At 40.2% G+C, this 61,638-nt stretch overlaps 6 protein-coding genes across 11 annotated transcripts; 1 reads left to right on the top strand and 5 right to left on the bottom strand.

Annotated features, from left to right (window-relative positions):
• Nucleotides 1-1,551: 1,551 nt before the first annotated feature.
• On the top strand, nucleotides 1,552-30,186 carry LOC122662185 (histone-lysine N-methyltransferase SUVR5-like). Of its 3 annotated transcripts, none has more exons than XM_043857755.1 (13): nucleotides 1,552-1,672; nucleotides 19,001-19,163; nucleotides 19,431-19,717; nucleotides 20,484-20,786; nucleotides 20,886-20,996; nucleotides 21,994-22,104; nucleotides 23,441-26,263; nucleotides 27,248-27,409; nucleotides 28,348-28,464; nucleotides 28,535-28,638; nucleotides 28,726-28,863; nucleotides 29,357-29,444; nucleotides 29,906-30,186. In XM_043857755.1, the coding sequence occupies exons 2-13, from the start codon at nucleotides 19,016-19,018 to the stop codon at nucleotides 30,011-30,013; spliced, it is 4,500 nt and encodes a 1,499-aa protein (XP_043713690.1). In that variant the 5' UTR covers nucleotides 1,552-1,672; nucleotides 19,001-19,015; the 3' UTR covers nucleotides 30,014-30,186. The 3 variants fall into 3 exon arrangements, with proteins under 3 accessions (XP_043713690.1, XP_043713692.1, XP_043713691.1); XM_043857757.1 differs by having other exon boundaries at nucleotides 19,001-19,358; nucleotides 19,626-19,717; XM_043857756.1 differs by having other exon boundaries at nucleotides 18,961-19,163.
• A 3,630-nt stretch (nucleotides 30,187-33,816) lies between these two features.
• On the bottom strand, nucleotides 33,817-39,518 carry LOC122662186 (probable E3 ubiquitin-protein ligase ARI2). 4 transcript variants are annotated; one of them, XM_043857758.1, is made up of 7 exons: nucleotides 39,260-39,518; nucleotides 38,437-38,469; nucleotides 38,023-38,302; nucleotides 36,767-37,247; nucleotides 34,637-35,185; nucleotides 34,390-34,556; nucleotides 33,817-34,229 (listed from the first exon to the last, which is right to left on the bottom strand). In XM_043857758.1, exons 1-7 carry the CDS (start codon nucleotides 39,365-39,367, stop codon nucleotides 34,084-34,086), a joined length of 1,764 nt encoding a protein of 587 aa, XP_043713693.1. In that variant the 5' UTR covers nucleotides 39,368-39,518; the 3' UTR covers nucleotides 33,817-34,083. The 4 variants fall into 4 exon arrangements, with proteins under 4 accessions (XP_043713693.1, XP_043713694.1, XP_043713695.1 ...); XM_043857759.1 differs by having other exon boundaries at nucleotides 33,817-34,217; XM_043857760.1 differs by having other exon boundaries at nucleotides 34,013-34,287; nucleotides 34,387-34,556.
• Nucleotides 39,519-44,282: 4,764 nt separating this feature from the next.
• LOC122662171 (30S ribosomal protein S9, chloroplastic-like) lies at nucleotides 44,283-46,747 on the bottom strand. The gene is made up of 2 exons (XM_043857740.1): nucleotides 46,406-46,747; nucleotides 44,283-44,650 (listed from the first exon to the last, which is right to left on the bottom strand). Exons 1-2 carry the CDS (start codon nucleotides 46,745-46,747, stop codon nucleotides 44,363-44,365), a joined length of 630 nt encoding a protein of 209 aa, XP_043713675.1. The 3' UTR covers nucleotides 44,283-44,362.
• A 370-nt stretch (nucleotides 46,748-47,117) lies between these two features.
• LOC122661862 (protein DETOXIFICATION 33-like) lies at nucleotides 47,118-48,526 on the bottom strand. Its single transcript, XM_043857371.1, has 4 exons — nucleotides 47,971-48,526; nucleotides 47,638-47,876; nucleotides 47,444-47,562; nucleotides 47,118-47,351 (listed from the first exon to the last, which is right to left on the bottom strand). Exons 1-4 carry the CDS (start codon nucleotides 48,024-48,026, stop codon nucleotides 47,118-47,120), a joined length of 648 nt encoding a protein of 215 aa, XP_043713306.1. The 5' UTR covers nucleotides 48,027-48,526.
• Nucleotides 48,156-54,243, bottom strand: LOC122661861 (protein DETOXIFICATION 33-like). The gene is made up of 4 exons (XM_043857370.1): nucleotides 53,986-54,243; nucleotides 48,739-48,934; nucleotides 48,320-48,654; nucleotides 48,156-48,227 (listed from the first exon to the last, which is right to left on the bottom strand). Exons 1-4 carry the CDS (start codon nucleotides 54,241-54,243, stop codon nucleotides 48,156-48,158), a joined length of 861 nt encoding a protein of 286 aa, XP_043713305.1.
• Nucleotides 54,244-58,518: 4,275 nt separating this feature from the next.
• LOC122661859 (21 kDa seed protein-like) lies at nucleotides 58,519-59,295 on the bottom strand. Its single transcript, XM_043857369.1, has one exon. The coding sequence runs from the start codon at nucleotides 59,293-59,295 to the stop codon at nucleotides 58,519-58,521; it is 777 nt and encodes a 258-aa protein (XP_043713304.1).
• Between the last annotated feature and the right edge of the window lie 2,343 nt (nucleotides 59,296-61,638).

Below are 61,638 nucleotides of genomic sequence, written 5' to 3'. Positions count from 1 at the left end.
CAAAACTGATTTAACCCGATCAAAACTGGACCAAACCTAGACCAAACCAATTGCTGACGTCCTTATGGTGTCCTATTTAGTTGTGGGTAGGAGGATCATTATCGTCTCCGATTCCCCTGCCTGGACAATGGTCCAGTTCCTCTCATAGGGGGTTGAAAATGATGATCTAACCCCTTGCCCGAACACACTGTCCGAGGGAGGTTAGAACGTCATTTCCACCTCCCTATGAGAGGAATTGGACCACTGTACCGGGTAGGGAACCCAACAGGAAAAAAATTTGGGTAGGAGGCTCTCTAAAGTTGGAAATGATAGAAAAAATATTTTTTTTATAAGACAGGATAATGTTCTTTGTCCTAGTGAGTAGCATACGATAACACCTATCTTTGTCTATCTCTCTCCTCCCCTTATGATATAACATATCTACCCCTTGGTTATAGGTCTTGTTTTGATATTTGTAAGATTCTTTTATTTTTATGGAAAATAAAGAAAAGAAGAAGATTCTCTATGAAGGAGTGTGTGCCCTGCGCCCAAACACAGAGGGGGGTGCGAAATGATCACCCCACCAACCATGAATGGTGGGTAATGACCGCCCTGTTGATGCCACCGACTGCTCTCCCATTGACCTCCGTGCACATGTAGGAACCATGCTCCCCACAGAGAACCCTTGCCATACAAAATTAACCAAATAAAAAATTAGATACATCATCAAGTACAATATCAATTAACTTATCAACCGTAACCTTATGAGCCACCCTGTTACTTATTTCAGTTTGAACAAATGAACCATATCATCCTTTTCAAAGGCAAGAAGAGTTCTAAAAGGATTGCAAAAAGCACGAGAATTAGGGATTACTACTTTCACCATCCAGATTGACAATCAATCGACATCCTCTACTTCCGCTTGCCCCTACTTTCATGTATGCCCTATACACAACAGACCGTGTAAAGACCGTCTTACTCCTGCCCGAGCACCTTAGTAGGTATAATAAAAGGAGATATATATATATCTTCACCAAAAAAAAAGGAGATATATATACACAGATGGCCTTAGGAAATTTATAACATTTTACCAGATATTAAATCTTTATGAACACTTATGGTTTTGTAACTTTTATTAAACAATCTCCCAAACCCTAAGACCTCGCAGCCCAATTCCCTCAAATGTCAAAAGGAAAAAAAGAGTGACCTTTTAGAGATCCAAACAAAGAACTACGATCTGGGACCTGAACTTGGAACCTGGGTTCGACCGCGAGGTAGGCCAAAAATTGTCCGCTAGTTTACAGCCTATTATTTAGGAGATAAAGAATTCTTATAAGGTTAAGGTTGTGTAAGAGAAAAAAAAAAGAAAAAAAGAAAAAAAAAAGAAAAACGAAGTAGATGCAGGAGCTGTAGATTCGCATCACCTACAATAACAACAACCACAATTTGTTAAGATCTCTTTAGGCACCCATTTGTACCCCGTCAAGGTCGCCTTCTTCCCCCCTTCTGTATCGGTATTTTTTTCATTCAGATACCCATATGCTTGAAACCCAAAAAAACCAAAAAAAAAGTGGGAAACATCTTAGGATAAAATCGCCAATTTCAATTTCACCCCCACCACCAAAACGTTCATGGACAAAGAAGATGGTGATCATCTCGGCACTCTATCTCCTGCACCCTTTCCCTTCTAAAGGTACATTAGCCTGCCTCATTTCTCATCACCTTCTACTAGCGTGTTAGCGTGTGTGTGTCCGTGCTTGCTTGCTTAGACATGTCTTGCATGTAACTTTGTACAGTCTGTGTACCTCCTTCGATGTCAATAAAGCAATAATAACAATTATGTTAATAGTTAACTAGGAAAAAAGATAAAACAGGGACGAAACCCTTGTTTGATTGAATGAGTTAGTGATCTCTCCATCAGGGGATTTTGATCTTGTTTTTTTACCTAATGGGTTTATTTGATTACGGATTTAGACCCTATTTTTAATTTAATTCTATTATTTATTTTTCTGTAATTTTTCTGGTCCTAGGGACGTGTTTTACATGTTGATGATCTGTGTATCTGTTAATTGTGATAAATGTGGGTTTGTAGATGTAGTTTTCCGCCAATTTCTTCTGTTTTTTATAATCTGGGTATTTTAGTTTAGGGGTTTTGATCGTGATTACCTTAACTCAGAGATTGTGGATGTGTTCTTAGATCTGGGACTCTGGGTCGTTGTGAATAGTGGATGCATTTCTTACGTAGTCGAATAGGAAGAAAGAATGATCTAATTTCTTAAAAGGGTTAAACAATTAATAATAATTTTGACATTTATGTTTCTACTTTAGGAGGTTTCCATAATGACGATGATCTTCTTTCAAGGTGCTGAAAGGCATAGATTTATGTTGTATTTGGTTTCATAGTTATTAGACTGGTTCTTTATTCATAAACTTGGACAATTCTGACAGCTCTTTTTATTTATCCAAAAAGGGGTTAAAAATAAATAAAATTTAGGCTTAAATGATAAAAATTAGGTTAAATCACCAATATGGTTTAATAGTTAAAAATGTGTTAAGAACAAAATCCATGCTTCTACTTCCTTATTTTATCTTTAAATACTTGTATGTAGACTATAGATAGACGGTAACTTTTTCCTCGATTGGTCCAAATACTTCGTTCAAGATGTTACTATTCATATTGATCGGTTGTACAACATACATGGTAATTTCCAAATTATGAATTTTTTTCCCCTGCAACTCGATTTTGACAGAGCATAATCAACTAGGTTGGAATAAAAAAGCCTGGATATTTATGACAAAGAATTGTGGCGTCTCCTTTTGTTATGGATATTTGTACTTTGAATTAGGTTATTGTCATAGATGGTAATTTTCCCCTACTATTCATAGTGGTCAGTTGTACAACATACAGGTAATTTCCAAATCATGTATTTCCCCCCCCCCCCTGCAACTCGATTTTGACAGAGCATAATCAACTAGGTTGGAAGAAAAAAGCATGGATATTTATGACAGAATCATGGCATCAATTTTAAATGGAATTTAAGATATATATCTCTTGCTTCATATTATATCATGCAATTTAGACTAGCTCCTATGGCTTTTATTTTACTATGTTCAACTTATGAAGTTTACTTGGATCACTGATTGTGGCATCAATTTTAAATGGAATTCAAAACATATATCTCTTGCTTCATATTATATCATGCAATTTGGACTAGCTCCTATGCCTTTTATTTTACTGTGTTCAACTTATGAAGTTCACTAGGATCACTGATTGCTTTTCCCATCAAGTTGTATTTACATGATTTTTATCCAACAGAGACTCAAGTTGGTAGGTTGTAATACATGATAGTGTTTCCAACAGAGTCCATAGACTAGTCATTTGACATGCTACCGTATATGCCTGCTATGAGAAAAACATGGTACTATCAACTGAAAAGATGATGTTAAGGATCCTTGATGCAAATATAAGAAGGATCGATGAACTGGTTGAGAACCGGCAAGTTATAAGCCACTAGATGAGGGCCTTTTAGTTTGATAATGAAGATGGTGATGGATGAAGGTGGTTGATGATGATGATGATAATTGATGGAGGTAGATAGTTTTGGCTGCTAGAGTCCACTAGAGCCCCACCAAGGAGATCCACCTTGGATATGATTGCTGAATCCACAGCCCACTTGAGTCCACAAGCTAAATCGCACAAGAGAGTTCTTTGTCTTCAAAATCTGGTGTTCTAGAAAACAGCCCACGATTTCATTATATAGAGGGGAGGCATTTAAAGCCCTTGGGATACATCAACTTACATTAAATAGACTTTTGGATTTTCAACATCTAGAAACTATAACCAAGACATAGATAACATCCCCAACCCATAGGGAACTACAACCAAGAAAGTGACTTAGAAAAACTAAAAAACTCTTAATGACTAATAACTAATGCCCAGGAGCATGAACAACCTCATAACTCCACCTAGGAAACTGAAAAGACACATAGTGAGATTACATACTAGCCTAGGAAAATGAAAAGGCAGAACCACTGGGTTTAATTCACCCAGGCCAGCATAGGTGTCGACCTATGGGCTGGGCATTTTAGGCCTGGTCCTGCTGGTCCTGCGGGCACAAATCTGATCTTGGGCTGGGCCTGGCTGAATGCCCTGCATCAATCCTGCATACTCTTCAGGGATGGGGAAGGAAGGAAAAAGATTAAGGATCTGGATTTGCTTTTCGATGGTTCCGTCTTGTTGGTTGAAGCCTGTGGTGACATTTCCCACTTTATATTCATTACTCTCTTTGGGGTGTTCACTAACTCTGGTTAGTAGCTAAGATACAGTCACCAGAAAATCAGGAGTTACATTGGAAGAGTTAGGGTTGGCCATACATTGGCTATTAATTTTAGGGGACTGGAGTCCTTGGCTACTCACTTATTGTATTAAAGAGGCAAACTTGCCTCCAACATCATTATCTCAGTCTGATGGCAAAGATTAGTGAACTCTCTCCTGGTCCTGGATGGCCTGGCCAAGCAGGTGGTCCTGAGGCATTCATCATTTGGGGTTGACCATTCCTCTCACATTATATCCATGATTATGTTATTTTCTGCCTACTTTTGGGGCCTGTGTTCCGTATCTCTTACTGTAATTTTATTCTTTACTGTCTAAAAGGATTTGGGTTAAAAGTATGATTTAGATTTAGTTGCCCTTACCTGTTGCCTATGTCATCAGCTACTGCACTGACCATAGTACGCATCTAGCAGAGTGAATGCTTATTCTGGATGCAGAGGTAACTAAAAGAATGAGACAATCTCCATGGAACACTCATCCCCAGAAGAATCCATTGACTACTATGAGAAGTTTCATCAATCCTTCAATTCCAAGAGTAAAAAGAAACATGGGGTCATGGAGTGCTAACATCTCATCCACCCCGTGGAGACCATAATGGATACAAGTAATTGCACCTAAACCTTTCAGAAAACTGTCATTGGCCAAGGGGCCTAGATTCCCTACTTTCATCCATCAAACCTGTGCTTGATGGTGCTTGGTCCTTGGTCCTGAGGGGAGACAAATAATCACCCCTGCAATAGGAGAATGATTTGGCAACCTCAAACCATTCTCTCACATAGTAATTTGTAGATGTACTCTCAAACAGGTCATTTTTGTACTCAATGTGCACACTGTTAGAGTTGTTAGAATATCTTGTATAGGGGTAGTTCTGTCATTGTCTAGTTATAAGACATGACTAAGTTGTATTTTTACTTTATTGTCTTATTTCTCCTTACCTCCCTAGGGAGGCTTGTGTAATTTGGAAGACTTAATGAATGAAGCTAATATGTGTGTTGAGAATCACTCTCAACACACACAATCGATTCTCCCATTCTCTTCTCTTCTTCTCATCTCTTCTTCTTCTTCTTCTTCTTGTCGTATACTCTTCTCTTACCAGATTCGATCTACCTTTGAGTTTCAACTTGGTATCAAAGCCAACATCTCTGGTTTGAGAGTCGGCTGAGCTCAGTCCTCATCTTCTCCTCTCTTTGGAACCCTATAAATGTAAAGGGGGTTCCATTGGAGGCTGTATATGTGAAACCTATACTCCTTACAGTCTTGGGAGTGGTATTCCCTAAGTTGGAGAGAGTTTCAGAGCTGCTGAAGGTGACTTGAAGCAATGGAGGAAGACTGGCAAGTTACCGCCAGCTTGTGAAGCTTCTTCTTGGTTCTCCTTCTCTTCTCCACATCTTGGCATGAGACCTATTGGAGTTGCATCGCCTAGGGGTGTTGTTTCGACCCCAAAGCTCTTGGTTGTTGAAAAAGAAATGCTGCCTTCTTGCTAGATGTTTTTGAAGACTTGAAACCAGGCTCGTTTTCCGCCACCCTAGGAGTGTCTCGCTTCGATTCTGCCTTTGGCAGCTTGGATGACCTTGGAACTTGTCCCATTTGTGTCGTATGGGAGTGCTTTTTGAAGCCCTAAGAGCCGCCCTTGAAGGTGGAGGGTCGAGGACTGCATGTTTTTTTCTCTGCTACAGGTATCGGCTGCTCTGCTTTTTGTCTTCTCCGAGGTCTGCTGTATTGGATGGCTGAATGTGATAGTATTACATCTTGATACACTTATTGGGTATTATGGACTAAAGGTTCTTGGCTACTAGCGAATTTGGTTTGAGTTATACAAGTTTTTGCTCTTCATATGCTTGCTGTTTTTTAGGCTTGGCCTCGCCTTGTGGTTTGGTTGATTTGGGACCATATTTTGTATTGGTCTGTCTCCTTGTTTTGGGTTGAGTATACTCCCTCACTTGCGCAAACAATTTATATTGATTGTTGAAGTATTTGCCTATTATGCCCACCGTGTGCGGACAAGATTCCGAGGTCATGGACCAATTACAGCCGGCAGCCCAAGTGGTGGTTTCCCAACCATGGCTTCCTTTGATAACCCCAACACCCGGATCTCGGTTGTGAAGTTGGACAATACCAACTATTTGGATTGGTCCGCTTGTGAAGTTGTCTCTACGTAGTAGGGGAAGTTGGGGTACATTCATGGTCTATCACGCTCCTGCTACTACGATGCGGGTTATCTCAGTGGGAGACCGAAAACTCCACCGTCGTGACTTGGCTGATCTTTTCCATGAAACTTGAGATAGGTCGGAGATTTATGAGTAAGGAGACTGCTAAAGATATTTGGGATGGTGTATCCAGAATTTTTGATAGAGTTGGAGATTCCACGAAAGTGTATCAAATTCTCCAAAAATCATTCATATGAAACAAAGTGATAGGAGTATATCCGAGTACTACAACTCGTTATTAGCTTGTGGGAGGAGTATGATCATTATACCAATCTCCGGTTGTCCAATGCCGAGGATCGGCAAAGTCTACAGGAGCCAAGAAAAGGAAAGGATCCTTATTTTGCTTGGTGGTCTTAACTCGAATATGAGCCCCTTCGCAAGAAATCTTAGGGAGGTCTCCATTTCCATCTCTGGATGATGTGTGCGATTATTTGCAAAGTGAGGAAACCCGGAGGACCACTATGGATATTGTACCATCAATAGAGAGGTCGCTCTTGTTTCCAGCTCCCAAAAAGACTGGAAAAGTGGGGGAAAGGCCGTGAGAGATACAAATGTGACCATTGTGGCAAGCTTGGACATACCAAGGACCGGTCTTGGGATCTTCATGGGCAGCCCCTGGTATGCGTGGTAGTTCATCTCATGCCCGTGGAGGCAAGCGAGGGGAGCTAAGGCTCATTCTCGTGACATCCGAGTCCGAGCCACCTGGACCGCACTGCTCCCGATTCCCTCTCACAGGATGATATTGCAGCCCTACGTCGGTTGATGTCTCACCTTGGAGGGTCGCCACTCGGTTCTAGCTCGGAGGGTTGACTACTTCGCCTCACTCTGCAGTCTCATCTGCTACCCCTACGCATCCACTGGATCATTGACTCGGAGCTTCCGATCACATGACCGGTATGTCCCATTCTATGATTCCTATTCCATTTGTTCGGCCGACAAGGTAAGGGTTCATTGATGGTTCCCTTTCCTCTGTCTCCCTGGTAAGGGTAATGTGCGGGTTACTCCTTCTATTTCCCTTGAGTCTGTCCTTCATGTTCCCGACTTTGCTACTAACCTATTATCAGTGAGTCACCTAACCAAATCCTTACATTGTTGTGTCACTTTCTTTCCTTCTTATTGTGTCTTTCAGGATTTGGAGACAAAGAGGGTTATTGGCAGTGGGACTGAGAAAGGAGGACTCTATCTTCTTGAGCCACAGTCACCTGCTCAATCTACTGCTGCAGCTTATGTTTGTGGTCGGCACGACCGGAGTGCTTTGGAGTCTGTTATGCTTTGGCATCAACGTTTGGGTCATCCCTCTTTTGTTGTTATGAGGAGACACTTACCCCACTTGTTTACTTCCTTTCCTGCATCTTATGTTTTTCAGTGTGAATCTTGTATTTTTGCTAAACATTGTCGCACATCTTATCCTTATCGTGGTAATAGATCTCTGCATCTTTTTCCCTTGTTCATACTTGATGTTTGGGGGCCTTCTCCTACTACTTCCTTATCTGGTTTTCGTTATTTTGTTTCATTTGTGGATGACTATTCTCGGTCTACTTGGACTATTTTGTTAAAACAAAAGAGTGATGTTTGTGATGCTTTTAAGGAGTTTTATCACTTTATCGACTCGTTTGGTACTCACATCAAAATTGTTAGATCGATAAGGGGGGTGAGTACATGTATGGGGGGCTCCAACAATTCTTTTCTGATAAGGGCATCATCCATCAACTGGCTTGTGTTGACACCCCACGAAAAATGGGGTGGCTGAACGCAAAACCGCCATTCTGCGGAAATCACTAGGGGCCTTCTCTTTGGTATGCACGTGCTAAGACCTTCCGTCCGATGCCCTTCTTACCTTGCCTTTCTTATTAACCGGATGCCAAGTCCATTGGCTCCAAATCCCCTCGCCTCTTCTTTCTCCTCAATCCTCGCTTTTTCCTTGTCTCCACGCGTCTTTGGTCAGTTTTGTTATGTACATGTCAACAAATCAGCCCGCACAGCTTGATCCCAAAGCTCTCAAGTGCATCTTCTTAGGCTACTCGATTCCACTAAAGGGTATAAGTGCTACCATCCTTCTTCCCGAAGGCGATTTCTCTCCAAAGATGTCACCTTCTTTGAGTCTATTCCTTTTTTTTCTTCTTCCCTCGCCATTCTGCATTGGGGAGAGTATTAGCAATGAAAAATGCGGATGTCATTCCCTTCCTATCTCCTTTACCTACCTCTACTTCCCCATTTCTATTTGATATTGGAAAGTATAAAGAAGTGGATGTTGTGGATGATGCGATGTTGATGGTATTGGTGATGGTGATGCTAGCAGACAAAAGGAATACAAGGGGATAAGATTTAAAGAAGATGATGTATTCACAAGAGGTGAATGCTTGTTGAAGGAAAAAGGGAAGCAACCATGGTACAAGCGACCCTGCCAAAACCCCTCTTTGGATCCACATCCTCGCCTCATCCTCTTCAATCAGGTAATTCCTCTCCTTCGAATTAGATCTTCCCATTGCTATTAGAAAGGGGAAGAGAACCTGTACTAATCCCATAGCCTTGATTTGTTTCCTATAACTCCATTTCTCTTACAGGTGTTGCTTTTTCCACTCGCTCTTGAGTCTTCTTCTATTCCCAAAAATGTCACAGAGGCCTTATCCAATCCAAAATGGATGCAAGCAATGACTGAGGAAATGGTGGCTCTAGAGAAGAACAATACTTGGACACTTGTTGATCTTCCCAAGGAGAACTCCAGTTGGATGTAGATGGGTTTATACAATCAAGTATAGATCCGATGGTACAGGTGGAAAGGTACAAAGCTCGGCTGGTTGCTAAAGGGTATAGTCGGTGTATGGCATTGACTACCAGGAGACTTTTGCCCCTGTAGCCAAGCATAACTCCATCGGGGTTCTTCTTTCAGAGACCAATAAAGATTGGCCTATGTACCAATTAGATGTGAAGAATGCATTTCTTCACGGAGATTTAGCGAAGTTGTGTACATGCAGCCTCCACCTGGTTTTAAGTGTCCCTCACCAAGGGAAAGTGTGTTTGTTGAAGAAAGCTCTTTATGGCCTAAAGCGGTCTCCTAAGGCCTGGTTTGAGAGATTTAGACAAGCCATTCGAAGAATGGGTATTCCCAGTCAAGCTGACCACACCTTGTTTATCGGAGAGGTAATGGTACGATTACTGACTCCATTGTCTATGTTGATGACATTGTGGTGACTGGGAATGATGTTCTTGAGATAGATAGATTGAAGTCTTATCCGGCTAAACAGTTGAGATCAAAGACCATGGAATCTTAAAATACTTCTTGGGTATTGAGGTATCTAGATCAAGGAAAGGGATCAACATTTGCCAAAGGAAATTTGTCTTGGATCTTCCGAAAGAGACAGGGGATGATGGGGTGCAAACCAGCTACTTCCCCATTGATCCGAATCATAAACTTGGTGATGAATGTGGTTCTTCTCTTATAGATGCAAGCAAGTACCGAGGTTAGTTGGGAAACTAATCTATCTCTCCCTAACTCGACCGGACATCTCTTATGCGTTGGAGTGGTGAGTCGATTCATGCATGCTCCAGGGTGGACATCCGGATGCGTATATCGCATCATCAAATACTTGAAATCCTGTCCAGGAAAGGGCCTTTTATTTGCGGCATGACCATTTACGATTGAAGGCTACACGATGCTGATTGGCTGGTTCGATCTCGACAGAGATCTACTTCGGGTATTGTACCTTCTGGTGGTAATCTAGTTACCTGGAGGAGCAAGAAACAACCATTGTTGCTCGATCTAGTCTTGAGGCGAGTTTAGGGCCAGGCCCATGGAGTATGTGAGCTTATATGGCTAAAACGACTTCTTCACGATTTGAGCTTTGAAACTGAAGGGCCAATGAGACTTTATTGTGACAACAAAGCTGCCATAAGCATTGCCCATAATCCGGTTCAACATGATCGAACCAAGCATATTGAGGTCGATCGTCACTTCATCAAAGAGAAGTTGGATTCTGGGTGCATTTGTACTCCCTTTGTGAAAACAGGTGATCAAGTAGCAGATATCTTCACCAAGGGTCTCTCTTCTAGTCTATTTAGTACTCTATTAGTGCAAGTGGGAATGTATGACATTTATTCTCCACTTGAGGGGAGTGTTAGAGTTGTTAGAATATCTTGTATAGGGGTAGTTCTGTCATTGTCTAGTTATAAGACATGACTAAGTTGTATTTTTACTTTATTGTCTTATTTCTCCTTACCTCCCTAGGGAGGCTTGTGTAATTTGGAAGACTTAATGAATGAAGCTAATATGTGTGTTGAGAATCACTCTCAACACACACAATCGATTCTCCCATTCTCTTCTCTTCTTCTCATCTCTTCTCTCCTTCTTCTTCTTCTTGCTGTATACTCTTCTCTTACCAGATTCGATCTACCTTTGAGTTTCAACTCACACTTGGTGGTGATCGGAACTATTGTATACTGGCTAGGGTGATAAATATCCTGGAATTGCTTGGAGTCTTTCTGTATAACCAAAGAATAACACATATCTGTACAAGTGCTTGCCCCTCTCACTGAAAAGGTACTTGGTACCTACAGCAAGTAATTGTTGGTATTGAGGACTACCTGGATAAACACATCAGATTTAAAACACAAATCTATAAATATGAACAGTTACATTAGACAAACATGGAGGAGATAAAATTCTTGCCATACACTGGTAGCACATTGCAGTCATTGACCTCATTGCTGCTTCCAACTTACAGGCATCTTAATTTGGAGGGGCTGAAGTTCCTCCCTTGCATCTACTAAGACCCAAGTCCCAAGATTCTCCTGTTTAGGTTTACACATTGTCCCAATTGATTAGAATATCACTATATATATATATATATATATATATATATATATATATATATATATACATATACACATATATTTTTTCTTTCTCTTCTTCTTGGAACCTGGCGCTCGACGGCGTCTAGCCCTTTGAGGAGCAAAGTTGAAGTTTGATGTTGTTGGGCAGCCCTGCAGCAGCAAGCTTCTTGGTCCTTTTGCTGACAAAAGTTTTTCTCTGATTCTGAGGAAAACTCTGAATTTCATTTTGTTATATTCATGGCTCTTGCATGAGCCTTGAACATTAATGAATAGCAAACCAAAAATTTTATAAGTGTCGGTTTATAAACTTTTAGATTCACCAGAGAATCTTCACAACCATGTAGTGAATAATGTTAAAGTCTTCTATTGCAATCTTTTAATACCGAAGACCCTTTCTATTAAGGTTCACATTGTGCCCTAATCGCTTAGATATTGTTGTAATATGGGTGCAAGGGTAAATCTGTCCATGGGGGTATTCTTGTATGTGGGTTTTAGTCCCACATTGCTTAGTTATATTTTTATCATATGATGTCAATATTACAAATAAAGGCTGGGCTATGATCACATTGATCAAGCCAGTATTCAATATTCACGGAATTCCACATGGTATCAGAGCCAAAAATATTCCGGGGATATGGGAAGTAAAATTTTTTCGTTTTTTTTCTTCGTTTTTTTTCTCTCTTCTTCTTTTTCTTTTCCGCCATTCTGCCCTAAAACCACCCACCGCCAGCCCCTCCACCACTTCCGCCAGCCACCAATAGCCACCGCCAGCTACCGCCGACCACTGCCGGCCCTCTCCCTTCCTCCCGCCACCTCCGCAGGTCCCTCCCTCCTTTTTCCGCCACCTCTACACACCTCGGGGAGGGTTTCTACCTTGTTCGAATTTTTTTTCATCCCTTGGTGGTGAGTTGACTCCCACCAAGGGTTCGTTTTTTACCCTATACATGTTCTGATTTTTTTTTGGGGATTTGTCTCTGCCTATTTTTCTCCAACCACCATGCCTGACGAGTCTGAGATCACGACTGCTTCGACTGGTTCTGACGATGCCAACCAGTGGGACTTTGTTCCCTTTCCGGTGAATCCCATAAAGTTGAATGACAGCAATTATCTTCTATGGTCTCGTTCCTGTTTATTTGCTATTGGTTCTCGTGGGCTCTCTGGTTATATCACGGGCACTAAGGTCAGGCCTACAGAGGCTGGATCGGCTCAGGATCGATGGATGAATTTCAATTTTTGGTGATGTCCTATTTGGTTAATTCCATGGACCAGACCATTGCTGGTCGTTATCTGCTCCTTGACACAGCTGTAAAAATTTGGAAGACGGCTCATGACACATACTCTCAGGTTGGGAATGCAGCCCTATGCTATGAACTCCGTCAGAAGCTCCATACTACCAAGCAGTTGGAGTTGTCTGTCCCAATATTACAATACCATGTGCACACTGTGGCAGGAATTGGAATTTTTGGGCACATTTAAGGCTACCACGGATGTTGACGCGACGGCCTTCAGGAAGTGGGAGGATGGTCTACGACTGTTTGATTTTTTGGCCGGCCTCAACATTGAATTTGATAATATCAGGTCCAGTATTTTGAATCGGGATCCTCTTCCCTCTTTGGAGCAGGCCTATGCCATACTTTCGGCTGAGGACATGAGGCGCACTGCCATGGTTCATCCTGTCACTCAGGAATGATCAACCCTTGTTTCTGGTTCTCAATCTTCCTGTGGAAATTCCTCTCGTTCTCCTCCTATTGATCGGCCATATAGTGATCGCCCACCTATTAAATGCGATCATTGTGGGAAGGATTGGCACACCAAGGACCGATGTTGGAAGCTTCATGGTCGTCCTGCGGATACTCGTGGGCGTGGAAAGGGGGGTTCCAATCGGCCCAGTTCCTCTCGTGCTAATCAGGCTGCTACTGAAGATCCATCTGAACAGTCTCTTTCCTCTGTGATGGCTGAGTTGCACAATCTACGGGATATGATGAATCGCTTGGACACATCTTCTTCGGCATCTGTATCTCCTTCCATGGCGGCTTCAGCTTTGTCTCTACCTGCTCCTTCCAATGCACCTTCTTCCACAAGTATTTCTTTTGGTGGGAATTGCACCTTGGTCATGCCTGACTCTTGGGTTATTACCTCAAGAGCAACCGACCATATGACAGGTTCTTCCTCTGTTTTTACCACATATACTCCTCTTTCAGGCCAGTCAAGGTTCGGGTTGCTGATGGCTCTCTTTCTTCTATTTCTGGGAAGGGATCCATACAGTGCACCTCCTCTCTCACTCTTTCCTCTGTTTTACATGTTCCTAAGTTTACTACTAACTTGCTGTCCATTAGTAGTCTAACTAAGGATTTAAACTGCAAAGTAATATTTTTTCCAACTCATTGTTTATTTCAGGATTTGGAAACGGACAATACGATTGCATGTGGTAAGGTGGTTGGTGGTCTGTACGTGCTTGAAAGTTCCCGGACAGCATTGACATCACAGCCAGCATCTTCTACTTTTGATTCTGCATTGCTTGAGTTGAATAATTGGCATCGTAGTTTGGGCCATCCCCCGATTGGGGTTTTATATGCTTTATTTCCTAGTCTGGTAAAACAATGTAATAAACACAAATTTTCTTGTGATGCTTGCACTTTGGCAAAGCAAACTCGGAGTATTTTTCCTATTTCAGACAACAGAAGTTTGAGTCCTTTTAGTTTAATTCATTTTGATGTTTGGGGCCCTGCCCATTGTATTTCTACCTCTGGGTTTCGATGGTTTGTCACATTTATCGATTGTTTTAACCGGACGACTAGGGTATATTTGATGCATAGCAAGAGTGATGTGTTCAATTGTTTTATGTTATTCCACAAAATGGTCCAGACGCAGTTTGATGCCAAGGTGAAGATTCTTCGCTCAGATAATGGCAAGGAATATATGGATGGTGCTTTCCGTTCCTATTTGGACAGCCATGGGATCATACACCAGACTTCTTGTGTTGATACTCCCACTCAAAATGGAGTGGCTGAACGCAAGAACAGACATCTACTGGAGGTAGCTCGTTCCCTTATGTTCACCATGTCTGTCCCTCCTCGTTTCTGGGGTGATGCCGTGCTTACAGCTACTTACCTCATCAATCGACTTCCATCTCGTGTCTTGGATGGCCGCTGTCCCTTGGATATGTTGGTTGGCAAATCCACCTTTGTGGTGCCCCCAAGAGTGTTTGGCTGTGTTGTGTTTGTACGAAATCACCACGTCCATGGTAAGCTTGATCCTAGAGGATTACGGTGCATTTTTCTTGGTTACTCACTGACTCAGAAGGGCTATAAATGCTACCATCCTCCTACCAAAAAGGTGTTGGTCACCATGGATGTTGTCTTTCGGGAGTCGGAGGCTTACTTTCCACCGCCGGTACCTTTGCAGGGGGAGACTCAAAGTAATGAAGAGGTCCCGCTGATTGCTCCTTTTGATGTTGAGATTCCAACCATTGAAGATGTTTCTATTGAACTAGAGGATGGAGTTACAAGTCAAGAACAAGTAGTGGGACAGATTGAGCAACAGGTACAGGGGGAGAGACTTGTGAAACAGAAATACACTCGGGGAACTGATTTTCCTACAGATGGTCCTCGGTACAAAGAGAAAGAAACCACCACTGCTGCACCACCTACGCAATCGGCATCTGTTCCTACTCCAAATCTTGCTCCTAGTCATACTTTGGGTAAGCCCCCTCTTGATCCTAGTGTTGATTTACCCATTGCTGTTCGCAAACAAAAAAGAAGTTGTACTCAGCATCCTATCTCAAACTTTGTGTCCTACAACTCTCTAACTCCTGCCTTTCATGCTTTCATATCCTCTTTGTCCTCTGTCTCTATACCTAACACTTGGCAGGAAGCAATAGCTGAACCAAAATGGACGGAGGCAATGAATGAAGAAATGCTTGCCCTTGTGAAAAATCAGACCTGGGATTTGGTAAGTTCTTTACATGGGAAGAGGTCTGTTGGTTGTAAATGGGTCTTTGTTGTGAAGCACAAGGCTGATGGTTCTGTGGAGAGATACAAGGCGAGATTAGTCGCCAAAGGGTTCACTCAAACCCAAGGAATCGATTATCAAGAGACTTTTGCTCCTGTAGCGAAGATGAATACTGTACGGGTCATCATTTCTTGTGCTGTAAATCAAGGATGGGAACTTCAACAACTCGATGTGAAGAATGCCTTCCTACATGGAGACTTGGAAGAAGATGTCTACATGGAGGTACCCCCGGGTTTTACCTCTTCAAAGACTCAGGGGAAAGTGTGCAAGTTAAAGAAGGCCCTGTATGGTCTGAAGCAATCCCCAAGGGCTTGGTTTGGCCGATTCCACAAAGCTATGATCGCATATGGGTATAAGCAAAGTAATGCAGACCACACATTGTTTGTTAAGAGAGTGGGACAGCAAGTTACCCTTTTGATTGTCTATGTTGATGACATAGTAATTACAGGCAGTGATGCACATGAGATTCAGAAGCTGAAAGCTTATTTGGGCACAGAGTTTGAAGTCAAGGATTTGGGCAAATTGAGGTACTTCCTAGGGATTGAGGTTGCCTATTCAGCTAAGGGCGTATCTCTCTCTCAAAGGAAATATATCTTGGATTTATTGAAAGAAACAGGGACGCTTGGGTGTAAACCAGCAGATACCCCTCTGGAGCCCAACACACATTTGAAGAGTAAGGAAGGTGAGCCAGTGGACAAAGGCAGCTATCAGAGGTTAGTGGGTCGATTGATTTACCTCTCACATACCCGGCTAGACATCACATTTGCTATAAGCCTTGTCAGCCAATACATGCATGATCCTCACTCTTCTCACTTGGAAGCAGCATACAGAATTCTCCGTTACCTCAAGTCAGCTCCGGGGAAAGGAGTATTGTTCTCTCCACACGGCCATCTCCGGATAGAAGCGTACACTGATGGAGATTGGGTTGGCAGTTCTGATGATCGGAAGTCCACATCTGGATATTGCATATTTGTTGGAGGTAACCTACCTACTTGGAGAAGCAATAAACAAGCTGTTGTGGCTCGATCTAGTGCTGAAGCTGAATTCCGAGCTATGGCACAGGGTATTTGTGAGCTTCTTTGGCTCAAGGGGCTTCTTCAAGACTTGGGGATGAGTGCCGATCTTCCTATGCGACTCTACTATGACAGCAAGTCAGCAATCAACATTGCTCACAACCCGGTCCAACATGATCGGACCAAACATGTTGAGATTGACCGACACTTCATCAAAGAGAAGCTGGAACAAGGAATTATTTGTATTCCATTTATTCAGTCTAGTGAACAGTTGGCTGATATCCTTACCAAAGGAATCAGTACAAAATTGTTCTTTCCTACTGTTAGCAAGTTGGGCATGTTTGATATGTATGCACCAACTTGAGGGGGAGTGTTGTAATATGGGTCCAAGGGTAAATCTGTCCATGGGGGTATTCTTGTATGTGGGTTTTAGTCCCACATTGCTTAGTTATATTTTTGTCATATGATTTCAATATTATAAATAAAGGCTGGGCTATGATCACATTGATCAAGCCAGTATTCAATATTCACGGAATTCCACAGATAATTTGTTGTGTTTTCACTGTTTCTTCTTTCTAATTTGAAAAATAAATCTTTACCATATTTTGTTTTGTTTCATGCTTCTCGCAAGGGCCTCAGACAAATGAAAGAAAAACCAGAAGTTTTTGATTGTGGGTTTGATCACTGATGTTTTTCCCTGCAAGGAAATATAATTTTCTTCCACTGTATGAATCTTTTGCACATTTTTCGATTGAAAGATTCCAAGGCTCCAAAGATCATGGACTAACATGGAGGGGTTGGTTTCTATATTTGCTACACATAGTATGTATGTATTCTGAAAATCCAAGAGAATATATGATAGATGGATGTTCATGGACATCAAATTGTGTCAATTTTTGTTGGGTGATCTCCTTAAAATACAGATACTGGTAGCATCTTCTTCCTCTGTCATCTTGGCTGTGCGTTTGCCTGCTTTTGCCTTTGGTAGATTTTCCATCTCTGATTACATGTTATAAGGATATTTTGAGATTGTTTGGCAGGGTTTCGCTTGGCTCTTGGTCTTCAAATCATTGGCAATCATGGTCGTAGTTATGACCCTGTTTCTATCAGTGGTTCAGGCATGGATATGACCAGTTCCTAACCCTTAGGATGATTATAGTCCAACTCTCTCATAGTTAGACACCACTTTTTTCTTTTAGTGGTACAATAGTACTACTTTTGTCTCTTGCATCACTTGGTATTTTGTGAGAAAGCTAGATGTTTTCTTACTATTTACTTTTCTTCTTCTTCCCTCAAACCTGGAAGGTAATGGGTAAGGGTTGAAGGCATATCTTTGCAATAGGGTGAGGATATAGGCATGTCTTGAATCCTGGTCCATGGTTTAAATAAATGGCAGCCTAACTTTGAAATTGCTATCATATAATTTATAGGAGTAGAGCCCTGAGTTCTCTGTGGAATATCTAGATCTGATTCTTATCTGAAGCTAATGTTGTTTCTCGTGTGCTTTACATTTATGATCATTGATGTTGGCATTAGAGTGGAAGGAGCCATGTGGTTTCAGATCATTTCAAATGAAATGTGTTTCGAGCAAGGTTTGTGATTTCAGTCTCAACCCTCGTCAAAATCGCAATTTTTCGGTTTTCGACCAAAATTTGACTGAATCTCTGCAGACTCTGCATGTTTCAGCTGGCCATTTTGGTGGTCAAATGCCCATATTTTGGCCTAAAACTTGAGGGAAACCCTAACTAAGAATTTCTGAACATATTGGAACCTTTGGATTGTAAAAAAGAAAAAACACCCAGAATTGTACTTTGGTTTCATAGCCTAGGTTGGTAGTGTACGCCATATACTGTATACTTTCTCTAATATAACCTAGTTTACACATAATTTAGTATTAGAACACACATAATTCAAAGTAAACAACTAAAATATGCATTAGGAATGAAGAAGCAGCATTTAATATTACACAATGTCAAAGTATTACAAGTAGTCAAGTACAAGTGTACAACCAAGGTTAAAACACCCTACGAAACTGTTCCTCCAAGTTTATGTCAGTACCACACGGAGTTCCAGGAAGGCTCAAAACCTTTGGGGGAAAAATGGTATAACTCTAAGTTTAAGTCTTACATAAATCTTGCTCAAATGTGGCAAATTGTCACTGTAGATGCGCTGTAGTAGTCCTCAACACTTTGTTCCACCAAGAAATGTGGTGATTTGCCAAAAAATATCAAATCTGATTATTTTTTGGTTATTGGAGTTTTCCCCTTCTAACAGGTAAAACCACTCAAAACTCTCAAAACGGGTCGAAATTTCAACCCATTTTGATTGGAATTATGCTTTTATTTGCACTGTTTTGTATTGAAACTGAAATTTCAGTCGAAACCCTGCATTCCTACTAAGTCGCACCTAAATTTCGTTTTGATCTTCGTCGGAACTGAGATATTTTGCGAAATCTCAGTGGTTTCAACCGAGATTTCGAACTATGGTTTCGAGAACCTATCTTAGCTTCAGTTGTATTTCATCAACTTTTGCATGTTAATCCTTGATCTAACTTTTTCATTTGGTTTGTCTTTGTTATTGTTTTTAGAACATTTTATGTCATTGTGAATCTTGTGGACTGATGGGAGTGCTGCCATGTTCCGATGTCCAATATGTTGGAGAATCCAGCTGCCATCAAAACAGGCCAAGGACAGCTTTTTCCTATGGTGGAGAACCCAGCTCAACAGGGAAAACAAGTGAAAGTATCAAACAGTACATGTATGGTGGATGCCTCTGTGCCAAAGACTGAAGATCTAAATGGAGATCTGGGGCGAATAGGCAGTCTACATACTCTAGAAGGTGTTTACAGTGGAGTTTCTGATTTTGAGGGGCAAGGGCCTATTAACTTTCATGATTTTCAACATGTTAATATGAATGAGCAGAAAGAAAGTTCAGAACCTTGCACAACCTCTGAGAACTCCCATCTGATTGTGGATAAAACTGAAGGTGCACTAAAGAATAGAAACTTGGAGGGAGAATCTCATCTTCATATGGATGCCTCTGTGCCGAAGACTGAAGGTCCAAGTAGAGATCTAGGGCGAATAGGCAGTCTACATGCTCCAGAAGGTGTTTACAGTGGAGTTTCAGATTTTGAGGGGCAAGGATCTATTAACTTTCATGATTTTCAACATGATAATATGAATGAGCAGAAAGAAAGTTCAGAACCTTGCACAACCTCTGAGAACTCCCATCTGATTGTGGATAAAACTGAAGGTGCACTACAAAATAGAAACTTGGAGGGAGAATCTCATCTTCCTGTGGCTGAATGGCCAGATCAACTTGGAACTGTAGCACTGTGGGTCAAGGTATCCCTTGCTGTTATTTTTTTTGACTTCCAGATCTTTTCTTTTGATAATCATGTTGTTTTGACTAACTTTACTATCATGGAATTAATAGTTTTTTGGTTCATGATGTATTATGATACAATTTGTCTCTGGGGTTTTGGTTTGAAATGCATTCACAAAACCCCATATGTAGAGGAAATCTAAGGAGCTTTCAAGACTATGACGACAGTCTTCCATCACACAACACTAGTTGTTGTTGCATTTAACTTTGACGGTCCCACCTGGGAAATTTCTTGTGTTGCAGTTGTCTAATGGCTGTAGCAAGGCAAATTGACCAGAAAATGGGATGAAAGTAACTCTTATTGTGATATGCCCAGGGGTGTACGCGCTAGTTGTCTTTCCTTTATTTATAGCACTCATCAATTACCAATACAGTCTACTGAATTTTTGCTGGCAATTAGGGGATTTGAGGGTTGAAATAATCAGAGCTTCTTACTCTCTCTTTGGGGAAGGGGTGAGGGGAGTGTGTTTAAGATTGATATGTTTTTGCTAGTAGGGAGGCTTTAGTTTGTAGCTTTCTTGAATATGCAATTTTGGCTTTTGATCTTAGGGTCTTCATAATTTATGGCAGTATCTTGCACTTAACATTGGCTTTTTCTTTTTCACTCTAGTATATTTTTATCTTTACTTGCTAAAAATAAAGAAATAAAACAATCAGTGTATGGTTGAGTAGTGCATGAAGCCCTTGTTCTAATCCAATGTTGATTCTTCCTTTTCTTTCAAATAGTGGAGAGGAAAGTGGCAGGCAGGTATCAGATGTGCAAGGGCTGACTGGCCATTATCAACTTTGAAAGCAAAGCCTACACACGATAGGAAGAAGTATATCGTGGTGTTCTTTCCCCAGACTAGGAATCATTCTTGGGTAGATACACTACTTGTCCGTTCCATCTATGAGTTCCCAGAGCCAATTGCACATAGGACACATCACATTGGGGTGGAAATTGTCAAAGATTTAACTACTCCACGCCGTTTTATTATGCAAAAACTTGCCATTGCCATGCTGAATATTAGTGACCAACTGCATACTGAGGTATGAATTGATATTCATGTCTCTTTTTCCTTAGTTTCTTTCTTTTTTTGGTTTGTCTTTTTGCATGCATTTTCTTATATTTTTCTCCCTCTTCAAAAGGCTGTAATAGAGAGTGCTCGAAAGGTAACAGCCTGGAAGGAATTTGCTATGGAGTCTTCCCGTTGCAAAGATTATCCAGAGCTTGGAAGGATGCTTTTGAAGCTTCAGAGTGTAAATTCCTGCACTTGATGGCTGCTAATGATTCTCTCTTTATGTTACTGTTTAACATACAGTTATAGGGCTTTCTGTTACCCCTATTTTCATTCGATAAATTGTAGAATTAGACACAAATTAACGAGTTCTAATGAATCACCATTGTAGGATCTAGTCAGAGAAATAATTTTGCATATATTTTTTTAATATCTGCAATTTAGTAGTGATTCTTTACTTTCTAGGGTATTAGAGACTTCTTCCTTGTGCATAGTTTGACATAACTGTTCTTTAACTTTGCGGGTTGATGATATGTTTGACTCATGTCAAAGCGGAGCTTGTTTGCTAGAATATTGGCAATTATATCTCATTTTTAGCATATGCTAGTACATTTAGCTGTTCCCACTGGTGAATGTGATGGGCATAATGTGGCAGACTGGCAGTATATGAGGGGACTAATCAGTGAGGGGCCTTTCTGAAGCAAACTTTGATAGTCTAAACAAATATAGCCACATTGGTAGAGGGAGAGACCCACTTTCTGGTCCATGTTTCCGATAGGAACAAAAATAAAGTGGAAACTGAGGAACAAGGTAGTTTTTTTTCACCCTATAACTGAGGCTGACAGAGTCATCGTCTTCTATGTTTTGGAAACTTAATAGCATATATGCTATAGACTAGTGCACTGACACAAGTTTTTACCCTCAGTGAAAAAAAAGAGAGGATACAACCTCCCTTGGCTAATCCTAATCTTTTGCTCCTGTTTCTGACTCATTTAGCATTATCTGCTTAGTTTAATTTTGGGCTTTTAAGAGTTAACTGTGTGGGGAGCATATACTGACTCTGGATCTCTGGATATGCACCGTGTCTAGGTTTTCTGTTTATAGACTACCCATATGCCTTGAGAATTGGAAATTTACCTCCATTTGTGTTTCTTCTATTATATCTGCTTTTAGTTTACCGAATTATGTGCATTTAGAAAACTGCTTATGTTGTACAAATGGATTTCTTTCTCACGCAGATGATACTGCAGCACTTTATAGATTCTGGTTGGCTACAACATTCTTTTGACCTTTGGGCACATCGTTGTAGGAATGCACAGAGTGCTGAATCTGTTGAAACACTGAAGGAGGTACTTATCCCATTTGCCACAGACTTGTATTAAAAATAAAAGGGGTGCTTCCTTATGTAAGGAAAATATCCACTGTCTTGTGCGATAATTTTGTCTTGGATATGCAATATGTTTTATAGCTCCCTTTTCTAGACTCTTAATTAATATTTTTTAGATATATTCCAGATTCTTAAGATTTGCTGCAACCCTGAATTTCTGTCATAGATGTGTGTAAGTTCATGTCGCTAGCAATAGTCATGGCATTTTAAGTATGTCACGTGACATTCACTATGAAAATGGGTATGTGACAGTATCACGGAAACATAGTCCATAGACCATTAATCTTGATTCTACTTAAACTTTGGGAGTGTGAAAACCTTTACTAGAAATTATTAATTTCATATTCTTGTTTTCCAGCACTCTTCAGAATTAATGTTTGAGTGACTCTGATCCAACCATCTTTTGACACAAGGTCAAAATCTTAATTGTTCCCTCGATCAGATATCAGCTGATTCACATTAATCTAACATTTCATGAGGGTATTATAAGAGGATTTCCTATTCCTCTACCCTCTATATATCTAGCAATGAAAATTGTGTAATGTGTCTTTATTTTCCCTTTGAATGCACTGGTCTTCCCTCTCCCCCCCCCCCCCTCCAAGGTCAAGCTAGTTGTAGTCCTATCATGCATGTAACTAATCTGCTGGGCACTGACATTTTATTTCTAACACATAATTGGATACTTAAGAGTAGCCATTGACAGAACTATTTTTCCGAGAGCACAGACAGCTTTTAATAGCATGGCGAAGGTATTGTTGTTTCTGTTTCTTTAACTTATTGGCATTTATGAAATTCCTTATTTCAATGCTATTGAAATCACCGTGGTAGGTGTCCAGGATTTAACACATGACAGAATTATTTTTCCTAGAGCACAGACAGCTTTTAATAGCATGGTGAAGGTATTGTTGATTCTGTTTCTTTAACTTACTGGCTTTTATGAAATTACTTATTTCAATGCCACGTGAAATCACCATGGTAGATGTCCAGGTTTTAATACCTCTCTCTACTGTCTTTCATAAGTTAGTCTGTCCACTTCATTAAAGTCTTTGCTCTGCCTTTTCATGGCTGGAGCTTAACTTTTTCTTTTTGTTTCTAGAATTTAGTGTGGCCAGAAAAGTCAAATATGCAAAGAGACTTTAATATACACCCTTGTCATGATATATATTGATGATATTGAAGATTTCCTTCCTAGCCACCGGCTTGAATACACCTTTTATTCTCTTTTGAATTGATCTGAAGTCACTTTCTTCCCATTCACATGCCGCCGCTGTTAATGTGTTTTTTCCTTGTTGACCCAGGAACTAGTAGAGTCTGTATTATGGAATGACGTTGAAGCGCTCTGGAATGCACCTGTGCAGCCTGAGTTGGGTTCTGAGTGGAAGACCTGGAAGCAAGAAGTCATGAAGTGGTTCTCAACTTCACACCCCATAGCTGGTGTTGGAGACACAGAACAACAGAACAGTGATGACTACCCAACAATGGGTCCCCAAAGCAGCAGGAAAAGGCCCAAGCTTGAAGTCCGTCGTGCAGATGTTCATGCTTCCCAATTGCAAGCTTTGACTTCGCATGATGTTCACCCTCAAGCTAACACGATTGAGATTGATTCTTCAGTTTTCAATAGCCAGGATCTTGGAAATACTAAAACATTGGAGCCAGGGCGTCCTAAAGAGGGAGCATTTACTGAGGGAACTGTTCCAATAGAGTATCATGGTAGCATGGCTGACCGATGGGATGAAATTGAAGTTGAAGCTGAAAATCCCGAGTTCATCAGAATGGCAGAAGTGGAAGGGACAATTGTTGATGGAGGGAGTAGTAGCAAACTGTTGGATCCTGGGAATAAATTCCGCCAGTGCCTGGCTTTTATTGAAGCTAAGGGAAGGCAGTGTGGGAGGTGGGCAAGTGATGGTGAGGTTTACTGTTGTGTACACTTGGCCTCTCGTTCCATCAGTAAAGCTACAAAGGAGGAACAATCTCCACCTATTGATGCGCCAATGTGTGAAGGCACCACTACTCATGGTATGAAATGTAAGCATCGGTCTCGATATGGCTCCCCATTTTGCAAGAAACATAAACTTCAGAATGGTCAGTACTTGATGAATATTGAAAGTTCAACTACATCAGGGAATAAGCAAGAGAGTGAGCACAGAGAGAAGATTCCTGGCTCAGGAGCTGCATATGGGAAGGAAATAATTTTAGCAGATCAAAACAATGCAGTCTCGGTTATGGAAGGAGGACCCCTAACACAGGGAGGACCCCTAACTGCGAAAAACATCATAAATGTGAAATCTGAGTTTCCCCAGTGCATCGGTTCATACCACACAAATAGCGAAGATCCTTGTCTTGAACGTGCAAAGCTGCATTCATTGTATTGTGAAAAACATAAACCAGCCTTTCTTAAACGGGCAAGGAATGGTAAAAGCAGGATAATATCAAAGGAAGTATTTGTTGATCTTCTGCGGAATTGCAGCTCCCATGAGCAAAAATTACATTTGCATCAAGCCTGTGAGATTCTTTATGGTTACATCAAGAAGGTCCTATCCCGCCGAAACCCAGTTCCTAAGGAGGCCCAACTCCAGTTGATCTTATTTGAAGCTTCTAAAGATTTATATGTTGGTGAATGCCTTAAGAAATTAGTTTACTTTGAAAAAGAGAAGCTCAATAAGCTTTGGGGCTTTAATGCAAATGAAGATAAGCCAGTTTCCCCTTCACGTGCAGAACAAATAGTCCTGAAGCCTGTGGTCCATGAAAACACCCACTACACTCAGAAGTCTGTTAAGTGCAAGATCTGCACAGAGGAATTTTGTGATGGGGAAGCACTTGGAGCCCATTGGATGGGTGCTCACAAGAAAGAGGCACAATGGTTGTTCAGAGGGTATGCCTGTGCAATCTGCATGAATTCATTTACAAATAGAAAAGTGCTAGAGACCCATGTGACAGAGAGACATGGGGTGCAATTCTTAGAGCAGTGCATACTTTCCCAGTGTATACCTTGTGGTAGCCATTTTGAGAATCCCAAACTGTTATGGTTGCATGTCTTCTCTGTGCATTCTGTGGATTTTGGGCAACCAAGCATTCCTGAACATCAGAATGTATCTGCAGGTGAAGCTTCTCCTCCAAAGACCAAGCTAGGCAATGATGATGGTGTGGTGAATAACACCAAGATTCAAGGTGGGCCCCGAAAGTTTATTTGTCGGTTTTGCGGGTTGAAGTTTGATCTCCTACCTGATCTAGGTCGTCACCATCAAGCTGCTCATATGAATCCAAGTTCTATAGGTCAACGTGCACTCAAGAAAGGGATCCGTCTTGAACCTTATAAACTAAAATCAGGGAGACTTAGCCATCCTAACTTTAAGAAAGGTCTCAGAGCAGCTTCATATAGAATCAGGAACAGGGGAAATTTGAATATGAAGAAACTCATTCAGCCATCAGGGTCAGTTAGCAACGGGGGGACAACAGTGCAGGCTCAGGTAAATGAGACTGAAGGTCTTGGTAGATTGGAAGAACCGCAGTGCTCGATTGTTGCTAAGATCTTGTTTGCTGGGATTAAGAAAACAAAGCCCCTACCACATAACCCTGAGATTCTTTCTGTTGCTCGCTCAACTTGCTGCAGGGTAAGCCTCCAAGCCACACTGCAGGAGAAGTATGGAGTACTACCTGAACGTTTGTATCTGAAAGCGGCCAAACTCTGTAGTGAATTTAATATTCAAGTGCAGTGGCATAAAGAAGGGTTCATCTGTCCTAAAGGATGTAAACCATTCACAAACTCTCAATTTTCATCACCCTTGATGCCTCTCCCAAGTAATTGTGTGGAACCCACATCTACACTTTCTGTAAGTTCTATAAATAGTGAGGAGTGGGAAATAGATGAGTGCCACTACATAATTGATTCTCAGCATATCAAAGCAAAACCCATGAGAAAAGTGATAGTCTTATGCGAAGATGTTAGCTTTGGGAGGGAATCAGTCCCAGTAGCTTGTGTGGTGGATGAGGATCTTATGGGTTTGGTCAACATTGTAGAGGAAGGGTCTGCTCGGAAAAATGCTGGCTGTCAGATGCCTTGGGAGAGCTTTACCTATGTCACTGATCGGTTTCTTGATCCATCCCTAGGCCTTGACATGGAGGTATGCTTTGCTCTCTAGATTTTTTTTTGGTCTTTGGTCTACGTTGTTTAGCTTGGATTATGAAATTCGCCAGCATTGAACATCTGTGTGTCAGTTTGATATTTGCATGTCAATATAATGAATTTACAGGGCATGCAGACTACAATGCAGTTGGTTTGACCTAGGAGATCTTGTCCCGAAATATATAATTCCCTTCTGAGCTGTACACGTTTGCCTTAATTCTCCTCTTCTGCTTTTCTAACTGTTAGAAAGAGCCTGATATATTGGATGTTTACCTTCATATGTTGTATATGGGATTCTTATCTCCCTAATTCTTCCTAGCTTTCATTTTATTTCTTTGTCAGAATGTCTATATATGTGTGCACCATTGTGTTTTCCTGGATGATTTGTTTGGTAAAGTCTGATGGCCTATTTTCTTACGTGGGTGGTTGAGGTGGCATTTGAATGTTTTGCCAATTTAGCATAACCCACTTCATGATTTCAGCTTGATATACCTCTAATGTAATCATGGTCTTTAAAACAATACCGGTTTGGCTGAGCTGGGTTATACTGGAACTAGTAACCTGAACTGTTCCCAGTTTACAGTTGGAGCCTGTTCTTTGGTTTGTTATGGTTTTTAAAATTACTGTTGTGGCAATTATTGTTGTCTCAATACCTTTACTAAAGAAATTAAATAATTCTGTGGCTGTCATTCATAAGGGAGTAAGTCCAATACAAGGTGCAATATGCGTTTAACGTGGGCGAGGGCATTTCTTAAATGACCATTCAAGAGGGATGATCATCTGATGGACAGTTTGAATTGGCCATGTCAGGCCTTCTCATGGTTATTGCAAAAAGTATGGATGGTCAATGCATGAAATCTCTTTGTCCACAACTTTCTTTTGATGGATCCCATTGATTGGTCCTGAGTGCCGTGTGTGTGTGTCTGTGTGTGTGTTTTCATTGCTATAAACAAATAATAATCTATTCTGAATTTTTCTGCAGAGTTCACAGCTAGGATGTGCTTGCCCGCATTCAACATGTTATCCTGAAACATGTGATCATGTGTATCTCTTTGACAATGATTATGAAAATGCGGAGGACATTTATGGTAAAACAATGCATGGTAGATTTCCATATGATGAAAAAGGCCGGATCATTTTGGAGGTAATTTTATGGATTTTTGCCTTCAATGACTTCATATTCTATTGCATTCGTCATTTTATATGCTCAACTGTTGGAATACTAAACTTGACTGGTTGAGGGGTTTCCTGGTCTTTTCTGTTCTCTTGATTTACACATGTTCTGAGCAGGGCTTGGCCATCTATCCATACTGATATGATGCACACTTCTCAATAGTGGAGAATTTCTTCTCTTTGTGCTCTGCACTACCCACTTTTTCATGGGTCCCTTTGACAAAATCTTCTATCCATACTGATATGATGCACACTTCTCAATGGTGGAGAATTTCTTCTCTTTGTGCTCTGCACTACCCACTTTTTGATGGGTCCCTTTGAAATAATCTTCTGGTTCTATAAATAAAATGATCTCATCAGATGATCACAGCCATCCAATCTGGAATTTTCTTCTGGACTTTTTTTATTTTTTATTATTATCTTCTTTAGGCCCAGCAGGCTATTTTATGGGATTTTCGCCTTCAATGATTTCGTATTCTATTAAATTTGTTATTTTATATCTTGACTGGTTGAGGGTTGTCCTGGTCTTTTTCCGTTCTTTTGATTTACACATGTTCTGAGAGGGGCTTGGCCATCTATCCATACTGATATGATGCACACTTCTCAATGGTGGAGAAATTCTTTTCTTTGTGCTCTGCACTACTCACTTTTTCATGGGTCCCTTCCACAAAATTCCATCCAATCCGAAATTTTCTTTTGTACTTTTGTCTTCTTTAGGCCCAACAGGCTTATTGGCTTCTGAATTCTCTGCATGTTGGGTGTCTATAAGTAACAAGCTTGTAGAACAGTCTGTTCCAGACATTTTAATAGTGACAGTTATTTTCTGGAATATGGAGTACTACAGATTCTTTTTATAACAGAGGAAGGCCACTAAACTTGATACTTTTCTTGTTTTCCTGAACTTTGAAGGAGGGCTACCTAGTCTATGAGTGCAACTCCATGTGCAGCTGCGACAAAACTTGTCAGAACAGGGTTTTGCAGAATGGTGTTCAGGTCAAATTGGAGGTCTTCAAGACAAAAAATAAGGTAACAATTGGTGGACTTTCTATTGGTGTTAATGAATCCTAGATTAATTTCCTCGTTTGCTAATTCACAGGGTTGGGCAGTAAGAGCTGCTGAAGCAATATCACGTGGGACATTTGTGTGCGAGTACATTGGGGAGGTTTTAAATGATCAAGAGGCAAATAGGAGGGGCGAGAGGTTTTAGATACTTTTCCACAGCTGAATTCTGTTCTCCAATGATAGGTCTACTACTTTATCTTGACCAAGCCTGTTTCAAAATTACAGGTATGACTCCGAAGGCTGCAGCTATTTGTATGACATTGATACGCATATTAACGACCTGAATGGACTGACCGAAGGTGCTGTCCCTTATGTGATTGATGCTACTAAATATGGGAATGTTTCACGGTTCATCAATCACAGGTAAGTGATGAGCTACTGGTGAAGCTGTTTTGCTGAATGTGAATGTGATTTCTTTCCAATGAGCTCAGTAAAATATATTCCTTAATGCATGGTCCACCTTCAAATCAATTTGGAGCATTAATCCAATGGTCCACTTAACGTCCTAAATTCTTACATATTAGGACAACTAAGATTCCTATTCTGTAATTTTACTTTTCTTGAGTTTCTGCTCTTGAATGGGTGACCAAGTTACATAATTTTGATATGTATATTTGGTGTATGGTCCCTAGGTGGAACTTACTAATTGAAGCTTTCATTTTTATGCATTAGGATTTAGGAAGGTTTACTATATGGTATATACTATCATGGAATGATGCCTGTGTTCATTATGGGCACAAAACCAGTCCTGAGATTTTTCTTTCCCTGTTGGTGACGAATGTGACATTCTTTCTATTTCTGCCTTGGATATATTGACTGCTTTTTAATTTACTGTGTACATGAATGTTGGTTGTAGTTGCGCGCCAAACCTTGTAAATTACCAAGTGCTAGTGGAGAGCATGGATTGCCAGCTTGCACATATTGGTCTCTACGCAAGTCGTGATGTATGAACTCTAATCTTTTACAGTATGGATGCGTATTTCTTTCCATAACATAAGATATGGCTAGTAGGTTCAGTAACTGAATTTTGTACATGACTTGATGAGACTGAATAACCCATTCAAGTATTCCAGAGCATGATACATAGGAACAAATTCTGCCATTTGATGGGGGATAGTTGAATGAAGGGTCCCATACTCCCTGGTCCCTACTTGTGCTGTTACACTGAAATATTCTGAGTTGGTTAAGTCAACTGACCTGGGAGATCCATGTGTGCTGCAAAGGAAGAGAATGTACCAATTTTGGTAGTTCCTGTTCTTCTGCCACCAACTGTACAGAGGACAAACTGTTTCTACCCCTTACAAAGGGCAATGATTACTCAAGAAATTTAATGGTGTAGCACAACAGAAGCGTATTTTCTTTCATTCAACTTCATATATGATGACCTGCTGTCTCTTATGGGCAGATTGCAATGGGAGAGGAGTTAGCTTATGACTATCGCTACAAGCTACTACCTGGAGGTGGTCGACCTTGCAATTGTGGTGCTCCCAACTGCCGGGGTCGCTTATACTGAGCTTATGGACAGTTCCACCCAGAAGCATATTGGAGGTCTAGCTCTTCTGATGCAACATGAAATTTGGTATTATTGCCATCACATTATCATATCTGAAGTTGCAAATTAAGTGGGAAAGTTTTTCATGTTTAAGCAAATATATCCATCATTCTTTGCCTTCAATGGTCTCTCCAGAGAAATAAAAAAGAAGTCTCCAAAGTAGATTTGTTGATTTGATTCAAAACAGATTGATTGTTTATAAAGAATTTTGTTCTGTTCTACTAGCAAAAGTACATTTAGTTGGATGATAAAAAAGAGATGCAAAAGGACCCAATCCACTCACAATATACTTCCTGTACGATAATAGGTCCTTTTCTTGGCCATCTTGCTGCTCAGGAACCCCGGTCACAGAGCCAGTGGCCTCAGGACAGGGCTTTAGGTGGCCTGATAAACCCTGCTTCAAGAAGTTCATTTAACTGCTTTCTCAGTTCTGCAAACTTTGGAGGAGCCATGCGATAGGAGTGTTTGAGCTGGAGGCTTCGTGCTTGGAACCAACTACATTTTGTGGTCAATAGCTCTTCGAGGCGGAAGCGTCTTTGGAAGGGATTGAGGCATTAATCTGCAAAGTCATCCAATACTTTTTCAACTTAAGCGGGGCCCTTGATCCGGGAAGGAAGGGAAGAGGAGGGTTCATCCCACCCGGCATATCCTTTGTTTCGAATCAGGTTCCCGCATCTTACTGAGGAGCGGTAGCGGCGAGGGCAACAATTATGCTTCGCCGCTCCTCTTTTTCTTTTTTGTGAATACCCTATGTAGTAAGTCAAACCCCTCCCCCCCTATAGTAGGATGTCATTTTGGTCCGTGGTTCGATGACGCAACGCATTCAATCTGTGGCATTGGACTAGTTTGGCTGGGCTTTCCCAGTGTCCCTTCGCTGCGGGTGCTAGCTACTGACTGGCACCTACCGCAACATTCCCCAATGCTGGAGAATGAAAGGGGGGTGGGTTGGTGTAGGGTTTCTATTCGGCCCGCTGGTGGAGTCGGCGGTGTACAGATGTGAAACTTGCAGACCTCATTGGTTGTGATATTGATCTTACCCGGGGGGGGGGGGGGGGAACGAAATAAAAGAATATATAGCTTCTTATACTGATGTGGGTAGGGTTTGGGTTGGAAATCAAAAAATTCCTCTACCCTCGCTATCAACTTAACCCCCCGGAGGTCCTGCTTCATCGCGTGTCACCCTTGGGATCGAAGAATTCATCGACATGCCTTCAATTTCCGTTTCGGAAAAGGGCTCTAACAAGACCCGCATCTCGAATGAATCCTCCGTCCACGAGGACGAGCTTGATGGCAAAGCAAGTCTTGTTGAAATTGCGTTGCTGTGTCAGAAGAAGGATAGTAATGGGTCTCAAGCGTCACATGTCTAAAGCTTATGACCACATCTATGATGTGGAGGAATTGGGATATGTTGGATCGGGAGAAACCAGAGAGGATGGTTATGATTCAGTAAAAACAAGATGATATGTTGGTTTAGAAAAACCTGGAGATGTTCGTTCGGCTTAGGATTCTTCAGATGTAAGTAAATGCTGAGGCGGAGGCTTCCCTTTCATATGCGTTGGCAGGCCCTGTGATACGATAATATACTTTGGTATCTGAATGTTGACAATAATCTTCTGGTGTTTTTGAAGCCTCAATGCCATATCGAGCTTGGTTGTGAATAAATTGGAAGAAATTACTAGCAAAAGTAGGTAAATGTTGTGAAAAAAAGTCAAAATCTAATAAATTTCGAAAAATTACTAATACTTGCTTGCATATATAGAATCAAGGGTGTCAATTTATAACCGAAACTGAAACCGCCCATTTAAAATCAAATCAAACATAACTGATTAATCGCTTCGGTTTTGGTTTCAAAATCTGAAATCTTTAATCGTTTCGATTTTGGTTTTGGATTCATGATTGAAACCATCAAACCGAAGTAGGAACCGAGTGGTTGGAAACACATGCTCTTTTTTGGTTTGGCTTTGATTTCTACATATTGTATCTTAAACCGATTCAAAACCGGACCAAAAAATTGAAACCGAATCGATTGCCCTTATATAGAATAGCAGAAAGCTACAAAGACTTCCCAAAAAAAAAAAAAAAAAGTGGTAGCAACGGTATGGGAGGGTAGTACTGTTTCACTCAAACCTATATAAAGTCAACAAACCCTGAAGTTGACCGAAATGTTTGGGTCTCAGGTTGGACTTGGGCTGAGAAAAATAAAACTATAAGTCTGGTGGGCGTGTACCTGTGCCCAGACAGCCCAGACAGCCGACTGCAAAATGACCACCCTGTCCCCATGGAAAGGGGGGTTGTGCTGGTCATTTTGCGCCCGACTGTGTCCGGGCACAAGTACATGCCTAGACGCACGACTGGATGGCGTTCCTTTTCCCATACAAAATCGGATACCTCTCTTATCTACAAAAAAAAAAAAAAATGTATAGTTTATCATATATAACTTTATTGCATAATGAAAATAAATTACAAAAGATCCTCGTACATGTTTCGACTTACTGATCATTATCAATCTAGTGGCATGGTGAAGCGAAGGGGGAGAAGCAACTACGAAGCCCCTTATAGCTTCAATGGGACCTGACAAGTCGCTTCACTTGTAGAATAGAATGAAAGCAAGGATGGTATATATCTAACGGAAGTAGAAATTTAACTAAATAAATGAGAGAGAGAGAGAGAGCTTCCGTGTGGCGGTTGAGTCTATTTCATGGCTTTAGCTTATGTGGTTGACTAGTTTGGATCATTATTGACCACACCCCTGAAATGACCAAGGGTGTGGAGTCATTTCACATACCCCTGTGTCAGGACGCAGACGGCATGCCTAAGTCTAAGCTGACTTACGAACATATCTCTACAATGCATTATGTCTCAAAACAGGTCCCATTCTTCCTCTCCTCAAAAGAATTGATTATTATTCATGGCTATTACCTTGACACCAGAAAAAGAATGAAGTATATTATGGGACCTATCCATATAAGGCTTACCCGCAGAGTATGTATACATAACCATCAATGCATTTTTCCACCTTTTGATTTGATAACCCAGCTGAAACACACATAATGAACCTTGGATTATAATGCATCGGATGTCCCATGATGAATCCTACTCCACCCTGTTACAGGATACAAAGGCCATCTATATCTACAACTTTGACACCAAAGAAACAATCTGGTGCTTTGATGTATTCATTGCCCGAGGCATATCCACTAGATAAGTGCTTTGAAGTCCTGTACACAAGGAAAACTTCTCCCTCATGTTAGCATTCACACATATAACAATGATGCAAAGCCTAACTAATTTCCCATTTGTTCTTTTCCTTTCAAAAAGATACATCTTTCATTGAAATCAGGAGAGGCAAAACCTTTTTTTGTCAGATTCCCATGCCATTTTAGATAGGTTTTCATGAATTTACATTTATCTTCTCTGCTATACAAACAAATACATGAAATATCAAATCTCCCATAAGAGTTATTCAAATGAAATGAGTCATTCCCAGAACAGGAATATTGAGCTTCTAATAACCTCAGAAAGAAATCATTATTGAACACGAATATTCCAACTCCTAATAACCTCAGGAAAAAAAAAATTTAAATAAAGAACTTAGAGTTTGAACTAGATTTAATGTGCTCTTACATCCATAAAGCAAGATTTTAAAGATCAGGATATGGAAAGTGGCCTCAATAGTTGTGGTGGCTTCCTGCAGTTCAATAGAATGTGTTGACTGGGGCTGAGCTTTGAGAAAATAGCATGCCAAAAATCGTTACCCATGCAACTGTCTAAAAGAGCTGCTTAGTATATTAATTCAAGCCTTGGGCAGAGGATATACATAACAATTATGCACATTTGCCTGAACTGAGAAGGCATGTACAGAATAAGAATGTAAAATTAAAAACAAAAGAAAGGGCATCAAATCACCTCTTTAAGGGTGTTGATCAGTGGACAAGCTGGATGCCTTGGGATTGGATGATAGAGAAATGCAGTGTATTCTTCAAGTTAGAACTGTACACTTTTTGAGTATGCAGTGATATGCTGTCACTAAATCAGCTCTTGTCAATTACTTCAGCAGGCAAGTTGAGATCAAAGAGGCCATCTCCAAGAGATTTTCTAGCACGTTTCCGAGAAGAGCAGCCACTACCATTTAAATTTGGGGAGCTAGAGGAGGGCCTACCAGGTTCCGCCATTCCTCCTATATATTGCATGTGTCAGTAGCTTTTGAAAGACATGGTGGTTCGCTTCCAGTTAAACTAAAATTGAGAGAAAAGTAATCATGATGAATTAATTAAAAAGCCATGTCAAGGTAAAAAAGAACAGTAATTAGGACATCAAAGGATTCTAAATACCAGTACCTTTTATGTTGGAATCTGATTGCAGAAAGGTATCACTATCATCTGCCTTGGAACTCAGACAAGGAGAAAGTTCTGATGCCTTCTCAACACCCTTTGACTGGTAAGAAGCTATATTATGGATCGTTGACTGGAGGGAGCCCAATAAATCATTCTCGATGCATTCATACCTGCTAATGTTGTCAGTTTGACTAACTGAATACTCATTAAAAAAAACCAATTGAAAGGGTTTTCAAATGATGTCACTCACATTTTTTTACAAAGTTTATCAATGACGGCAGAAAGATTGATGACTTGCATCCTTATCTCCATGACCTTTCCATTGGCATATGAATCAAAGGGTTCCTCTATAAACTTAGAGAGCCTCTCTACATTTGCTTCAAGCTGTTGCTGTTGGTCCTCAAATAAGTTTTGTTTCAACTCCCTTTCCTCCTTTGACATCTCACCCCAGAAGAGTTCATCCCCAAACATGTAAAATGCAAATGGGTAAGAATATGAGAGCACCCGTCTTGATCTGAAGAGTCTGTTGAGCCCATTTGTTAGCCAACTGAAGTCTTTCGGAATTGATTCTCTGTTTTCTAAAATTGAGATCTTAGCCTCAATGGTTTCCTTGAGATTGGTTTCAAGCTTAAAGGAATCTGTGTGAGCTTTATATCTGCTGTGATAGTGCATGTATCGATATAAGTCTCGTTTGGCACGCTCGGCTTTCAGCTCTTGGTCTTCTTTGTACCGCCCACAACTGTGACCAGCAATACTTGACCATGTGTGATCCCGGCCAGTAGCTCCACCACACAGCCAACTGCATCAAGACAGCAAAAAAAAATCGCATGGTCAGCTTTATATCAATTTAGTAAATTAATCTACTGATTAAGCAAGAGAAGCACTATACTATCATGTGTGCAGTAGTTGGAAGTCCGTATTGAGGATGAAACAACTCAAGAGCAGCAACACACTAACACATACCCAGTATTTGTAGCTAAACAGACTAAATATTCAAATGGGGAAACCAAATAGAAATAAACATCATTGGCATTAGTGATACTCCTAATGACATAGACCTTGACAAGAAGGGTCAACTACTGTTGCCAAGAGAGACCCAACTGATGCGGAACCCGGGTCACAAAACCCCTATTGGGTTCACTATGGGCCCACTCAGGTACCAACTACCTAAGTCACAAGGAAATTGATGGCAATTTTGTAATAAACTGAAGTTATCCAGGGGGAGTGGCAGGGATGTAATTAGGCAGAATTTAAAAGGCTATTGGGTAGGAATAAAGGGAGGACACAAAGGACGGGTAATTTTGGAACTTGAGCTGTAAAAGGGTTTAATCAAAAGGGGCAAAAGGAAGTATCATCTTCTACCTTGGGAATGAACTGAAATGGCAGGAATCCAGCCACCTTGAGAAGGAGATAACTCCTATATGCTTCAGTTGAGCCTGCTGTCTCAAGGGGAAGTTGGTACTGATGACTATGAAGGAGATAAAGGGCTGCTGAAACCAAGACAGGTGATGAAACAGAGATCAGATTTGATATTCCACCACAGGGAAAGGTTTCAGATCTTAGATTCAGAGGTTAAGGTCGTCTATGGATAGACAACCCATTGCCGACATATGAGGAAGAAATAGGCGAAAATTAGAGACAACAACCCACACATGCGAGGGCTGTTTGTACGCAGAACATGGGATTTGGGATGGAAGGGTCTCGCTGGGAAGGGAAGAAAGAAGAAGAAGAAGAAGAAGGAAGAGAGAGAGAGAGAGAGAGAGAGAGAGAAAGAGAGAGCATGGGGGAGGGGGGAGTTCACACAATCAGCCACGCAGGCTTCAACGCAAACACTCAACTCAGCTTTTCATTATCAAATCTACTCCCATCATTGGGTTACACATATATTTATAAAACCCACAAAATAAAGGCTCCGAAGTACTTCAATAGAAACTCAATAAAACTTAAATTGGAAATTTCCCTACATGTCTAATAGCTACCCAAAATAAAAGATTAAATCTCTTTCCCAAGTAAAATAAATCCCAAAATATCCTACTAAACCAGAACAAGGTTGGGACCCAGTTCATCTTGGAATATTTTCCCAAATGGATTCGGCCCGGTCCAAAGATCTTCTCCTGCATCACCAACACTTAGTTGCATCTTGGGGGCAAGAAATACAAATGATTGACAGCCACCCAGAGTTATGTAAAAGACCTACATATACCATGAGCTAATATGATTACGTTGTTATTGCACATATGCAACGTTTGTGACTTCATTCTTATCAGATCCTTTACAAAGATGAACATTTCATACCGAAGTCAAAAATTAGTATTGGAGAAGAATTGAACAATCTACATAAGCACAACACTGAAACAGAAGCCATCGTTAAAGAACTCACCAAAATGCTTGTCCACAAATACAGCTAACTAGATTGCAGCCACCGTTTTTTTCCACGGGTTTGTGACACTTTGGACAAGGCTTTGTGTTGACCGTAATCCAATTAACTGTTTCCGATTCATCTTTACACTTCTTAATCCAAAGCTCCCACATCAGACATGAACAAGGTGAGTGTGCATCAGATGAGCAACTGAAACAGAACTGTAGTCCACATGCACATTCTACCTCACAAAACTTATCATACTCAACACGTATTGCGTTACCACAATGTGGAACACTGGGGCACCATTTAACCTTTCTATTATCCTCAATATACGACTCTAGAAGAAAACGTTCAAATTTCTCTGCCAGATCAGGATGCCTTGCACTCACTAGATTTCTGACAATGGCTTCATCACATATTGCATTGCACTTGTGCTCCATGCACCTAATGCGTCTGCTTTGACCCTCCTGTATCTTTAAAATAAAATTCTCTGTCCAGCCTACAAGAATTGCATACAAATAATGAAACCCTGTATTTTAATGCATAGTGGAGATTACTATAGGACAATATTTTACAGGAAATAACAATGTCAATTAACTATGTCAATTTCCTTACACATTCAAGATAAAAAGGAAAAAAAATACTGAAACAGAGCCATTGATATTAAATTATTTACACAGCCCTCCATTTTTTAATCTTGAGCCTGTGCAAGGCTGATATGGTCAATCCAACTGCTGGATGGACAAACCATCCCTCAGATTGTTCAGATGTCAAATTTGGTTCCCATCTCAATCGTGTGGCCCACCATCTAGTGGATTTCCTCATGCACTTTCAGCCGTTAACCAGTGGAAACTGATATGGCAATTCCGACCGTGGGATAATTAGAGGACCACGTAGATTGGCCTTCCGTCAAATTTTTTCAAACCAAAACTAATCATGGCCCCACCATATATTGAATCTTTTTCCTTGTAGATTAGATCTTAACAAAAATACAACTGTTGATTGTGCCACATGGTGTAATACATTTGGGCTGAAACATATGACATGGGTCAAGGATGATATGGATGATAATCCACAAAATTTAGACTGGAACTGAGCTCCCACATCAAAGATGTTTAGGTCCATGTAGAATACCTTTTTTTCACAGACCATTAAGGAAACTCATATCATAGCAGCATTACCAATCTATGAGTCACTATTACAACTTTTCTAACATATATCTTTTGTAATGCCATTATTTTGTAATTTTGGTGTAAGAAACCACCACAACTTACAATTGTTGCAGAAGCAGTGGCCACAGTCCATTGTCGTGACCACATTGGCAGGAATATCATCCATGCATATATTGCACATTATTGTTGATGAGGACTGAAGGGAGAAATCAGCTTTCTGCTCAACCACTCTGACACCTGCTTCAGCAAATAATCGATCTTTCCCCTTCTCTACAAGCACTGAAAACAGCTTCTCAACATCCCACCGGTGGAAAATAAGTAGAGTCCGTGCATGTTGCTCCCTCAATTTTAGCCAGTCCATTACTCTATGCAACTCTTCTCTCTGCATAGATTTAAACCCGTATGTTAAACTCCTTTAGACATAACTAAAATATATACACAGGAAAATAGTTTTAATCATGTCATTGTCTCCATATGACTACAGAAAAAGGAAAAGAATTACAGCAAGGAATATACCTGTGCACTCAAAAGGGATTCCTTTGTGATCACCTGCAAAAGACAAGAGTCAAATTAACAAAGTCTGTAACGAGAAAACTAATAATAGCTATAAATTTGATCCAAATAGTATTTTCTTCAATGCTTGAGTCAGCTAATAAACTACAAAGGAAACTAAACAAACTCAATACTGTGTCTAATACAGTCAAAGCTACTTCAGGTTAAATTTTCTCAGATAGTAAAACTATGTCTTCTAAAGAGGGTTTCACTGTCAAGACAGAGGTCTCGTTTGCACTTGTTGACATTGCTATTCCGGCCATCTATTTTAATTAATTCTTGAACAAGAGAAATTCCAAGTGCTAAAGAGAACTATTAAGTGAATAATCACCAGAGAGAAAGAAAACCACAGTTCAGCCAACAGGTTTCAAATGAATTACATTCTGCAATTTAATCTCCCAAAGAAAATAACATTCCCAATCCCAGAGTTCAAACCTTTAACCAACTAAAGAGCACGACATGTCGTTGTCATTGAAATCCTTCCCTAAAAAACCGTTCTGTGACAACTATCAAACACAATAAAACTAGCTCAATCAATAGAAGCCTGAAATAACCAATCCCCAATCTTTATACATATCCCTTAAAAAAAAAGAGAACCTATTCTTATCATCAACATTGGATTAATAAGAAATTCAGTTTATTCTCATTCATAATCATTCCAGTTCCTTCGGAAAAAGAACAAGTGAAACAAAACAAAAATCCAAGATCATACAAATTTTCCTACCAAACCAACAAAATGATAATCCTACACCAAAAGGATTAAAATAAAGTGAGAGAAAAATCTTACCTGACAAGAAGAAACATTCTTAGACTGCCAGTGAGTATCATCTTCGTCATTTTCAAGTTCTTCGAATGAGTCATAATCATCTTCGTCACTGCTCATGTAATCCTCCATCGAAAGGAAACCAGATAAAAGACAATGATCAAGAAATAAGCGATAGAGAAATTCACGATTGCAAGGATTTAGAACTATCAGATTACAGAGAATGAGTAAATTTTAGGGAATGATCGCTGCAGATTCTTGTAGGTTTTTCCCTGGTAGAAGAAAGAAAGAACTTGTAAACGAAGCAAAAGAAGAACTAGTAAAAATAGTAGTTTCTCTTTTGCGAAGAAGTTTGGGTGTGACTGAGTTCAGCTTCCTAACAGACTAAAATAATTAAAAATGGGAAAAAAAAAAAAAAAAAAACAGAAAAAGAGTTGGAAAATAAACCGATTGGGATTTGGGAATATGAAGTGAGAAAACGCAGAAGAAAAGGAAAGGAATATGAAGCGAGGAAAAAAGGGTTAATTATTTAAATTTAATTGAGTATTTAAATAGGGATATGGATTATGGAATATATAAGACTTGTAATATTAATCTCACATTAATTCCTAATCTCATATTTTAGATTTGGGGTAAACTGGTGGGTCCGATACGATATCTATTTAACGGCGAATATATCGCACCGTTACTAAAAGACTAGTAACCCCGTCATCTGAGTGGCTACTAAAAAGGTAACTAACCCTAAACAATTCAGGAAAGACTTTGCGGCTCCTTAATTAAAAAGCTTCTTGCCTTTTTCTTTCCATTCCTTTTGTGTGTTTCTAAATTAAAATTGAAATTCTTACTAAAAAAAAAAAAAAATTTAAAATAGAAAACAGTTATACCCGTTCACGCGTCAAACGTGCAGGTGACCCTGACCCACCCCTTACTCTAATGGAAAGAGAGATATGGCCTTAACTTAACCATCTTAAAGATTCTAATCCTAGTGGTTTTCTACCGCGGTGTATCGTAGAACGATTTTTTTTTTTATTTTTTTTTCTTCTTTACAAGATTACTCAAAATTGGGTTTGGTTTTTATCAAACTACATATCCTTACATAGTTTTTTTGACATTTTTGCCCTCTCAATACCCTTATCTATCGTATTCATTGTATTGCATTGTGGTCTAATCAATTGGATCATGATCATTCAATTGGCATCCCATCACTTTTTAAATTGAAACGAAAATCATCTTACTAAAAAAAAAAAAAAAAAAAGCATTATTGAAACATCTCATTATTATGTCATATATTATTCACAGTTTCCATTTAACATTAGAGGGGTAAATTAGTCAAGTGCACATGCACAATACAATCTCTCTTCTCTAAAATAAATTCATTTTATAGGCGTCATATATACCTGCTTTAAATTGAATTGGGCCTCTTACCAAATAAAAAAATTATATTGGGCCCACTTCTTCCTTCATTAGGTTGACAGGTCAATGTTCGTTTAAAATTCCGATTGAGTTGATATGGTAAACTTCCTTTGGTCAGGTAGATCACCGCTTCTCATGTTTGGAAGATTTTTAATTTATATTTTTGGGGTGAATTAAAAACTTACATAGATCGGAACAAATTTCTGACAACCATAATAGGGTGTGTAATAATGATCCTAGATGGGTGGTTGAACCCTACGGGGATCAAAGAGGTAAAATCGAAAGAAAAAATACTTAGACCCAGGAGCACGTGGAATTACCGCTCAACCCCGGATGAACTAAAAAACCTTATTTTTTTTCTTAATAATAATTGAAAAACCTCATTTAGTCATTGATGTTGGTGCAAATGAGGCACGATCAAACAACGATTTCTTCCCCATTAAAGAAAGGAACGAGTTTCCCTCCACCTATGGTTAGTTGACTGTCCTCTATGGGTGGAGGAAAACTTTTTCCTTAAAAAGAAAAAGTAAAATTTTCTTCACTTGTGGAGGAGTTATCATCCACTATCGTAACTCTTAATTACTCCCTCACCTCCTTTCGGATTATTATCCTCTCAAATTCCTAAAGCTCGGCAGTACGACAGTACTAGGTGGGAATGCCGACATGTGATAGCTCGGACATCCAACGGTCCGAGCTCAACATAGTCAATGTGTTTCGACTGTTGAATGTCCGAGTTGCCACCTGTTGGCATCTCCACATGGCACTGCCGTACTACCGAGCTTTAGGGAATTGGAGAGGATCAGTTTCCCCTTCTTCCACAGTATGGGATTGAAAATGTCACATGGACCCACCCAAGCACCCTCAAGCCAAGTAGTGAACAAAAGATCCTTCGGTGTGGGTGAAGGAAAACGGGTCCTATGGAAAATGTTATTTACTATTTGGCCCCGTGAAGGAACCTTTCTTTCAGGCCCACCGGTTAGAGCGACGTGCGAGGCTGATGTGATTAAATTTTGTTGAGCTCCATGTCAAATTTCAATTTTAGCCTTTTAATAAACCCCTTTCGGGTCTCCTCATTATCACCTCCAATTCTGACACCCTCCAATTCCCCTCCAATCCCTCACATAGGAGCTGAAATGACCACTTATCCACTGCCTGGACAGGGAATTGGAGGGTGTCAGAATTGGAGGAGATAAAAATTCTACATTTATAGGGAGAGGGTTCCTACCAGGGTAGTGTAAGAGGGAATTTGTTTTTGATAAATGTTTAAGAAGGTGGGAGAGTTCCTATCAGGGCAGAGCGACCCGGGTCTCGTTACATTTTTTTTTGGTAAATGTGGTTATTTCCACTACAACCTTAACTATCTATAGGTAGGGTGCAAAATTGGTGGGAATACATTAAGCTACTGCCAAAATACACTCTATAAAATAGAAGACTTTAAAAAGATAATTGACAGGTCAATATTCCCATATTTGATTTATGAGTACACTTAGTTTGTCATCAAGGTGGTTAAGTGAGAAGTTATAATCTTTTTTTAATTATCTTTGTTTTATTCCTAAAAGTTATTTAAATTAGAGATAAAAAAATTAATTTTAAAATATTTTGAAAGGACTTATCATTATTTTTTGTTGAAAAAAGGTCTTATCATTATTATGTTATTTTCAAGAATTATCATTATCCCTTTGGAATGATAGGATTTACTTTCATTGAAAAAAAGAATTATTCTTGATGACACCAAGAGAGGTGTCAAATTAGTTTTCACCATATTTTCTATTTCTATTTTACCCTTCTCAGCGGTGTATAGAATTAGGGATATAAATGAATTCGAATTCGGATCGGATTTACTATTATTCGAATCCGAATCCCTTTTACCGAATGACATATTTGTATCTGATTTGAGATCCGACGAAATTTAAAAAATTAATATCATATCCAAATTCAAGAGTTTATCGGATATCCAGGTATTATCCAATCCAACTACCCAATTAGTAAACGAATCTAACCTATATCAATGATGGATTTCCGATTACCGACTCCAATTACCAAATTATACATCCTTATAAAAGTATGAATAATAAGGGTAATATAATATCATATGCTTTTACAAAAACATTAAACTAATCACATTTTACTATCGGATAGTTAATTATCTAGATATTATCCAATCCGAATGAAACTATCCAAATCTGAATCCGAATCCAATTATCTTTTGGGCGGATGATATTTTTCGAAAACCAAAATTTCAGATTCGGGAACCCCTAAACAGGTTCGAACACAGATTTTCGGCATCCATTTACATCCCTATATAGAATGCTTCATTCTGATTCTATCTTAACAATGCCTCTGGTCCCAAATAACACAAGATCTTAATTGATAGCTGTTTAAACTCTAAATCTGAATAACCCAGAACCCGACCCCTTCCCCACAATTTAAATGGACAAGGAGGAAAACAAGATCCTTCACTAGTCAAACTGAAGACTTGGTGGCAGAGATGAGAAAGTGAGTTATTCTTATTGAATCCATCAGAAAGGTCGCAAATTGATTCATGAGAAGCATCTAAAAAAATGAGCTTGAAACATATTAGTAAATATCACAACCAAAACTGACTAAGCTAGTCCTCAACTCAAACTCCATCAGGCATTACTCGGAACATTTCAAAATCCTGCACAACCAGGTGACATCATCTGAATAGCCCCAGATCCAAACTGGTTGAATCTGATCCTCCAGACCAAGATTTGGGCAGAGCTTTCTTGTTTGATCTTAATTAAATTCAGGTAGGATACAATTGCCAGACAGGTCATGCAAAATATTGTGACCCCAATATACGGCCGCCCTCTAGTTCTAAAATGTGACAACTTCCCATTTGCTGAATCAAGAAAGGTTTTACCAATGAGATTGTTTATGCCTGACATGCTCTTAGCTATTCATCCCAACTAGTTCATTTGAAAGGTAAAGAAAGCACTTGAATAAGAGGCTCCGAAGGAAAATTGGAGTTCAAATGGTTATGCATCATCTGACCATGCCAAATTTCAGTATAGAAAAACTCTCTTGGGAGTTCAAATGGTTGTGCATCATCTGACCATGCCAATTTTCAGCATAGGAAAACTATCAGCTGGGATTAATTGGTTGACCAGGATTCAGGACAATAGATAAATTAACAGTGCATTTTTTGTGCTAGAGACCAGTCTTAAAAACTGGTCCAGGAAACTGCCAAGCACTTCTCTTCTAAAACACTGGCACTACGGCCTTCTTTTTTGTACTTTGGACAGTCAATGATTTATTTTAACGAGCAGAAAGAAATGGCTTCTCATAAAGTTAAGCATGAATCAGTTTTTTTGGGGGGAAGAGTATCTGCATTGCATTGAAAATGTATTGAAAATCTCTGTCTCAGCGATCTTCTTAACATATAAAAGGTGCACGTTACTAAAATAGCACTAGTAGCTCTTACACTATGGTGCATATATTATGTACCCACAAAAGGCCCTCCCAGACCAACATATTGTGGCATGTTTGAAGATTTCAAGGGAAAACCTTTATTTCAATGTACACAAACTAAGAATTTTTACAGAGTAAACATTTACTACAAGAGACAGAATCACAGTCCAGATTGAAATCACAGAGCAACCAAAGGAACATACCAAGGAGAATAAATGTTTGAGTAGCCAAACAAACATGGCCCAAAAAAATCTACAAAGATGAGTATACTGAGTTCCAACCTCAACGTTTTGAGTACTGTGGAGCTTTTCGAGCCTTCTTGAGACCTGCTTTCTTCCTCTCGACCACTCTTGAGTCTCTAGTTAGAAGGCCTTCCTTTCTAAGAGGCACTCTGTGGTTCTCACTTACTTTCAACAAAGCCCGAGCTATGCCAAGAGAGATTGCCTGGGACTGACCAGAAAGACCACCCCCATGAGCTTTAACAAACACATCATAGCTATTTTCATATCCTAAAGTTACCATTGGGATTTTGACATATTGTAGCCATAATGGATTTCCTTGAAGATATTCCTGCACAACATCAAGGATCCAACATCAAGGATCCAATCATAACAAAACCACGAAAAAACTGATCAAAGAAAAAGATTTATTTTTTTTAGAAGATATGTAAGGCCTTATCAATATAATTTGGAAGAAGAATGTTCAAATTTAAGCACTACTGCAATGGTGATTGACTACAACACTCTCATTCATGATTAACTGCTATAATACAGAATTTGCATTATTTAGTGCCACATTGACTTTTTCACCTCTGTCCAGTGTCATGCACTCTAGCATTACTGTAAATAGTTAGATGAATAAAATAACTTTCAGTTTTAGAAAAATTGCATGGACAACACTGCATGTGGAGGCTAAGGCTAGTTTAAACATAGTGTAACATTTAATAGGCATTACTAATAGGTGGCTGAAGATTGTTGTTTTCCTTTTTTTCAAGGATCCATTCTCTAGGTCATACCGAAAACAGATTGAATTTGTACACTTTCTATCCTTTTTCTTTCATCTTTTTAGCCTAAATGATCATGGATGTGCTCTAGGTAAATAAGCCTAAACAAGCCTGCAACTTTTACCTACATCCTTCAGCTACAATGATGTGAAAAAAATTCAAGCTCTCAAAGTCTCAACTTAAAAGATCCCAAGGAAATCATAGCATCATAAGTCAAGGCTAGAAATGATGGATTAACCAGCTGGGGGGAAACATGGATAATACCGATAACTATCAATCGCATACTTCATGGATCCTTCCTTATACAATTTTTTTTATTGAACTCTCTGAATTATCACGACAAATTAATTAAAGGGTTACCCATCCTGTAAATTGCTGGATCTAAGATGTTATATTCCATAGCAGTAATGAAGATGGATAAGAACATGGCACTCACACTATGTGGAAATGAATTATACATTGAGAATGGAAGTATATCATATGAATGTGACACACACATGAGTACAGAATGCAATGAATGTGGCATTGAGAAACTTGAAAATTTAATATATAAAGAGGACATGGACATGACATAATGATTGTTCAAAAGAAATATTTAGTTCTCATAGTTTATTTTAAAAACAAGGTTTTGTCTTTTAATCTCTTCTCCCCAGCTCTCCTCATCTCTTCTGTGCTTTGTATTTGGCAGATTGTCCTTTAATGCTTTGTTATTGTCTTATTCAATAACAACATTTGGATTATGTCAGCCCTGACTTCACGGATCTAGGATTACAATCAACCAGTAGACTTGTGAGAATGGAGTTTGTTTCCTATAAGTGATTTTGCAGCTGATTCCTACATATTGAATTTCTGTATCACAGAAGATTCCAACAGTCACAGCAAGTGCATTTCTGTTGTTTCCCTATTATGAGAAATCAAACACATTTGCATTGGCAATAGCTTTTCTGCTGCTTTCTTTGAGTTTCTTTTCTATTTCTCTTGAGGCTTTGTGTAATGACAAGCTAAAATTTGAGGATTGTAAGCTTCTCCGACGTGCGGAGTTATTATGACCAAGAAGGAGTCATGTCTAGGTTCAATTTGACAATTATAAGATTTCTTAGAGGTGAGGTGCATCAATATAACACCTATATACAGATACTACTTTAGACCTAACTTACCGAAAGAACTGATAGTAACGAGTTCAGGGTTTAGAGTCCAGGCACCAGACACAACTCTTTTAGTCCATGACAGACACCTAAAAACTTGCAGCAAACAGAATTCCAGGAAAAAGAAAACAAAAACCCTAATGACAATGACAAGGAAAACAGTAGAGTAGTTGGTACCTTGGCGTCACGGTAATTGATAATAATTTTGCCACTTCCTTCCAGTAGAACGACGCGAGCAATGGCGCATTTCCGTCGACCGGTTCCAATTACTGTCTGAGCTGCAAAACCACCAGGGAGCCTGGACTTAATGTACTTTTCAAGGTTTGTCTTCTCCAAATCAACCGGCGAAGCGACGGCAGCACCGGAGGCGGCTATGACGAGGTCTAGGGTTTTGAAAGTAAGGCAGAATGGGAAAGATTTGGCTCGAGAGAAGCATAGGTTGTATGGTGTCTGAGACATCTGGGAAGAGAACGATAGAGAAGAGAAGGAAGACGTGAGGGAGGAGAGAGAAATAGCCATCTCCTCTGTTTTTTTTTTTGTGGGAACTTCTCAGGTGTGATTTCCGGTTGCTTAGAGCAGGTAATGCTATATTGAAATGACATATATACCCCCTTTGAACCAAGGCATTAAACCGGTTGGTCCCTTAAGAGTGTTAATTTCAAATCAAAATCGTTTATTGAAATTGAACCAAATCGCTTAAATCAAAACCAATAAATGAGCTAAGAAAGCAAGTACAGATTAATTACAGATACAAAGGCTTTCATAGAATAAAGTGTTCTCATTAGGTAGAATTTGAGAAAAATGCTACAAGAATTATGAAATTATCTCCATGTATCTTCAGTAGTAATTGAAACTTTAATCTATGTTATACTTCCCGGCCCTCTTCTGCTTATCCTCCCCATTGTCTAACACGGCTCTCTGCTTCTGAAGCCTGCAAGTCAGTTGAACAATAGTTTGTAAAAATCCATTTCTTCTCAGCCAAATCCAAATCCAAATCACATAATCTAGTCTTGGAAATGTTTATTAATATGATCACCTCCTTGTTCCAATTGGTGCGTGAAGTAACTATTACTAAGATTATGGTTTGCATAACAATGCCCCCAATCATCCCTCCCCAAATACCCTGCAACTCAAAAGAGAATTTTAGAAAGATTAAAATTTGATTTCGCTCCAGTAGTAATGCATTTTTTTCTAGATCATGTTCTGGTGTTTCACCTCAACCCCATAATCAAATTTAAACCCCAGAAGTAGGCCGGTGGGTAGTCCAACTATATAATAGCACCCAATGTTGATATATGCTACCAGTGCTTGCCATCCAGCTCCAACAGCAACACCTGGGAAATTGAAAACAAATCAGATTTTAATTTGAAGTAGTGTATGAATTGAAATTGAAGCTCATTCATACTTACCAGATATGACTATTTGAAGTCCATTTATAAGCACAGTAACTGCTAGCAAAGGTGCAATCTTGATGACTTCTTTCATCACTTCAACACTGTTGGTGAAAAGACGAGGAAAATAGTCTCTGGTTGCCAAGATTATTGTCATGTAAACCACTGCTATGGCCATGGACATTGCAGAAACCACAATCACTGCAAATTTTGCTGCTCGAGGATTACCGGCTCCTAGTTCGTTGGATACTCTCACGCTTTTTATGCGATTTTAAACGAAAATAGAAAATATTATTGAAGGATTTCAAACCCTACTATTTCATTAATTAACTTCATATAAGTGTACACAACCTTATTGCCGCATTGAGTCCAAGTCCAATCATGGCATTCCAGCCTCTTATGTTCATGCTGCAAAAAATTGGAATATGAACAATATTTAGTATTAATATTCTGTTGGAAAATCCATTACCAATTTACCATTAGATGAATGAAGCTAACAGTACTACTTTATACATTCTTACCAGATAGATAGGGCATCAACTGTTACTAATGGGTTCTTCAAATATCCTGTTATAACTATCAGCAACATCAAGTACCAAAATTCCAAACTGCCATCATGGAACAAAACCCATATAAGGAAGAGCAGCAATAAAACCAAAACAGAGAGAGAGAGAGAGAGAGAGAGAGACCATATCATTACACCAGAAGCCAAAGAAAGCTTCACAAAGCCATAGAGGTCTTTAAATGCTAGAAAAGAGAAACCAGTCCAAGCTCTATCAGTATTCCCCACTAAAATGTAGATCAAATGACCAAGGACGATCAGCCACCATGACAAGTCAAGGGCAATGGCAGCACCAACTAAACCCAAATCAATCTTCAATATGAGCAACCAACTAACAAATACATGTATCACCATAACTGTTCCTGACACCCAAGCCATTACCATCACTTTCCTCTGAGCCTGTAAAAACTTCTGTATTGGGTAATTTACGGAATATGCAAACAATTGGGGAAGAATGTAAATGGCAAACTTCCCTACACCCAAAAAAGAAAAGGGTTTTGACTGTTATGTTTGTCTATGGCAAGTTGGAGAGAGGGTGAAGGTGAGAGAGTACTAACCAGTGGCATCAGCAATCTCAGTGTTCTCGCCTAGAAGCTTGAGAATGGGAGGAGAGAACACATACAAAGGAACTAAAACAAGAGCAGTGCAAAATGAAATGACCCATGATCGCTGCAGGTAAATACCCAACATCGTAAGCTGTCCTGCTCCAAATGCTTGCCCGCACAACGTCTCTAACGCACTCGCCATTCCTAACTGCATCAATGCTTCCATACTCACATGTATTATGTATAGCTTACCTAATAATAAACATTAGGGAAATATGCAGAACAAATCATCCAGGCGTAAGGACCATTTAATTACTTGGGTTGATTGATGAGTTTTGAGCTGGGCTCAAGCTGACTCTTTTGTAAAATTGAAACTGAGCCTTAACAGTAGGTTACACAAAGTTAAAGCATAATAGGGATGGTGTTGAGAGTTATTGAGCTATAGTCTCACATCGGTTATTTGAGATGCTAGATGTGTCTTCATATATTATTGGGCTATCTTTCTATCAAAATTGCTTATATTTTTGAATTGGATGTCAGTGCCCAACCCTCTAATGGGTGTTGGATGTATTAATCAGAGAATGGGAGTGTTATACCCGTACCCCGGGATATAATTAAATATCATTTCTTCTCGTGACGTGTAGATACCGCTGCCATGTATGCTGGTGACCTGTTCTCCATGATGGTCAAACCTAGCTACAAAATCGTTGACCACAACACGGGTTTGCCTGTGGAGGAAAGATTCCTCAACCGCCAGTGGGGAAAGTTCGTTGACGGCGACTTCGTCGATTACCCTCCAAGTACCAGCCCGGGAAGCGAGGAGTTCAGGAGAGAGCATCCTGGACCGTCACCTCAGTTGGATATTTCGTTCGGTGATGAGCTTAGCATTGCCGTGGCGAAGCTGTTCGGGGTCATGGGTAATAAACCATGACAGGGGAAAGGTAAGTTCTAGCCTCAAGACTTATTAATTATTCTTCCCTTGGTAACCTCGAAGTGCGGGTCCGGGCTTGAACCGCTCGAGCTATTTCATGAGAGAAGGGAATAATTTAAGTTCGGGTCCCACGTACCTTTAGGAAGTACATTGGGGACTTATACCCATCTCTTATGAACCCATCTAAGAATGGGCTTTTCCCTAATTAAGGTTGTGGGCAGGCCCATTTAACCTATTGACCCAATGATGGGTTATTCCATCCACTTACCCACATGGAACTAATGGGTTGACCCATTAAGCCTCATGACCCATTTGACTAGAGGTACCCAAATACCCATTTATTATAAATGAGTCCATGAGGGAGAGAGAGAACATCACTTCTCCTTCATCATTCTCTTCTACCCTAAATCGTGGAGGAGAGAAAGAGGAGAGAAAGAGGAGAGGAAGAGAAAGAGGAAGGAGAGAGAGGCTTGGAGGAAGGTGGAGACCCCATCTCTTGGGCCATAAATCGTGGAGCTCTCATCTTGGGGGTAGGTAAGCTTCTTCCTTCTTCTATTTTGGATTTTAAAAGGGGTTGGGTAATGGGAGAGATTGACCTAGATCTCTCTTGGAACCTAGGGAGTCGATGGAGCATTAAAGCCAAGCTATGGTGGAGTTATTTCACTCCATTATGAGCTCTAATGTGAGGGTTCTCATTGCCATTTGAGAGATTTAAGGTTGGACCCTAATGAGCTTAGGATGGAGTTTCCTAGAAGTCCTTGAGCTTTAAAACCACTTGAAATGGGGTCCTTGGAGGGGAATCCTTCGGATTTTGGACCTGAAGGTGTGAGGGTTTACATGTGGGTTCAGACCTGCAAGAAACCACCCTGAAATTACCTTCCCGAGAAGGATTCTCGTGAAGGTCGGATTTACACTCGGTTTCGATTTTACGAAACCACATCCGCATCCGACCTTGACCAAAATTGTCCTGAGCCCCTGTGAAGGTCGGATTTACACTCGGTTTCAGTTTTCTGAAACCACATCTGCATCCGACCTTGACTAAAACTGTCCCGAACCCCCGGTTTCCTAGGATTTACATGTGGTTGCAGAATTTTGGCATGAAACCACTCCTGCAACCACTTCGTTCCTGAAACCTTATACTTAAGTGTTTATGGGAGACCTTTTGGGGATCCGTTCCCTTCGCTCGTTTAACCTTATTTCACTCTTTGTATAGGTTAAAATATTCTCTTTTGTGGCTTTTTGCTTGATCGAGGCGACAACTGATAATCTTGGTGCTTGGCGTATACGTTGTGAGTGGGTTTGGTCGTTTGGGCTTGTTATTATTATTGCAATATATATTATGTAATCATTATAATTAATAAGCATGTTTGCGCATATTGCATAATTTTATATCTATTTGTTATAATGTTGATTGGTAATGTTGTACCTTGATGGGTCTCGGTGCCGGTGGGTACCGGTGCCGGAACCCCGAACACTATATACATTTATGAAGAAATTATGTTGAATGTCATGTTGAATCGTATGCGCCGTGCGTCGCGTAACCGGCACTAAACCGGATGAAAAGTTGATGCGCCGGATTACCTCTCGGGACGATAGGACTTGCATGTAGTATATTTGTGGCTAGGATTTCACACCCTTATGCTACGACCCTTACCAACAGGGGTTTAGGTGTTGGGTAATCGCACACCGGATTCTCGTGGAGGTGGGAGAGGCCAATCATGGTAGTATTGGTTATCGGGTCCGCCACCGAGTGGTCTTGGAGGCTTCGATCGGCGTAGGTCCCACGTGACAATTGAGGTTTCATTGTGGCGATAAGTTAAGTGACCCACAGTGTCTCCCGAGTTGTCACAGTAGCATATGCCATTGACTTAGTTGTTTGTTAGGTGGAAAAATGGACTTAACATGTGCATGCATCATTGGACTATGTGAATTGCGTGTTTGTGCATTCCCATCCCCTCACTGGCTCAGTGGAGCTAACCCCCTCGTGCGCACACTTTTTAGATTATGGTGCAGGTGACGGATATCTCGCGGGACTTGGAGTTCAGCCCTCGGGATACGATGAGATCGGTGAGGAGGAACCGGAGGCCGTGTTTGAGGAACATGGCGACGGGTGTCCTTGCGACGATTGTGCCTACGGGCCGTGAGGATATTCGGGACTCGATCCCTTTTTGATCACTTTTGAGGCTAAGGCCTATGGTGAAATACTTACTGTAATACCATTTTTGATAGTTATTAGATGGTCATTGGAAATGTAACTAATTACTGTATTTATCATCTAGCTTTGAACATCTTGTAACTATTCGATTTATACGCTTCCGCAATACTACTGATCCTTGGAATGTAATATTCCTCTTTTCTGCATTCTAATATTATATTATGTTAATATTGGATATGACTGTGCGTTGGGACACTGTGTCAGTGATCCGGGCGGTTTAGTAGGATGACACGCGTCGTCCTAGTCACCCTTTATATGATAATATATTCCTTGTCTGGAATAGGGGCGTGACAGGGAGACAATGGAGAGAGGGAGAGAGAGAGAGAGGATGTACTGAATAGAGATGTGTTGAATGGCTAAGATGCAGAGAGGGGGATCTGACGATCAATAAGATACTAGCCATGTAAGATTCCATTTACACAGCCCTAATTAGGGGTTTAAGTTTGGCCCTATCGGCCCTAGCCCGCCCTGTGCCCAATCAAAGTCTGGCTAGATTTTTCAACCCTGAGGGCGGGGTTAGGGTTGAAAATTTTAGGCCCAGGGTCAGGGTCGGGCTGGGCCAGGGTTAAGCCTCGGGCTAGGCCCAGCCCGGCCCTGTGTTAGGTTATGCTTTACAATTTATTGATTATATTTTACAAAATTTATTTAGTATCTAATTATCTATTGGTTTACAAAAAAAAAAGGCTAGTTATCTATTGAACAAAAACATTTAAAATTTTAAGATTGAGTTAAGTTTTTGAATCCAAAGAAAAGTCTAATAGTCAATTGAGTATGAAACAAACCAATATCCAATCACATGAGATTGAACAATCAAGGCCAACCAGGCCCTAGCAAAAATTAGGGCCAATCATTGCCAACCTAGCCCTACCCGGCCCGAACAGGATCAATTAGGATCGGGCTGGGCTGAGTTGAGCCCGAAAAGGTTGGGCTTGGGCTGAAATATCTCAACCCGACCTAGGGCCGGGTTGGACTTGGGTTGAGCTAAGAGGACTCAGGGTTGGGCTAGGGTTTTACAAAACCCCACCCAACCCGGCCTTGTTTCACTCTGACCTACCGCTGATTACAAAATCGGGTAATACCCATTACCAAAATTAAAAGGGAGGGGATAGTACCATAATAGTTCTACACATAGTTGGAAAACCAGGGTTTGTTGGTAAAACCTGATCAATAGTAATGTGGATTCACTTAGTATTAAAAAGGACTAGACTCAGTCCGAATTTATCCGAGTCACTTTTTACTGGACTTTTTTTCCCTATCAAATAGAACTCATCAAATCTGGGCTCCGCCCAATAAGATGATGACATAAGAGAAGTGTGTTTCAAAGGAATCATGTTTTGTGTGTAAGTATTCAAGGGAGTTTTGACTTTTGATTGGTTTTGAGCAATGAACGATCAAGTTCCTAAAAACAATTTGGGTTGGGTTGTGGTGATGATGCAACGAATCCTTATGATGGATGAGCATGTTGAGGGGACTAAATGTAAACAGATAATTGAATATCCCAATTTGATTCACAACCCTATCCATTTAGAGATGTCTCTCTCCGATTAGAGGGTATCTAGATCCGAAGATATTTTAAGAAGAAAGACTAATTGTTCAACAAAAGATGACACAGTTGGTTCAAAATTTTACACCTAACTAGTAGCAATAATTGTTTAGTTATTGAGCTCCCCACCAATAAAAAAGGAGTAATCTTAAATATTTATTTGGAGAGAGTTTCTCTTCACTCACGATGGTCACAATTAGTCCAAGCTACCCTTAGAGTTGCATAAAAAAAAGGGTGTACCCAGTGCATTAGGCTCCCATCACTACAAGGTCTGGGAAGAGTCATAATGTATGCAGCCTTAACCCTGTTTTCACGGAGAGGTTGTTTCCAGACTCGAATTGCTAACCACTTGGTCAAAATGGAGCAATCTTATTGTTGCACCAAGGCCCGCCCTCCCTTAGAGTTGCATCCATTGGCAATAAATACACAGGATCTCGATCTTCACCATGGGTGAAGGAAAACACGATCCGTCCTCTTCCTTTTGTTGATATTAACTTAACAGATCGTTGATTAATAAAAATTTTACATTCAGCTAAGACAGAGTTAGGTGGAGCTAATTAATAGGATTACCATGATGCCAAAGGCAAATCCAGCAACAACAGAACTCGCCATAGAAACAGCAGCGAGCTGAATGGTTCCAACATGCCCTATGAAGGTCTGAGTGATGGCAGTGAGTGTGTATTGACATATGGAAGTGAAGATTGCTGGACCTCCAATACTCCATAGCTTCTTTGACTCCACACCTACCTGCTTGATCAGGTCCACTGTAGGGTTATTAGTCTTGTGCCCTTCATGGAGTTGGAGCAGTAATATTGAATCCTCCTCCATTTCACAAAAATTTCCTGATCGATCCTCTCGTGAGACTCAGCTTCTGCGTCTCTTACTTTATAATAATACTATTCATCCATGGTTAGCCTACAACCGTTCAATTCTTCCAAATTTCTAATCCATAAAAGAAGAAAATTCTAAAGCTGAATAACGGTTTGATACAGGACAAGAATGGAAAAAAGGGAGGAGTAGCCCACCATGAATTGAAAAGAGCTTTGGAAGATGGAAACCAGAAAAGACTCATGCATGCATGCAAACCAATCCAATCAAATCAAGTTGAGCAAAATGATGTGTTCTTGACCAATCAGTAGCTAGTCAACATGATGGTTGCTCGGCAACTACAAGTCTCCCCCTCTCTTGAATCCAGAGTCTCTAGCCTTGGAGATCGACAAGTCATTGCCAAGAGGGTCCGTTGGAATTGATGGATTATTAATGAATCAGGTAGGAATGCCGTGAAAGGTAACCTAACTCGCGACTCCTAATTTGGCCTTTTTGTCTAAGTAGGCTTGGCGATTACTTTAGAGAAAGAACGCTACCTGGTCGCATGCAGTGTGAAATGATCATCGTACCCCCATGAAAAGGTGAAAATCTTTGGGAGTGCGACGATCATTTTGCACGGACCTGTGTCCATGAGCATCATTTTGCTTTTTCCCTATTAATTAATCTTTTGTAAATTATTTTCAAACATGCCACGGGATTTTGCCCAATTATGTATAGATACTCTCTATTTGATATTTTTCCTTGGGGAAAATGCACACCTTGTCGAGCATCTCTTTTGTACATAACTAAACACCATGAATCAAATACACATCAATCGTCATTAGTACACCAAAATTCATATTGCTGAATTGCAACGATTAGGGCTTCTTAGGTTAAGGGACCAATTGTAAGCTTCTGAAAAGAATCTTATTTCATACATCTGACAGTAGTAATCCATTCAAGATTCTCATGTGATCCAGTTCAATGTACATGTGTCCACTCACATTTGTGTTATGGAATCAACATTCCTTATAACACACGATGTGATGATCATATAAACAGAATGACCAATTTTGTCCCAAACCGTGAACGACTTTAGGTTCTATGGATAACCAAAACCCATTGATAATATGCAGTCATAAACATAAATAAACTCTTTGCCCACTGTTACGCTTACACTGTTCTATCCTTGGGAGGCATCAGTGCTAATGCGCACACTTCAGATGATTATAGTAAATTTTGTTAGAAAATCCTTGGGTGTTGTGAAACCCAAATCCATCTCCATACAGGAATCTAGAACACGATTAAATAAAAAAAAAAAAGGGGAAAGCAATGTGTACCTTGCACCCGCGTATGTTGGAGAAGAATAATCTCCTCTGTGTCGCCATCCTTTGCCTTGAAACTTTGATCATGATCTTCTCCAGTCTTCTTGCCTCACACACCTCATATTCTTAGTGGGAAAAACCAAGAATAAGATCAAGTGACTGCAGGGACCCTAACCATGTATTTATAATAAATACAAAATCCTAATCCAATCCATCCCACAATGAAAAAAACTAGTATACCCCTATTAACCTTAAAGTAGTCCCAAACCAAGTTTATGCCCATGGACCCACACCAATAGCTAGGGCATAATTAATTAAGCCCAATAAATATTTGGAAATATCTTACAGATATTTCCAAGAATTAGCTCTGCCATATGTACCATTTCTGATTATGTGAATTCTAACACTTAGTACAACGATTTTTAAGCACTTTGGAGGGAAAATTTGGAGTTATCAAATTTTAGATAAAATGAAAAAAAAAAATTTTAAATCTGAAATGAAAAGAAATACTACTAATAATAATAGGACAACATCATGCATTGAAGTAGTAGAATTGACATAGATAATAAAAATTGTCAAAGCCAAATGACCTAATCAGAAAATTAAGGAGTAATTAATGTCAGGATATAATTTTCCTCAACAAAATTTAATATCCTTGGTTGACTAGAATACTACAAAATTGCTTCAACTGTTGAGTAAATGAAATCCTCTTTCTCCCCATGAGGTCCTTCCAAAGATATTATTGCCCAGCTGCAGCTAAAGACTAAAGTTCTTCACCCTTGAGGCCGAAAAACAGAAAAAGAAGAAAAAAATGGATTGATGAAAGAACCAAGCCCTCTGCCACAGATCCTCCCCATTTTTTAATACGATTCTCGGCTTCAGAGGCCTGCTAGAAAGTTGCAAACAAGCTAATAAAATTAATTTGATTTATCTATTAGCAGTCCAAACACCAAAAATTTCAATAACTCAAATGTAAGGTCTGTTTAGAAGGAGGATTTCAAACAGGCCTTAATCTATGGAAATTAATTGAGACAAAACTGGTTGAAGGATGCAAGTTTGGCCCAGGCAAGCTGGCCTGAGCCTGCCCAAAATCCATCATGAGCCCAGTAGGGCCTGGCCTGTGCACCCATGGTCATCTTTTTTTCTTGTGTGTTCTGAACAAAAAGTTCTCTTTTTGGTGAGAAATCTTCCTTCAAGAGACTTACCAGATAGAGATGGCATCAACTGCTGCCATGAAATGGAACCAAACCAATTAATATCAGGAACCAATAGCATAAGCCATAAAGGGTGGTGGAGAAAGACAGAGTTACTTAAAAGTGTAGTGCCAAACCATAACAGTATAGCAGAATCCAAGGAAAGCTTTATAAAGCCAAAGAGATCTATTCTTCTCCAACTTAACCAACACCACTCCTGCTACTGCAGCCATTAAAGAACTTCCCCTGTTCTGTATTGGGAAATTCAATGCATATGCAAACAATTGTGGCAGCATCCAGATGGCAAACTGCCCTGCACCAACAAATTTCAAATTGAAATATTTATGGATCCCAAATCCTCATGTTTGTCCAATCAAATTGGTGAGAGAGATAGAGAGAACTACCTGAGATCTAGAACAATTTTCAACTATGGATGTGTGGAATGTTTATTTATCAGAAGAAACGTTCATTGGGGGGAGTGTACTACCCATGCAAAGACACAGTGGTGGTGAAATGACCACGCCACCCCCAATGAAAGGTAGAAATCTCGTCCCCATGATGCTTCTGCTTGCACTGTCATTGGCCCCTGTGCATGCTTCCCCACAGAGAAACCCCCCCCCCTCTTCCTTTACTTATTTTATTCCAAGGACCTTTAAATGTATTCTCTTTTTTTTTCTCCTTTTAGGAAATACCAAATCTTCCACCCGTAATATTTTCTTAACGTACCAAATTTTCCATTATTATACAGAGATAAAAAGGAAGAGGGTAGTGGAAGGGAAATTAACAATAAGAACAAGCTCGATCAGACTAAACTTAGAGGATATCTCCAAACAAAAGAAGGCCTCGTTGCTAGCAGTAGGTCCTGAGGGTAGTGCTTGAGCTCCACTTTATTGAAAACAGACAACGATTTAAACCTCGATGAGATGAAGATCTGAGATCGCATGGTATCTCTAAATATGCCTTGATTTTAACCGTCACCCCCTCACCCCATCTTTTTCTCCTCCTCATAAGAAATGACCTTGCTCTCTTCCTACATAAGATATCATTTTATTCCACGTCTTTGGTGTGGTCCCTGATTTTGCTTGGTGAGAGAACCCAGATCATTATCCGCTGCTGTAACTGCAGCGTTGCTGTACTCATCATTTGGCGCTGCAGGTGCCATGTGTGTGCAACGGGCCCCACATGGCACACATGGCACCTGCAACACCGCACGATGAGTCCAGCAGTGGATAAAAATCCAAAAGAACCCTTTCCTTAAAGTTATTTTCCTAATTTTTAATAGGGCAAAAAAAACATTGTGAGGTCGTGTGGCCCTTATGCTTAAACACAAGAGTGTGTGAATTACAAAATCCACCCCCAATGAAATAAAATAATTTCATCCATATTGATGCGGATGATGCCCCTTTGCACTCTCATTGCCGTCGGCTCATACTGGTGCAAGGGCCACGCCACCAAGCAATGATCTTTTTACCCTAAAGTTTACCACCTCAAAATATAAAGGGTTCAAAAAGCTATTGAAAAGTAAGAAATTGGAAATGCAAGCAGAGAAAGAGAGATCAAAATTGATTGATATTGGATAGAACAATCAAAGGCGACTGATTAACTAATGTTGCTGCGGACAGAACTTTTGTTGTAAATTTTTCCTTTTGCGTGGTTGGAGAATTAGAAGAACTTTTGGATCGGTTTACTCATTCCTTCTGCTATTATTCCCGCTCGATCAGCCAGCGTCATAGCCAGACTCTTTCTTCTCTTATTCCATTCAACTCTGCTTTCTTTCTCTATTCATCTTTGTTGTTGCTGTCGTGGGACTGCCTAGCTCTGACGAAGACGAAAGGGAACTCTCGGTGCTCTGAAACCGATAGCCATCGCTCGCTGTTCTCCTTGGTAATCCCAACCCTCCCGCACACCACATGGCACGACTCGCACACGTTGGGACAGTAGACGATCCTATATACAGGGCTACCCTCGCTTATCCTCTCGATTCTGAACCAGTTCCTCACTGTCGACTCCCCTGGGTGCCCTGGCTTCCCCTTCACCGTCACATACCTCAAACTCGAATTCTTTGACGACCACCACCACCATCCTCCGGATTGCTCTCTCCTCTGTTCCACCTGCCACACCCTATTGTCCATCCCAGAGAAGCAAATGTTCATGTCCATTGATTCCCGAATTATCATCGTTCCCTCTTCTTCTGCAGACGGCAAATCCAATTCTGGGTGTTCTGAGGATGCTGGAGAGAACATCACTGGGGTTCCCATGTTCCTGTCGTAGGAGCTCTGCTTCACTGTTGGGGTATGGGCCGTGTGACTTTGACTGGTGGAGCTCTCTCTCCTTCCTAGAGAAACACCTCCGCCGCCGCCTCCCCTGATTGCGGAGACAATGTAGTACGGCATCCCTGCTTCGAGCTCATTGCCATCGGTATCATGCACTGCAGATTGATGGTCGAGCTGCTGGTGGTGGTGGTGATGGTGGTGGTGGTGATGAGAGAAGCCATCTATGACCTGAACGAAGGCCAAAATCGACAATCCCAAAAGGAAGAGAACTCTGTTCCACATGATGATCGTAGATGGTTGTAAAGCAAACTGCGTTAATGGAATGCTTGAGTATTACTGAATTTGAGAAGTGAGGTCATGGAAGGGAAGGTTATGGTTTGGCCAATTTATAGGGTGATGAGCGTAACGAGGTTGGATATAATTTCTCCCATTTCAATGGATCTGGGGGACACTTGTTGAAGATTGCCTGATCAATGCCTGTTTGAACGAAGTGATTGGGATCTGGGGAAGATTCAATTCAATGTCGGAACGAAAACCACTCCACTGATTCGTTAACGAGTGGATAGAAATTGAGACCCCTCATCGACGACAACCCCTAACCCTTTCGCCCACTGTGTCAGTGCGTCTACAACCTCAGGCGACTCCAAGTCTCCAACAACGGTGAGTGGCTACGGCTCAGGTGACCCTGACGACTGTGTGTTTCCTCATACTCTAGTGACTAGTATTCTGCGATCTTATTGTTACTCTTTTTTCTTCCATGGACTCTGGTTTTCTTCTCTTCATCTTTCAACTATGATTTTATCCTCTTTTTTTTTTTTTTTTTTAATTTCTTATTCTGATTCTTCTCTCTTCGATTCTGGTTTTCTCTTCTTCTTTTTTCCCCCCTAATTCTTCTTCTTCCTGAAATTCTATTCTTCACTATTTTTTCCTTCTTCCTGTAACCTTGTTTTTTCTTTTTATTCTTCTTCATGCTACTTAGATTTCTGTCACAGACGAAACCAATAGTAAGAACAAGACTTCCCAAAGAGGACAGCAAAAAAATTAAAAATTCAGAGCTCCATCGTCTTCTTCTCCTCTCACTCACTCCCCGTCTCTGTTTTTTCGGCAATCGGATAGAATCGGATGATGTTCGAAATCCGTTTAAAATATTGAATTCGAATAACAAATTGGTAAACAAATTCGAATTAGGATAGTGCCCAATTCGATTTGAATTTGATCCGTTACATCCCTACTTCTCTTTTACTTGAAAAATAATTATAAAATCACCTGTGTGAAAAAAATCCATATTTTGATTCAACCTACTACGATGTTCAGTATCATGCCATGCACCTATAACCCAGAAATCCAATAGTGTTGGAGGTGCAGGAGAAGACTCTAAGTCCCATGAAGGGGCAGTGTGAGCGCTGCAACACCAGTTTCAGGGTAAGGGATCACCCACAGAGAGAGGGGTCCGGGATTAAATTCCTCAGCAATTCCTTCATTTGAGGGGGTCTTTGGGTTTGAAAGCTCGACATGTGGACGATGCTTCATCCAACGGTGCGAGCTCAATTGATCAAGTTTTTGCTTTTTCTTTCTTCTCAAGCTCGGCACCTTTGGATGTTGCACTTTCCATGTCAGGCTCTCAAGCCCTAAATGCAATGTACCGCAAGAATAAGGCACTGCAGAGGATTTTTTTTCTAAGGACTGACCGGTCTATGCAGTTTGAAGGAACAAATTATCCAATTCGTAAGAGATTGTATAGAAAAGAATTTCATGTTAGTATAGAGGATCATTAGTTTGCGATCTTATGTAAAGCCAAACAAACACAAGATGGGAATATTTTGTCTGAGAGAAGCATTAACTAGCCATCTTATCTAAAACCCCTGCATATCAGACCAAAAAAAAAATCTAAAACCCCTGCATATCATTCTGCACACAACATGCAAGAAATAGTTAATTCTTGAACAGCCAACCAAATTAAATTCAAAGTTTTAAAACACAGTCCGGGCCGAAATTGGTGCTCGTGATTCATGAACCCTGGAATCGATTCTTAGATTTAAAAAAAAACAAGAATTTCTAGGGTTTTGGGTACAAATCGATCATATCAGATTGGTGAAAATTGAGATTGATCACGGCCAATTTCGATCCAAATCGACAGATTCACCGATCCAATTCCTAATTCTTAAAACCCTAGTTACATTAAATATCTGATCATCCCTAGCATGAAATACAAGCTAGGGTCAAACCATAAAATAAACACCTCAATCAAATATGACAAATAGGAATCAGATATGAAAATAACAAAATAACAAAGGCATCGAATCACCCGAGCAAAACTCAATAGGACCTCACTCTTAAAAAGGTCATCCATTAAAACACAACTCCCCAATAAGCTGAATGTTTGCATGGAACACGATAACTTAAAAAATGTACACCAATTTGGAGGAATCGTTATCCCCTCCAATTTGCTGCCCCTTTCAATTGTTCCAATTCCTCACATGGGGGCGAAAATGATCATCCTACTCTAATCCGAAAAATACTGCCCAAGATGGGATCCACTCCCCCCCTCCCCTCCTATTAGAGGAATTAGAAGTGTTTGCAAATTGGAGGTGATAATTATTCAATTTGGAGAAGCACATCTTTAAA

Source organism: Telopea speciosissima, chromosome 5 (genome assembly GCF_018873765.1).
Source record: "Telopea speciosissima isolate NSW1024214 ecotype Mountain lineage chromosome 5, Tspe_v1, whole genome shotgun sequence".
NCBI classification, from domain to species: Eukaryota; Viridiplantae; Streptophyta; class Magnoliopsida; order Proteales; family Proteaceae; genus Telopea; species Telopea speciosissima.
The sequence above is the reverse complement of the archived record's forward strand: the minus strand, read 5'-3'. Positions and strand labels throughout refer to the sequence as shown.

Bases quoted from the DNA above. Each gene is read 5' to 3' on its own strand.
- LOC122662185 (XM_043857755.1), top strand. From the start codon at position 19,016: ATGTCCAATATGTTGGAGAATCCAGCTGCCATCAAAACAGGCCAAGGA. The intron at 20,997-21,993 runs GTAAATTCCTGC...TTTCTCACGCAG, and splicing joins TGCTTTTGAAGCTTCAGAGT to ATGATACTGCAGCACTTTAT. The intron at 26,264-27,247 runs GTATGCTTTGCT...ATTTTTCTGCAG, and splicing joins CCCTAGGCCTTGACATGGAG to AGTTCACAGCTAGGATGTGC.
- LOC122662186 (XM_043857758.1), bottom strand. From the start codon at position 39,367: ATGGAGGATTACATGAGCAGTGACGAAGATGATTATGACTCATTCGAA. The intron at 37,248-38,022 runs GTAAGTTGTGGT...CAATTCTTGTAG, and splicing joins CCACTGCTTCTGCAACAATT to GCTGGACAGAGAATTTTATT. The intron at 34,230-34,389 runs GTACTGGTATTT...TGCAATATATAG, and splicing joins ATCAGATTCCAACATAAAAG to GAGGAATGGCGGAACCTGGT.
- LOC122662171 (XM_043857740.1), bottom strand. From the start codon at position 46,747: ATGGCTATTTCTCTCTCCTCCCTCACGTCTTCCTTCTCTTCTCTATCG. The intron at 44,651-46,405 runs GTACCAACTACT...GATGTTGTGCAG, and splicing joins TCAATTACCGTGACGCCAAG to GAATATCTTCAAGGAAATCC.
- LOC122661862 (XM_043857371.1), bottom strand. From the start codon at position 48,026: ATGAACATAAGAGGCTGGAATGCCATGATTGGACTTGGACTCAATGCG. The intron at 47,877-47,970 runs GTTGTGTACACT...TCGCATAAAAAG, and splicing joins GGACTCAATGCGGCAATAAG to CGTGAGAGTATCCAACGAAC. The intron at 47,563-47,637 runs GTAAGTATGAAT...TCAATTTCCCAG, and splicing joins ACTTCAAATAGTCATATCTG to GTGTTGCTGTTGGAGCTGGA.
- LOC122661861 (XM_043857370.1), bottom strand. From the start codon at position 54,243: ATGGAGGAGGATTCAATATTACTGCTCCAACTCCATGAAGGGCACAAG. The intron at 48,935-53,985 runs GTAATCCTATTA...GCATTGATGCAG, and splicing joins GATTTGCCTTTGGCATCATG to TTAGGAATGGCGAGTGCGTT. The intron at 48,655-48,738 runs GTTAGTACTCTC...TTTTGGGTGTAG, and splicing joins TGAGATTGCTGATGCCACTG to GGAAGTTTGCCATTTACATT.
- LOC122661859 (XM_043857369.1), bottom strand. From the start codon at position 59,295: ATGTGGAACAGAGTTCTCTTCCTTTTGGGATTGTCGATTTTGGCCTTC.